Below are 72,089 nucleotides of genomic sequence, written 5' to 3'. Positions count from 1 at the left end.
GTGGTAAGAGGATTCCAAAATGAAACCCGCAGCAAGTGTCTCTACCACCTTTCCAGAAGTGTCACGTGTGAGGTTTGCTAGCACGGTGTCCAAAAGCCACCTAAGCTGACAGCTGACACCCAAGCCCACCGCATGACAGGTTCCCTACGCCTAGAACAGTTTCTCAACTGTGACACTGTCGGCATTTGGGCTCAGACGACCCGTTCTCGGGGCCGTCCTGTGCGCTGTAACATATGAACCTGCATCCCTGGCTTTCATTCTCCAGATGCCGGCAGCAGCTGTCCTGCACTTGCAGCAATCAAAACCGTCTCCAGCTATTTCCAAATGCCCCTGGGGCAGAATCACCCAAGGTAAGACCCGCTGGTTTAGTCACACATCCTCTCATCCTGTCCTGGTGTGGCTGGACACTGGGCCTCAGCATCAGCTGTCCCAAAATGAAGGCAGAGTACAAATATAAAAGCACCCTGAGCCAAAGAGTCTGCACTCAGCAAGCGGGGTTTTCTCCGTTCCTATGCAGAGAAGTGGGACCGTGGAGGTAACTCCAGATCACCCAGGTGCCCCTCTTCTTCCTCACTGCCTGCCTCTGAAACAAGGACATTCTCTGTGCCACATAAGCTGCCAAAGATCTCCTGGGACCTTGCACTTAGCACGTGTTGAGGCTATAAATGCTTAGTACTCATGCCAGGTGGGGTTGCTCACTGCAGTCTCCCAGGACCCAGCAGAGATGTTGGCACTTATGGGTACTCTGTAAACCTTCTATGAATGAATGTGGCACCTCAGGCAGTCAGGGACCCTTTAAGATCCTCTTTTGTCCCTTCATCACTTTACCTTGACAATTGTGTTAAGCCAGGATGAATGAAAAGTCAAGAAATTTTGCAAACTACTTCCCATTTATTCCTCCCTTTAACCTGGTGATTCTCAATCTCTCAATCTATCTGTGGTGAGAAAGCTTTTTTTTTTTTTTTTAAACAATTTCCAATCCTTCATGGATCAGTACTTTTCAGAAATACAATCAATCAATCGATTACTATAAAATAGAATGGTAAAATAAAGCCACAAAAAACACAAGCCCATTTTAAATATTAGTAGATTAAAAAGAAACAAAACGCTCAGTCAATTTGTTATAATAGTCCCTAAACTCCTACTCTAAATTTCTGTGTCTGTCTCCCTTGGATGGTAACAAACAGTTCGCAGATCCCAGCAGGTCGGGGACCACACTTAAGTAGTCTTTCTTTAACTGACTTCGCTAGTTTGGGACATCTAACTAGCCAACGTCTCCAGTACTTTTGATTGATGGCCATGTGTGGCCCCAATCGAGATCCAGATTTCTGTTTGGTGTGCAAAAGAATAGGATCTTTTTTCTTGATATTTGAAAATTTTCAACCATAGAAAAGTTTAAATAACAGTAATAATAACAGTAAAATAAGCATGCAGGGAGGCACCCTTCCTACAGATTCAGCAATTGTTAATATTTTATCATACCCTCCCCCAGCCAGCCCCCTGCATCCCGGGGAACTCATCAGCCCCAGGCAAACTGTGATGGTTGATCACACTCTCCCTACTTAATCTAGACTATTCCTCCTGCCTCCTTTGTCCACGTTCAGGCAGGACATCTCACATTCTGGACCTACCTGACTGTTTCCTTGCCATTTGATTCAAGGCAAATATTCCTGAAAAGAACACCATGGAGGTGAAGCTGCCCACCTCTCACCACCCTGCCAGGGCACACCAGGACTTCTCACAATTGGTGAAGCTAAGCTTGATCACTTGGTTAAGGTGGTGTCAATTGCAAAGGCACATTTTCCTTTGGTGATTAATAAGTAATCATGGATACCATGCATCTTCTTTTCCCATCAACCTATCAATCCAGTGGCTTTTTGGGTCCATTGATAATCCCTGCCTGAATCAATGATTACAATTAGAGTTACAAACTGGTTATTTTTTAATTCTATCACACCATTTGTGTATATTTGTCCACACTCATCTATTAAAAAAGCTCCTCTTTTGTTCTCTTCCTCATACCCCTTATATTTGAAAATAAATCAGTATGGACTTATAAATATCAGTTTTATTCACTACTACAAACTGTTACCATATTTTTCCTTATTTTTGGTGCTCAAATGTGTCCCCCACTGACCAGTGGGAAGCCCTGAAGTCCAGCTCCTATTCATGTTGGACGTGCCACACTGGGCTTTGAGCACTTTTCTACTTCCTGTCACATATAAAATTCTAAGTAGGCCTCAGGCTTTTCCTGCCCTGGGCCCAGAATGCATTCCTTCACAGAGTCCAGGTAACTTATACGGTAAATGGCTTTAGGAAGCAAGACCTGGCACTATGTGTGCTCACTACAACTGGGTGCCATTGCTTCTAGGCCCTTCCAGTTGTCAAAGTGAAGAATTTTTTTTTTTGTCTTTTAGGCCACAAATGTATACCGTTATCTCCAATTTCACTTAAACACCAGAGGTTTTTCTTCAATTCCCCCATTTTATATTTTCATCTCTCATCTCTTGCAATAAAAACTCTCTTTTTAAACAACATCAATATTTGTAGTCATTTGCTAAATATTATGATACATTCAAAATAATTTCAGAATTACACCATCACATCACTACGGTTATCCCACCTCCTGAGTAAGCAGCATAGGATGTCTGGGTCATTCTTTCAGCCTTAGAATATTTCCCACTGAGGTGTCCAGTTAGAAAGCTGTATGCAAGACCTACTCAAATAATTAATTCTCTGCATGTTATGTTATCAAATTGACTTACAGTTAGATTTATTTGGGAATATATATAAATATATAACATTATATATTATATATTATGTTAATATATATTATGGGATATCTATATTGTTATCAAATTGACTTACAGTCAGATTTATTTGGAAGTGTATATATATATGAATATATAAATATATATATTCTTGGGATTTTCTTTTTTATCACTAATAGGTCTTTGGATATGTAAAATCTCTATGGAATTCAAAAGTGAAACCAAATACAAGTGTATACTCAAAGACTTTCTCTCTATTCCACCTCTTTACCATTTTGATTAACTTCTCCTTTTACTTTACTGGCTTTTTATTTTGCAAAATTAAGCAAATGTATATTTGCACAGATACACATGCTACACATATGCATGAGCAAACACACTTTTTCTCTACTTATACGGAAGCGATAAAACTATATATGATATTTTACATCTTGCTTTTCCTTAACAACATACCCTAGAAGTGACCCAATTTCAGTTCATAGAGATCTTTTTTATATTTTATAAATTTTTATTTTGTTTATTTTAATTTTTTGAAAATTCTTTTAAGCTAGAGGCATCATGTTACCTGACTTCAAACTATGTGACAAGGCTATAGTAACCAAAAGAGTATGAATGGTACCGGTATAAAAACAGATACATAGACCAATGGAACAGAAAAGAGAGCCCAGAAATAACACTGCACGTCTATAACCATCTGCTCTTCAACAAGTTAAAAAAGCAATGAGGAAAGGACTCTGTATTCAATAAATGGCACTGGGACAGCTGGCTAGCCAGACGCAGAAGATTGAAACAGGACCTCTTCCTTACACCATATAGAAAAATCACCTCAAGATGATTTAATGATGGACTAAAGACTTAATGTAAAACCTGAAACTGTAAAAACCCTAGAAGACAACCTAGGAAATAACATCATGGACATAGGACCTGGCAAAGACTTCACAACAAAGATGCCAAAAGCAATTGCAACAAAAACAAAAATTGACAAATAGGACCTAACCAAACTAAAGAGCTTCTGCACAGCAAAAGAAACTATCAACAGAGTAAATAGACAACCTGAAAAATGGGAGAAAATATTTGCAAACTATACATCCAACAAAACTCTAATATCCAGAATCTATAAAAGACTTAAATAAATCAACAAGTGAAAAATAAACAACCCCATTAAAAAGTGGGCAAAGACATGATTACACACTTTTCAGAAAAAAGGAATATGTGTGGCAAACAAGCATATGAAAAAAAATATAAAAACCCTAGAAGAAAACCTAGGCAATACCATTCAGGACATAGGCATGGGCAAGGATTTCATGTCTAAAACACCAAAAGCAATGGCAACAAAAGCCAAAATTGACAAATGGGATCTAATTAAACTAAAGAGCTTCTGCACAGCAAAAGAAACTACCATCAGAGTGAACAGGCAACTTACAGAATGGGAGAAAATTTTTGCAACCTACTCATCTGACAAAGGGCTAATATCCAGAATCTACAATGAACTCAAATTTACAAGAAAAAAACAAACAACCCCATCAAAAAGTTGGTGAAGGATATGAACAGACACTTCTCAAAAGGAGACATTTATGCAGCCAAAAAACACATGAAAAAAATGCTCATCATCACTGGCCATCAGAGAAATGCAAATCAAAACCACAAAGAGATACCATCTCACACCAGTTAGAATGGTGATCACTAAAAAGTCAGGAAACAACAGGTGCTGGAGAGGATGTGGAGAAATAGGAACACTCACACTGTTGGTGGGACTGCAAACTAGTTCAACCATTGTGGAAGTCAGTGTGGCGATTCCTCAGGGATCTAGAACCAGAAACACCATTTGACCCAGCCGTCCCATTACTGGGTATGTACCCAAAGGACTATAAATCATGCTGCCATAAAGACACATGCACACGTATGTTTATTGCAGCACTATTCACAATAGCAAAGACTTGGAACCAACCCAAATGTCCAACAACGATAGACTGGATTAAGAAAATGTGGCACATATACACCATGGAATACTATGCAGCCATAAAAAATGATGAGTTCATGTCCTTTGTAGGGACATGGATGAAACTGGAAATCATCATTCTCAGCAAACTATGGCAAGGACAAAAAACCAAACACCACATGTTCTCTCACTCATAGGTGGGAATTGAACAACGAGAACACATGGACACAGAAAAGGGAACATCACACTCCAGGGACTGTTGTGGGGTGGGGGGAGGGGGGAGGGATAGCATTAGGAGATATACCTAATGCTAAATGACAAGTTAACAGGTGCGGTACACCAACATGGCACATGTATACATATGTAACAAACCTGCACATTGTGCACATGTACCCTAAAACTTAAAAGTATAATAATAAAATAAAATAACTCTCACAGCTCAACAACAACAACAAAAAAAGAAAATGCTCGACATCACTAATCATTATAGAAATGCACATCAAAACCAGAATGAGATACATTAGATACCGACTCATACCAGACAGAATGGCTATTATTATAGTCAAAACAAAAACAAAAACAAAAGTTGCTGGTGAGGTTGAGGTTGCAGAGAAAAGGGAACACTTATACACTGCTGGTGGGAATGTAAATTGGTTCAGCCATTGTGGAAAGTAGTTTAGTGATTTCTTAAAGAAGCCAGCAATCCGATTATTGGGTATATATTCAAAGGAATATAAATCATTCTACCATACAGACACATGCACATGTAAGTTCATTATAGTACTGTTTGTAATAGCAAAGACACGGAATCAACCTAAATGCCCATTAACAGTAGACTGTATAAAGGTAGTGTGGTATGGTGCGTATACACCATGGGAATACCATGCAGCCATATAATATAATGAGATTATGTCCTTTGTAGCAACATGCATGCAGCCGAAGGCCATTGTCCTAAGTGAACAATCACAGGAAGAGAAAACCAAATACTGCATGTGCTCACTTATAAGTGGGAGCTAAACACTGAGTACATATGAACCTAAAGAAGGGAACAACAGATACCAGGATCTACTTGAGGGTGAAGAGGGGGAAGAAGGTGACTGTGCTTCTTACCTGCGTGGCAAAATATCTGATCACCAAATCCCTGTGACATGCAATTTACCTATATAACAAACTGACAAACAGGTATATAGGTAAACAGACCAGTTTATACAGGTAAATTAACACACCTGAACCTAAATTGATGGTAAAAACAATCTTATTATGTTAATTTGCCTAGTACTGTGTGGGAGCAAATGTATCATAATTTATTCAGCCAGTCTCCTATGGGTGGGCATCTAGGTTAGTTACTTCTAAACATAAAATTATAAAATAACATGCAAATGCCTGGGCACACATTGTTTTATATTGTGAAGGTATATCTCGAGGGTAAATTCCTAGAAGTGGAATAGCTGGGTCAAGGGAAAAATACATATTTGATTTTAATAGACATTGTCAACTCCCCCTCATCCGGGTTGTGTGTGGGATGGAAAGGTGGCCTTCTCTTGTGCGAGTTGCCTGGCACGTGAAGTCTGTCCCACCAATGGGAGCTCCTTCTTTTGTATTTACACGTCCCCATGCCCCTGAGCTCAAAATCCCCACTTTCCGATTGGTAGGCTGACTCAGTACTAATAGGGAGGTTTTTTTAAGATTAAAATTTTCTCTCTTTTCTTTCTCTTTCTTTCTTTCTTTCTTTCTTCCTTTCTTTCTTCCTTCCTTCCTTCCTTCCTTCCTTCCTTCCTTCCTTCTTTCTTTCTTATCTCACTCTGTCACCCAGGCTGGATGGAGTACAGTGGCACTATTTCGGCTCACTGCAACCTCCACCTCCTGGGTTCAAGTGATTCTCATGCCTCAGCCTCCCAAGTAGCTGGGACTACAGGCGCCCACCAAGCCCAGGTAATTTTTGTGTTTTTAGTAGAGATGGGGGTTTCTGTTGGCCAGGCTGGTCTCAAACTCCTGACCTCAGTTGATCCGCCCACCAAGGCCTCCCAAAGTGCTAGGGTTATACGCATGAGCCACCATGCCCGGCTGAGTAAAAGTTTCTTAACCCAACCTTGGAGCATGTTTTAATGGCCTGGAATGGGGATGTAAAAAAGGTATTTTTAAAATTAAAATCCCAGGAGATTTCATTTTTCTGTCAGGGTCAGAATCACTGTGGCCTACAGCAGTGGTTCCCAAACTTGGCTGCACGTTGGACTCACCCAGCAAGTTACGAAACGTGGTGATGCCCGGATCTCACCTTGAAAGATGCAGACGTCATCGGCTACCACGGTCACCCTGTGCATCCGGGTTTTTGCAGATGGAGAAGCAGTTCGAACGTGCAATCCAGTGGAAGAATCCCTGCCCTGCACCAAAGTTCCACACAGCATTATTGCACAGAGCAGGGGATTGATCACGTGGACTTTCTTGCTTTGCTGTACTCAGTGCCTCCTCTGAGCCCAGGCTAAACCATCATATCCCGTGACCTGCACGTACATAACCAGATGGCCGGTTCCTGCCTTAACTGATGACATTCCACCACAAAAGAAGTGAAAATGGCCTGTTCCTGCCTTAACTGATGACATTGTCTTGTGAAATTCCTTCTCCTGGCTCATCCTGGCTCAAAAGCTCCCCTACTGAGCACCTTGTGACCCCTACTCTGCCCGCCAGAGAACAACCCCCCTTTGACTGTAATTTTCCTTTACCTACCCAAATCCTATAAAAGGGCCCCACTCCTATCTCCCTTCCCTGACTCTCTTTTTGGACTCAGCCCGGCTGCACCCAGGTGAAATAAACAGCCATGTTGCTCACACAAAGCCTGTTTGGTGGTCTCTTCACAGGGACACGCATGAAATTTGGTGCCGTGACTAGGATCGGGGGACCTCCCTTGGGAGATCAATCCCCTGTCCTCCTGTTCTTTGCTCCGTGAGAAAGATCCACCTATGACCTCAGGTCCTCAGACTGACCAGCCCAAGAAACATCTCACCAATTTTAAATCGGGTAAGCGGCCTCTTTTTACTCCCTTCTCCAACCTCTCTCACTGTCCCTCAACCACTTTCTCTTTTCCACTTTTCAATCTCTCCCTTCTCTTAATTTCAATTCCTTTCATTTTCTGGTACAGACAAAGGAGACACGTTTTATCTGTGGACCCAAAACGTTGGCGCCAGTCACGGACTAGGGAAGGCAGCCTTCCCTTGAGGTTTCATCATTGCAGGGATGCCTGATTATTCACCCAGGTTTCACAGGTGTCAGACCATGCAGGGACGCCTGCCTTGGTCCTTCACACTTAGCAGCAAGTCCCGCTTTTCTGGGGAAGGGGCAAGTACCTCAACCCCTTCTCTCTCTCTACCCCTTCTCAGCCTTTCTGGGGGGCAAGAAATCCCCAACCCCTTCTCCTTCACCCTGAGCAGCAAGTCCCGCTTTTCTAGAGGAGGGGCAAGTATTCCAGCCTCATATCTCTGCACCCCAATCCCTCATTTGCGTGCCCCAACCTCTTATCTCTGTGCCCAATCCCTTATTTCCACACCCCAACCTCTTATATCTCTGCTCCCCCATCCCTTATTTCCGTGCCCCGACCTCTTATCTCTGTGCCCCAACCCCTTATTTGTGTGCCCCAACCCCTTTCCTGCTTTTCTGGAAGATAAGAACCCCCAAACCCCTTCCCTCTGTGTCTCTACTCTGTCTTTTCTCTAGGCTTGCTTCCTTCACTATGGGCAACCTTCCACCCTCCATTCCTCCTTCTTCTCCCTTAGCCTGTGTCCTCAAAAACTTAAAACCTCTTCAACTCTCACCTGACCTAAAATCTAAGCATCTTATTTTCTTCTGCAATGCCGCTTGACCCCAATACAAACTCGACAGTAGTTCCAAATAGCCAGAAAACGGCACTTTCAATTTTTCCATCCTACAAGATCTAAATAATTCTTGTCGTAAAATGGGCAAATGGTCTGAGGTGCCTGACGTCCAGGCATTCTTTTACACATTGGTGCCTCTCTAGTCTCTGTTCCCAATGCAACTCATCCCAAATCTTCCTTCTTTCCCTCCCACCTGTCCCCTCAGTCCCAACCTCAAGCGTCGCTGAGTCTTTCTAATCCTCCTTTTCTACAGACCCATCTGACCTCTCCCCTCCTCCCCAGGCTGCTCCTCACCAGGCCGAGCTAGGTCCCAATTCTTCCTCAGCCTCCGCTCCTCCACCCTATAATCCTTTTATCACCTCCCCTCCTCACACCTGGTCCGGCTGACAGTTTTGTTCCGTGACTAGCCCTCCCCCACCTGCCCAGCAATTTACTCTTAAAAAAGGTGGCTGGAGCTAAAGGCATAGTCAAGGTTAATGCTCCTTTTTCTTTATCCCAAATCAGATAGCGTTTAGGCTCTTCATCAAATATAAAAATCCAGCCCAGTTCATGACTCCTTTGGCAGCAACCATGAGACACTTTACAGCCCTAGACCCTAAAAGGTCAAAAGGCCGTCTTATTCTCAAAATACATTTTATTACCCAATCTGCTCCCGACATTAAATAAAACTCCAAAAATTAAATTCCGGCCCTCAAACCCCACAACAGGATTTAATTAACCTCGCCTTCAAGGTGTACAATAATAGAAAAAAGTTGCAATTCCTTGCCTCCACTGTGAGAAACCCCAGCCACATCTCCAGCACACAAGAACTTCCAAATGCCTGAACCGCAGCGGCCAGGCATTCCTCCAGAACCTCCTCCCCCAGGAGCTTGCTACAAGTGCCAGAAATCTGGCCACCAGGCCAAGGAATGCCTGCAGCCCAGGATTCCTCCTAAGCCGCGTCCCATCTGTGCGGAACCCCGCTGGAAATCAGACTGTCCAACTCACCTGGCAGCCACTCCCAGATCCCCTGGAACTCTGGCCCAAGGCTCTCTGACTGACTCCCGGATCTTCTTGGCTAAGCGGCTGAAGACTGACGCTGCCTGATCGCCTCGGAAGCCCCCTAGACCATCACAGACGCCGAGCTTCGCGTAACTCTCACAGTGGAAAGTCCGTCCCCTTCTTAATCAATACAGAGGCTACCCACTCCACATTACCTTCTTTTCAAGGGCCTGTTTCCCTTGCCTCCATAACTGTTGTGGGTGTTGACAGCCAGGCTTCTAAACCTCTTAAAACTTCCCAACTCTAGTGGCAACTTAGACAATACACTTTTAAACACTCCTTTTAGTTATCCCCACCTGCCCAGTTCCTTTATTAGGCTGAGACACTTTAAGTTATTTGCTTCCCTGACTATTCCTGGATTGCAGCTACATCTCACTGCTGCCCTTCTTCCCAATCCAAAGCCTCCTTTGCGTCCTCCTCTTGTATTCCCCCGCCTTAACCCACAAGTATAAGATACCTCTACTCCCTCCTTGGCGACCGATCATGCATGCCTTACCATCTCATTAAAACCTAATCACCCTTACCCCGATTGATGTCAATATCCCATCCCACAGCATGCTTTGAAAGGGTTAAAGCCTGTTATCACTCGCCTGCTACAGCATGGCCTTTTAAAGCCTATAAACTCTCCTTACAATTCCCCCATTTTACCTGTCCTAAAACCAGGCAAGCCTTACAAGTTAGTTCAGGATCTATGCCTTATCAACCAGATTGTTTTGCCTATCCACCCTGTGTTGCCAAACCCATATACTTTCCTATCCTCAATACCTCCCTCCACAATCCATTATTCTGTTTTGGATCTCAAACTTGCTTTCTTTACCATTCCTTTGCACCCGTCATCCCAGCCTCTCTTCGCTTTCACGTGGACTGACGCTGACACCCATTAGGCTCAGCAAATCACCTGGGCTAGGCTTCACAGACAGCCCCCATTACTTCAGTCAAGGCCAAATTTCATCCTCATCTGTTACCTATCTCAGCATAATTCTCATAAAAGCACACGTGCTTTCCCTGCTGATCGTGTCCGATTAATCTCCCAAACCTCAATCCCTTACAAAACAACAACTCCTTTCCTTCCTAGGCGTGGTTAGTGCGGTCAGAATTCTTACACAAGAGCTGGGAACGCACCCCGTAGCCTTTCTGTGCAAACAACTTGACTTTACTGTTTTAGCCTAGCCCTCATGTCTGCGTGCAGCGGCTGCTGCCGCCCTAATACTTTTAGAGGCCCTCAAAATCACAAACTAGGCTCAACTTACTCTCTACATTTCTGATAACTTCCAAAATGTATTTTCTTCCTCATACCTGACGCATATACTTTCTGCTCCCGGGCTCCTTCAGCTGTACTCACTCTTTGTTAAGTCCCACAATTACCATTGTTCCTGGCCCGGACTTCAATCCAGCCTCCCACATTATTCCTGATACCACACCTGGCCCCCATGACTGTATCTCTCTGATCCACCTGACATTCACCCCATTTCCCCATATTTCCTTCTTTCCTGTTCCTCACCCTGATCATGCTTGATTTATTGATGGCAGTTCCACCAGGCCTAATTGCCACACACCAGCAAAGGCAGGCTATGCTATAGTACAAGCCACTAGCCCGCCTCTTAGAACCTCTCATTTCCTTTCCATCGTGGAAATCTATCCTCAAGGAAATCACTTCTCAGTGTTCCATCTGCTATTCTACTACTCCTCAGGGATTATTCAGGCCCCCTCCCTTCCCTACACATCAAGCTCGAGGATTTGCCCCCACCCAGGACTGGCAAATTAGCTTTACTCAACATGCCCCGAGTCAGAAAACTAAAATACCTCTAAGTCTAGGTAGACACTTTCACTGGATAGGTAAAGTCCTTTCCTACAGAGTCTGAGAGGGCCACCGCAGTCATTTCTTCCCTTCTGTCAGACATAATTCCTCAGTTTAGCCTTCCCACCTATATACAGTCTGATAACAGAGCAGCCTTTATTAGTCAAATCAGCCAAGCAGTTTTTCAGGCTCTTAGTATTCAGTGAAACCTTTATATCCCTTAGGGTCCTCCGTCTTCAGGAAAAGTAGAACGGACTAAAGGTCTTTTAAAAACACACCTCACCAAGCTCAGCCACCAAATTAAAAAGGACTGGACAATACTTTTACGACTTTCCTTTCTCAGAAGTCAGACCTGTCCTCAGAATGCTACAAGGTACAGCCCATTTGAGCTCCTTTTTATTAGGCCTTAGTCTCATTCCAGACACCAGACCAACTTAGACTGTGCCCCCAAAAAACTTGTCATCCCTACTATTTTCTGTCAAGTCATACTCCTATTCACAGTTCTCAACTACTCATACATGCCCTGCTCTTGTTTACACTGCCGGCTTACACTGTTTCTCCAAGCCAGCACAGCTGATATCTCCTGGTGCTATCCCCAAACTGCCACTCTTAACTCTTGAAGTAAATAATCTTTGCTGGCAGGACTATGCTGAATCTCTTTAGGCACTCTCTAATCAGATGTCTTGAGTCGTCCCAATTCTTAGACCTTTTATACCTGTTTTTCTTCTTCTCTTATTCCATTTAGTTTTTCAATTCATACAAAACTGTATCCGGGCCATCACCAATAATTCTAAATGACAAATGTTCCTTCTAACAACCCCACAATATCACCCCTTACCACAAAATCTTTCTTCAGCTTAATCTCTCCCACTCTAGGTTCCTATGCCGCCCCTAATCCCGCTGGAAGAAGTCCTGAGAAACATGGCCCATTATCTCTCCATACCATCCCCCAAAATTTTCGCTGTCCCAACACTTTACCACTATTTCGTTTTATTTTTCTTATTAATATAAGAAGACAGGAATGTCAGGCCTCTGAGCCCAAGCTAAACCATCATATCCCCTGTGACCTGCAGGTACACATCCAGATGGCCGGTTCCTGCCTTAACTGATGATATTCCACCACAAAAGAAGTGAAAATGGCCTGTTCCTGCCTTAACTGATGACACTGTCTTGTGAAATTCCTTCTCCTGGCTCATCCTGGCTCAAAAGCTCCCCTACTGAGCACCTTGTGACTCCTGCTCTGCCCACCAGAGAACAACCCCCCTTTGACTATAATTTTCCCTGACCTACCCAAGTCCTATAAAACGGCCCCACCCCTATCTCCCTTCCCTGACTCTCTTTTCGGACTCAGCCCACCTGCACCCAGGTGAAATAAACAGCCGTGTTGCTCACACAAAGCCTGTTTGGTGGTCTCTTCACAGGGACACACATGAAAGTGTGGTACGTATACACCATGGGAATACCATGCAGCCATATAAAATAATGAGATTATGTCCTTTGTAGCAACATGCATGCAGCCGAAGGCCATTATCCTAAGTGAACTATCACAGGAAGAGAAAACCAAATACTGCATGTGCTCACTTATAAGTGGGAGCTAAACACTGAGTACGTATGAACCTAAAGAAGGGAACAACAGATACCAGGATCTACTTGAGGGTGAAGAGGGGGAAGAGGGTGACTGTGCTTATTACCTGGGTGGTAAAATATCTGATGACCAAATCCCTGTGACATGCAATTTACCTACATAACAAACTGACAAACAGGTATATAGGTAAACAGACCAGTTTATATAGGTAAATTAACATACCTGAACCTAAATTGATGGTAAAAACAATCTTATTATGTTAATTTGCCTAGTACTGTGTGGGAGCAAATGTATCATAATTTATTCAGCCAGTCTCCTATGGGTGGGCATCTAGGTTAGTTACTTCTAAACATAAAATTATAAAATAACATACAAATGCCTGGGCACACATTGTTTTATATTGTGAAGGTATATCTCGAGGGTAAATTCCTAGAAGTGGAATAGCTGGGTCAAGGGAAAAATACATATTTGATTTTAATAGACATTGTCAACTCCCCCCAGCCGGGTTGTGTGTGAGACGGAAAGGCGGCCTTCTCTTGTGCGAGTTGCCTGGCACGTGAAGTCTGTCCCACCAATGGGAGCTCCTTCTTTTGTATTTACACGTCCCCATGCCCCTGAGCTCAAAATCCCCACTTTCCGATTGGCAAGCTGACTCAGTACTAATAGGGAGGTTTTTTTAAGATTAAAATTTTCTCTCTTTTCTTTCTCTTTCTTTCTTTCTTTCTTTCTTTCTTTCTTTCTTTCTTTCTTTCCTTCCTTCCTTCCTTCCTTCCTTCCTTCCTTCCTTCCTTCCTTTCACCCAGGCTGGATGGAGTACAGTGGCACTATCTCCACTCACTGCAACCTCCACCTCCTGGGTTCAAGTGATTCTCATGCCACAGCCTCCCAAGTAGCTGGGACTACAGGCGCCCACCACCAAGCCCAGGTAATTTTTGTGTTTTTAGTAGAGATGGGGGTTTCTGTTGGCCAGGCTGGTCTCAAACTCCTGACCTCAGTTGATCCGCCCACCAAGGCCTCCCAAAGTGCTAGGGTTATACGCATGAGCCACCATGCCCGGCCGAGTAAAAGTTTCTTAACCCAACCTTGGAGCATGCTTTAATGGCCTGGAATGGGGATGTAAAAAAGGTATTTTTAAAATTAAAATCCCAGGAGATTTCATTTTTCTGTCAGGATCAGAATCACTGGCCTACAGCAGTGGTTCCCAAACTTGGCTGCACGTTGGACTCACCCAGCAAGTTATGAAACGTGGTGATGCCCGGATCTCACCTTGAGAGATGCAGACGTCATCGGCTACCATGGTCACCCTGTGCATCCGGGTTTTTGCAGACTGAGAAGCAGTTCGAACGTGCAATCCAGTGGAAGAATCCCTGCCCTAAACCAAAGCTCCATACAGCATTATTGCACAGAGCAGGGGATTGATCACGTGGACTTTCTTGCTTTGCTTTACTCAGCGCCTCCTCTTCTGCCTGTCATAGGGACCTCCTGGGGTCTTGATTCTGTCTAATGTTGCCTAGTGAGTCTGTTGTCAAGGTTAAGGTCATTCTTTCCGTGGTTGTGATTAGCGGTTATGTACCCCTTCACTAGGATGCCCTGAAGACCCCAGCACACACAGCTGAGAGCTCCTGCAGATCTTCCATCCAAGAGCTGCCTCTTAGGGCTCAGCATTATCTTCTCATTAAGGCCACCCCTTGCCTTTCTTTTCATTCCTTGTATTCCATACCATTAAGTTTTATGTATAGTATAGATGGACAATATTAGACAAATTATAGATCTACATATGTACAGTCTGTACAATTTTGATATATTCAATTTTATTTAATGGATATGATGTGCCATATTATATGAATTATATATATATTTATAATTTAATAAAATGTAAAAAAATTGAAATATATACATATATATTGTTTGCATTCCTTACATTCCATTAAGTTCTATATATCATATTAATTTTACAATAATATATAATATATATAATTTCTATAATAGTATCATATATAATATAATTTATATAATAATATGATATATGGCCAGCCGCGATGGCTCACGCCTGTAATCCCAGCACTTTGGGAGGCCGAGGCAGGCGGATCACGAGGTCAGGAGTTTGAGACCATCCTGGCCAACATGGTGAAACCCCGTCTCTACCAAAAATACAAAAAAATTAGCTGGGCGTAGTGGCCTGCTACTCGGGAGGCTGAGGCAGGAGAATCACTGAACCCGGGAGGCAGAGGTTGCAGTGCGTTGAGATCAGGCCACTGCACTCCAGTCTGGGCAACAGAGCAAGACTCCATCTAGAAAATAATAATAATAATATATAATATTATATATTACATATATAATGTAAGGGATGTATATAGATATGCTTCCATACACGCTGCAGTCTACTTCTATTTCTTACCTCTAGCAATTTTTGTCATTAAAGCAATTCTCCACTCACTTGTCTAGTATCTCTATTGTTTCTGCTCCATACCCTACATGGGCACAGGATGTGGACAGGAAATTCAGAAAAGAAATCTAAGCAGTCAGCAACTGCAAAAAAATGGTTGCTCCATCTCAGAAGGAGTCAGGGACCCACAGGTGAAAACAGTAATTCTGGCACATGATACTGACAACATGAATTGCAGATGGGTGTCTCTGAGAGAGGGGAGCATTTGAGCATAGGCAGTGTCCAGTGCCGTTCAGGGTTAGTTAATTGGCACACATGTGTGCAGGACAGATTATTGACATGTTTCAGATTCTAGCGTATGTATGCTCCAACCCAGCCATCCAATCCCTAGAGAGCCTCTGAAGGAAGATACTTTATGTTCTCAATAGCAATTATTTGCTGGAAGAGAAAGAGGAATAGAAAAGAATGAAGAAAGAATACATTTTATGCTCTATGTTTTGTGATGTTGAGAACTTCTATCCTGAGCATGAATGTGTTACTCTGTAAGTTTAAAAATAAATAAATTTATAGGGAGGTGGCTAATCGACTATTGCTAATAATTCAGAAAAGAAGAAATAAAAATTATTTCTTAAAAATCAAAAAACAACACTAGTTAAAAAATATAAATGAAGGTATTTAAAAATATGACTGAACAAAGGCTAAAATATATTTGTATTTATATGTTAATATAATATATACATATAATTAAATGTATTTATAACTTGTAAAAGTTTGAGGCAGTTGTGGTAGGGAGAAGTACGTTTAACAATTGTTTGTGAAAATTTAAATGGATACCATATACCTGCCGGGCCACACAGAAATACAAATTAAAATGTTTAAAAATGCCCATAGCTTTCCTCCCGGAAATTTATCTTCTAAGATTAGAGCCTAAGAAATAATTATAGAATATAACATGTACAAAGATTTATGTTAGAAGACATATGCTGCATTATTATTTAAAATAGAAACAAATGAGAACCACCGAATATTCTTTATTAAGAAGTTGGTTAAACACATGATGGCATTATATTATGATTAAATATTACACTGTAAATCATTAGGAATAATATAAGAAATATGTATTACATTGGAAAATGCACACAGTATTTTTTTAAAAGAAAAGAGCTATGGAGCTGAAGTAGTAGGATAATCTATTAGTAATCCATGGTCATCTATAGGGAAAGGGATTATGGGTGGCTTCTATTTTACTGTTTGTGGCCTCTGAATACAAATATAATATTTGTATTCAGGATAAAAATATAAAATTTCAAAACAAACTTGGAAGCAGGAATCAACCTTCTTAGTCATCAAGCTTCCCCACAGGTGGCACCCATGCTGGCTTTAGCTCATTTACCCCAAGGAAAGTCCTGGTGCTGAGCAGTGAGGAAAGGTGGATGAGAGGAGTCCCCGCCTCAGAGAATCCAAGAGAAGACCCCACACCTCTGAGACACCTATGGTCATCCTCCTTTTTCTTTTGCAGTGTGTATGTGGGGCTGCTTGTGAGTGGGAATTATAGGCAGATGTACAATTTGGTGCATAATATGTTTCAGTTAAGGGCTGGAGAAGAAAAAAAGACAAGATTTACTTTCTCTAGTTTCAGAGATACCAGGAGATAAGGATGATGGTGTCTGGAGTAATAGGTAAGGAATGAGGGCCTTTCAAAAGATAGACTGAATCTTCAGGATGGCTCCCAAACCTGAGGTTTCTCTCGTGAGCCTCTTGCCAGTTACTCCAGCCCAGGAATCCTCTTTCTGGTCCAGAGGTCCTTCTGTCCCTTCACCAGGAGCAGCGAGACTCCTGTCCTTGGTATTGGCCATGGAAATCCTCAAGCAGAAGACCAAAGCTGCTTCTGCCCTCTTGCCTGTCTCTGACCCCAACCCTCATAAGCCCTTTCCTTTGAACTCATTTTAATGGCATCTTTGTTCATCCCTAAATGACCATCTTTTCTTGCCCTCTTTCTTGTCAACATGTTTTATGCCTTGTTGTTTATAGTCCCCTAAGTGTCCAGGGATGGCAGGAGCCAGGGGAAGGAGTTGGGCCTGGGACAGGGCAGCCTGAACCCATGCCAGGTCCGCTGTCACCAGCCCCAGGATGTCAAGGTCAATTAATCTCTGCTACACATTTTCCTCACCAGGGAAATGGGGATATGGTGTTGCTTTGCAGGACTGTTTTAGGAAATGGAGGTAAAGCATAGTGCTTGGATGATAAGTCATATGTATTGTTATGATCACTATTTCCATATGAATGTCTCATGGGAAGCTCAATACAGTGCCCAATGCTAGAAGCAAGTCTGACTGTGTCAACTATTCCAGGAAGATGTTTCCCCAAATGTGATCCATGGAACATGTTAATGGCTGTTGCCTTGGGGCAGTGGGAGAATTATAATTCCAGCTTTCACTTTTTAAAATGTATTTTACACATGTTTGTAAACAGACACCAAATGTAGTTGTTCCTGTCACTACATGACAATCTATATTAGAAAAATAATCGAATGCTCACAGAAGGCTTACTATGTGCCAGGTTCTATTCAAATGCTTTATATATTTAATCCTTTAGGACTACTATTGTTCCCGTCTTACAGATAAAACGGCTGAGGTACAGAGATGTTAAAGCATTTTCCCTGGCACACAGACACTATGTGACAGAGCCAAGATTTGGATAGAGGCATCCAGCTCATGCCCACCACACTCCATCACATCCCAGTTGCCCAGTAGTGAACCTCATGGATTCCAGACGGCATTGACCAATGACCCTCAAGTGGATGCTGCGTGCTGATTGACCACTGCTCTGCATTGTGTGTTCTGTCTGAATATTTCAACATACGTTTGTGGCATTATTCAACATTTATGGTGTCTTAAATATTTATACTGCACAAATTGGTTCCCCACAGACCTAAGGCTGGAGGAAGACAGTTTTATCTAAACAACAGCAATTGCAAATGACAAAAATTCTTGAGGTTCTCTGGAACGTCTACAGTGAAAACTTCTAAGTGAAGAGAATTATGTACAGGTTCATTTTCAAAAATATCAAGAGAAGATCGATGAATAAGCAACATCCAAGGTAAAGGCTGTTTTGGAGGAGCTTAATTTTGCTCCTGAATATTGTGAAAAGTATAGTTTACATGCTTTTTGTCATATAATGCATGGAGAGGCAGAATGTTTATAGTCTTCTCAAATTAAAACAAAATTTAGAAATAGATTTATTTCATCCTGTACTGTATACGAGAATAACACTTAGCAACATCATTTCTAATTTTAAGGAGCTATGTGTTTTAGAAGAGACCCCCAAAAGCAATGCTTAATAAAATATTTTTGGAGTATGTCCTCTTTTATAACAAAAATGCAAAACCTAAAATATTACTTTATGTTGATATATTTTATTCTCACTAACTTATGCATAAGCAGATTTCTCTAATTCGTTTCTTTGTTCTGTAATAAAGCAAAGTGCTTATAAATCAAATTTTTACCATTTATTTAAGTTATTAATTCACCTTTGAGAACTTTTTTGGTGCTGTCTACTTTAATCTAAGCCCACATTTATATTTCATGAGCTCCTCTTGGTATTCCATCCATATATCATAATTTTAAAATGTTTCATGGTCAAGTAGGTTTAGAAAATGCTGATCTAGAACTATCTAAAAATGTTTTCTTGCCTTGTAAAAAAGAGGTAAAATTTTTGTTAGCTGAGAACAATTCCACCATCTGTTTTGATGATGTCCAGTTACCAATGGCATAAAATGGCCCGTAGATATAAAAATGATTAAGAAAAGCTCCCTCCAAAGAAAATGATGCCCTTGGGTTTTACCCTTGGGAAGATCAGAAGCCACTGGAAGGTTTGGACAGGGGAGAAACAAGGGCTAACATATGTTTTGAAAGAGACCTCTGGCTGTGTTGGAAAGGCGTGTGGGAGGGCATGTCCAAGCACAAGGGACGTGGCAACAACCGGGAAGGCACCAGGGAAGTGGTGAGAAGCAGGCAGGTGATGGGGATGGTTTGAAGTGTAGGATTGGCTGCAAATTGAATGTCAGGAATGAGAGGTAGAGTGGAGTTGGGGGCACCTAGGATCTTTGCCTTAAGAACTTGGAAACGTGGAGTTTCCGTTTGCTAAAACAAAGAAGTCTATGGTTGAATTTTTTAGCTTCAAAAGCTCAATTGGAACATTTTAAGTTTGAGTTGCATCTTAGCTACCTGATTGTGAGCAATGAGTAGCACCTGGATTGTAAGGGAGAAGGACTTGCCATAGCTATAAAATTGGGGTAGTTAGTATGTAGATGACTTGCCAATAAACTGGACGAGATCCCTCAGGGAAATGGTTTGCAAACTTGGCTGCATGTAGCAATCACCTGGGAAGCTATGAAAACAGACTGAGGCCTCTGTCCCACCCAGAAGACTGACCGCACTGATCTTCAGTGAAAACAGACAGGCCTCTGTCCCACCCGGGAGACTGACTGCACTGATCTGCAGTGCACCGAGAGTTGTCAAGGCTGCCCAAGTGATTCTGAAGTGCAGCCAAAGTTGAGAATCACTGCCTTTGGGACTCAATAGAAATGGAGAAGCGAACAGATCTGAGCTCTGGGCCCCAGGCAATCCAACATTTTTAGGTTAGAGAGATGAGGAGTAACCAGCAAAGAGACTGAGAAGGAGCATCAGTGAGGAAAGAGGATGAGAAACACTGGTGTCCCAGAAGCTGAGTGAAGAAAGGAGGGTGACATCAGCTGTCAAAGTTGCTGGGGGCAAGGATATAAAATGAGAACTAAAACCAGACCATTGGATTTAGCAATGGGGGTTTTGATAGCTTCCTTCACAAGAACTGTTTTGGTGAGTGGTAGGGATAAAGGCTTGATTGGATAGGTTCAACTGGAAAAAAGAACAGAGGAACTTGGCACAAGTATAGACAACTTTCTGAAGAAAATTAATATAAAGAGGAACAAAGAAATGGGCTGGAGGGGATGTAGCATCCACAGAGTTTGGATTTGGGTCTGTTTCTTGGATTTAGATGGGGATTATGCTGCAGTAGGATGCAAAGGAAGGAGAGAAATTGGTGAACTTCTGGGGTCATGTTGCCCTTGAGCATTTCAAAGGAGAGAAATTAGGGCCAGAGTGGAGGGGATGGCCTTGGACGAGAACAGGAGTAACAACAGGGAAGGAAGAGCATATGGTCAAGCTGCACACAGGCTTGCAGGGGTGGGGATGGCAGAATGTGACAGTCCTCTCCTTTCTGCTCCTGCGTTCTTATTGGAAAAGGAAACAAGATTTTCTGTGAGGGGGAATGGAGGAAGGGGCATCACTGCTTTAGGGAGAGAAAAGCAACAGTGGACTAATCATCTTGAAGCAACGGGGGAGTCAAAGAATTTGCAGTGAGTCTCAAACTTCAGCACACATCAGAATCACCTGGCATGCTGGTTAAAGGTGAAATTGTGGGGCTTTAGCCCCAGGGTTTCTGATTCCATAGGTGATGCCCGTACTGTGGCCAGGGGACTTCCCGTGGAGAACCACTGGGATGGGGGCCTCAGAGACCCGCCAGGCTCAATGAGGGCTCTCTTAAGGGGAACTTATGATTTCTAGTTGTTTCCAGGAAGCTTGGCTGTGTTTTCCTCCAACTACTTTCAGCTGTTAATGTGGAGGTGGAAATAAAGATTGAATTTGACCAACTGAGACTTCGCCAGGTAAGTTCATGTGAGTGACAAGTATCCTCTGTTCCCAGAAATCCTTGAAAATGCTTTCTTTAAAAACTGAATGAAAATAGCTCACCACTAATAAGAACTTTCCCAAACAGGGCCACGTAGTAAATATGCATTGACATATATACTAAGAAGCACTATTTCATAATTTCAGGGACCACCAGATACAAGTCATGACAGCCTTAGCCATAACAATTCTTAGGAATTGCTGAGTTCCATTTGAGTTTTCTTGGACTTTATCAACTATGTAAATATGATGTTTATATGGATATATAGATATGTAGATGAGTATGTGCCTGTTATATAGTTTTCCATAGTACAACAAGCTGTGGAAGAATCATATAAAACCTCAAATTTACCTGCCTGAGTTTCCACTTCTCTGTCAATAAAGTGTGCATAATAATGTCTATTCCAAAGAATCGTAATGATTTAAAAGTCAATGTTTGTGGAAGTTCAAGGCTAGGCATTTGGAAGTTAGTATATCCTGATACCTTTAAGTTACATGGTTTTGATGACCTTGCATCACTCTGGGTCCTTGCTTCTTGGGGTCTTTCTTGACAATCTTGCTCACTGGTATCAGAAGGTGGTCAGTATCTAAGAGTGGGCTCTAATTTCCCATCTGCTCTTTCTCAGGAAGCTGAGAAATGGCAGCTGGAGACGAGAAGAAAGAAACTTCTGAGAAATGTATGTGTGTGTGTGTATATATATATATATGTATATATATATACACAAACACATCCACATACATATATACACATATACATTTAAATTTCCATATGTATACACTATTTTTTGTTTATGCATGTATGGAGATATATATCTCCAATAAACTGTGTCTAACTTGTTAATGGCCAAAGCATCTTCCCAGCTTTTAGATGAATAAATGGATATTAAATTCTACCCCCAACATGCTGTCTCTGGAAAGTAGAGAGCTTCTGAGTTAGTTCATTTTGGAGTCTTAAGCTCTCTCCTAGGGTAAATCCATTAATTATCAGATAGGATGGAGTACCAGAGACATCGCCTGACTCCTTAATGAGTTTCCCATAAACCTGGGCTATTCAGTAGAGGTCAAATTGATAACCACTAAGAATGAATATCAATGCCTTCTAGAGTTCTACATGGAATGTGATTATAACTACCAAATGGCCTGTACCTTATCACACTTCCAGAAAAATTGGTACTTCAAATGCTCATAATGTCTAACTTGAAAATCAGGGATTTTTTATTATAGTTATTGTCAGTGAATCGAGACATGGAGTCCTCTGACAACATGCTTTATGCATCGGAGAATTAATTCTTAATTATTTGTTCCCTTAAATGTACAGTTAAATTATTTTTCCTGAAGTCATTTTTGTGGTGTTTTGTTCTGGATCTGGAATTTTCAGATTTAAATACTTTTGGAACTCTTTCCTTTCCCCTCAGTCTATTCCACCTATAAGACCTGAAGTGCAACATAGTTATATTTCTGGCCTTCCTGTAGATGAAGGTACTGGCGCATTGGGATATGGCCCAGAATCAGGATTTGAGAGGACTTGGTGTTCTCTCTGAGCAAAAAGTGATTGAGGATCCACAAAACTTCAGAACTATTCCATTTGATTTGTCTTTAACTGGACAAGACAAGACAGGCTCCCCCGCACTCAAACAATTCTCGAGTAAACATGCACACTGGGCTCTATTCTAGCCCCTTCCCTTCTGAAACAAATGCCATCACACCTTGTCATGAAACTGTTGTATGATGATCTTTTCCAACATTTTGTCTCAGTGATGTCTGTAATTTTTTTAATTTTTATTTTTGAGATGGAATCTCGCTCTGTAGCCCAGGTTGGAGTGCAGTGGCACCATCTCCGCTCACTGCAACCTCCGCCTCCTGAGTTCAAGTGATTCTCATGCCTCAGCCTCCCGAGTAGCTGGGATTACAGGCGCCAACCACTATGGCTGGCTAGTTTTTGTATTTTTAGTAGAGACAGGGTTTCACCACTTTGGCCAGGCTGGTCTCGAACTCCTGACCTCAGGTGATTCACCTGCCTTGGCCTCCCAAAGTGCTGGGATTACAGGTGTGAGCTACTGTGCCCAGCTGATACCTGTTGTTTTAAAAATCAGTTCTGAGAAGCTGTCTTACTCAAATGTTGTGTATCTTCTTTAGTGACTGGATGGAAAAATCCATGCAGAAGAGGAAAGCTGTTTTATGCAAATTGCAACCTCCACTAATAGGACTTAAGGGAAAGTGATGCCCTTTGTAAAAAGAAAAAAAAAGTAAAAAGAGAATTACCATATTCTTTGATTGCAAAGAACCGGCTTTGGGGATTTGCACTTATAAGTCTAATCATGATAATATTTAATCATAAGAGTTGCGGTCGATTGTTTTATTGCTCCCAATTATTCGCTGCCCTCCCTGTAGTGGGATTACACTTTCCTGCCCTTACTAACACCAAGCCTATCCACTGGACTTAATAAAATGTGAGTGGCTTAATAAAATGTGAGTGGAAATTGTGAGTGCCATCCTCCTAACCATGGTACAGCGTCCAACGGGATGCCCCAATCCTATGCCAGACCCTGGGTCTCATTGCACTTTTCCGCACACACCACTAGCCAGAGAAAGAGCCAAGCCACAGATGGTCCCTGGCGATGTGAGCGAGAGCTGAGTCTTATCACTAGAGGGCACAGATGCTGGAGGTGTTTGTCTCTGAGCAATAGAACAATAACATTAATTTAAATTGAACCAGATATTCTTTCCAGTGTGTTTTCTGTATTAATTCACTTAATCCTCACAGCAGCTCCATTACTATTTGTATTTTGGAGATGAGGAGGCTAGGGCATGGAGGGTAGCCAGCGGCAGAGCCGTTATCATCACACAAGCTGAAGGGTGTCACATCCACCATCTGAGCCACCAGCCTGTCCTTTGAAGCAGGGCAGGACAACTGCTGGAACAAACAACAACCTCTCCCTTGGACTCTTTCAAATACAAGGGATGTTCTCATGGAGGAATTAAGTCACTGGAAAATCAGAAAAACCAGACATTGGAAAGCCAAACACCCAGAGCCTAGCACTGAATTTGGGAAATGTTTTGTAGCTTAAACTATATTTGCCAGGATACGTTAAAAAGGAAAAAATTAAAAGATGGAAAACCTTGTGTTTCTCTTCCAGTTCCCAACATCCATATATCAAGAACCTTGAAATTTAAATTAAAATCTAATGGATGTAGGTGACCAAGAAATGTACCAAATTATACCCAGGTGTTTTATCTTTCGCTAATTGAAGAGTTTGTCATAAGGATTCTCTTCTCAATAAAAAGGGCTCTATATTTTAAAATAAACTTTTAATTTTAAAGTAATTGTAGATTTAATGAAAAGTTGCAAAGACAGTACAGAGGGTTCCTGTTTATCTATACCCAGGCTCCTAGCTGTTAGCACCTTATATGCCTGTGGGATGCTGATGAAAACTAAGACATTGATATTGGTACATTACCCAGGCTTTGGCCAGATTTCACCAGTTTTTCCAGTAATGCCCTTTCCTGCTCCAGGATGCAGTTGAGTGTCCCACTTTACTGGTAGTCCTCATAGCTCCTTTCTCTCTGGGTTCTTTCCCTCTGCTCTGTGGCATGTGGTGGGTTTCTGGAGAAAAAACCAGGGCTGGGCATGGTGGCTCACACCTGTAATCCCAACACTTTGGGAGGCCAAGGCAGGCAGATCACCTGAGGTCAGAGTTCAAGACCAGCCTGGCCAATATGGTGAAACCCCGTGACTACTAAAAATACAAAAGTGAGCTGGGCGTGGTGGTGCTTGCCTATAGTCCCAGCTACTGGGGAGGCTGAGGCAGAAGAATCACTTGAACCTGGGAGGCAGAGGTTGCAGTGAGCCGAGATCATACCACTGCACTCCAGCCTGGGTGACAGAGCGAGACTCCATCTCAAAAAAAAAAAAAAACTGAAAAATCCAGGAAGAGCCTTCCTACCAGCTTTTACAGACATCGTTTGCCCCAGGTAAGCAAATGTTCATGTGGGTTTCTCCCTGAAGGCAACTGTCTCTCCAAACTTCAGATTGGTTACTTGCTTTTTTTGTTTGTTTTTTGGTTTGTTTGTTTGTTTTTTGAGACAAAGTCTCACTCTGTTGCCCAGGCTGGAGTGCAGTGGCGTGATCTCAGCTCACTGCAACCTCCACCTCCTGGGTTCAAGCAATTCTCCTGCTTCAGCCTCCCAAGTAGCTGGGACTACAGGCGTGCACCACCAAGCCCAACTAATTTTTGTATTCCTAGTAGAGACAGGATTTCACCATATTGGCCAGGCTGGTCTCGAACTCCTGACCTGAAGTGATCCGCCAACCTAGGCCTCCCAAGTGCTGGGATTATAGGCATGAGCCACCATGCCGGGCTGTTTGCTTTTTGACCTCAGTTCTCTGATGGGTTCAATAAAAGGCATGCACTTATATTGTGTCCAGTTTTATTTCTTATAAAAATGGGAATGATGCTTATTCTAGCTCTCCACAACTTCAAACTGAAACCAGCACCGCTCTACCTTTTTTGTAAACAAAGCACATCTTTAGTCTAGAAATGTCAGTACTAAAGAACTTAAGTGGACAAATGCTGAAAATACATGTAGAAAGTTGTTCATTAAAAGTCATTATAATAGTAAAGAACTAGAAACAACTTAAATGTTAATGAATAAGAGGCTAGATTGATACAATTATATATCCAAATGCTCTGTCACTCACAGTAATGTGTAGCTCTGTGACTATCAACATGGACAAATACTTCTGACAGATTATCAGGTGAAAATTTAGATTCCAAATTGCACACCTATCTCCCAAGCCCAATTACATACACTTGAATGGCTTCATGCGTGACTGTGTGCTCATGTTTGTGTGCAGCAGTTATTTGCAGAGGGTGAGAAATGTAACAATCCACTTTACTGAAATGCTAAAAGCAATTGCCAATTTATGATAGGATTCTACAGAAAATTTTACTTTATGTTTTTCTTCATTGTTCAGTTTTTTTAGAATATGTATTTAGAAATGAGTGGGTGTTTAAAATGAGTATCTATAGAAAAAATCAATTTTCATTTTCAAAAAGAGGGGAAGGGAAAGCCTGTTACTGTGTCAGCCTGCACAGGAATTGGGGTGCGTGTTTCAGAGAAGTGCAGATGAGCACGCCCTAGTTGCAGTAAATGTATCTACAAGGAATTCAAAAGCCTCTTGGCATAAAGTTTCCAAAGCCAAACTTATAGAAGGGGGGCCAAGCAGGGTTGTGATTCTGAGTGCAGGCTCTGGAGTCCACAAGACCTTGGTTCAAAATGTGGCTTTGCCAGTTATGAGCCAATGGCTTTAGATAAGTGTCTGGAAAAACTCAAATCATTTCTCTATCCTCTCATTCAACACCACAATCATTAACACAGAAGACTTATGCACCCAATGTGTGGTTTGTCCCGACCACAGGCAATCTGTTGATTCTTCAGCAGACACCAGGTGGGTGTCCTTCAATTCAATTATGACACCATCTACCTGGAGATAGTGTCAGACCCCACCAGGTGAGGACTCAGCTGCTAAAACTTCCCCGACTCCTTCAGAATCAGTCGTAAGTCCAGGCCTTTGGAACTTCTGACAACTGGCCCCAAGTTGGGATTTCTAGGACCCTCTCTTTTGTATTCAATTAATTTGCTAGACTGAATCACAGATATTGTAAAGGATACAGATGAAGAGATGTGTAGGATGAGGTATGGGGGAAGGGGCACAGAGCTTCCATGCCCTCCCTGAGTGCCACTTTTCAGGACCCTCCATGTGTTCAGCTACCCAAAAGCTCTCCAAACCCAGTTCTCTTAGGATTTTACAGAGGCTTCATACAGAGGCATGATCAATTAAACCACTGGTCATTGGTCATCAACCTGACCTTTAGTCTCTCTCCCTTCCCTAGAGGGTGGGGATGGGGCTTAAAGTCCCAACCCTTGAATTATATCTTGCTCTTCAGCAGGGAGCTCCCTCTTGAAGCTACTGTTACATGCTTATGTGCTGATATCATTATAGGTTATCTATCTATATATAGTTACGTACATTATATCATAAATAACTATATATGGTTATATACATATATCATATATAATCATATATATTATATGCTTATTATATCATATAGATATATAGCATATAATGCATTGTATCATGTGCTATATATCATATATAATATATACATATATATCATATATATAGTTGTGTGCTTAGATGCTTATATCATATGCACTCTGTATACATAGAGCTCTCTGTATACATAGAGCATATGATATACATGCGATATACATATGCATTAGCATACAAACGATACACAGATACACATACCACAAAATTTGCATTAGCATATAAAAAGATAGTATGTTGAAGACTCCAAGGATTTTAGGAATTGCATGCCACAAACCTAAACAAAAAACAAATACATACTTCACAATATCACAGTAAATTACTTAGGTTCTTGGAGCTTCAGTTTTGTCATCTTAACTAGTGAGCATGAAGTTTTCCTCATGAGGTTACTATGCAGATACAATGAAATAATGTATGTTCAGCCCTTAGCATAGTACCTGGCACATAGTAAGTGCTCAACAAATGTGCATGAGAGTTCATATTAGCACTGGGTGCTGAGGACCATGTGTTGTAAATATGGTTTGTGAGATGATGTTACGCTTTTCCTTTAAAGGATGGATTTCCTGGCTGGATCTCTGGCTTGTGCACTTGTGCAACTTCTAAAAACCCTCCACCAGGGCACTTGCCTGTGCTCTGTGAAAGTGGCTTTAACTCATACATGCCTGTATGGCGGTGCATTCTCCCACTGCAGGCTGAAGGTGGGAAGCTGGAGGATCGTCTCTTCCATAGCCTGCACAGCACATCTGAGGAATAAACACTCTGAATGTTCTCCCCTATAGAAAAGGAAGCCACAGCTACCATGGTCTCCCCACACCAGTGTATCAATTAAACCCAAAAAACTACTTCAGGAGGCAAAGAGGTGGTGAACAGCATTCTGGTTTGGACCCGTCAGCAAAAGCCACTGCTGACAGCTATGACAGTGGCAACACAAGCGTGGTTGAAAGACACCCACCGAGGAGGATTGTGGAATTCTACTCTAAAGGAGAGTAAGACATGGATCAGGCTGTGTCATCACAGAAATCCACAGCACAGCCTTCCCTCGCCCTCCATCTCACACGAGTGAGAAACCACATTTGTGAAAACGATTAGACAAGTCGAGTTTGCAGACTCTTACTCAGACATGGTCATTTTATTGTTTTCCATCTGAAATCCAAGTAGCTAGTGGAGACAGCAGTGTATGCGGTTGGCTAATTCCTGCAGTGCTCATAAGTTAACTAATTATTTCCATGGTCATTAAATCACTCTTTTCCATCTGTAAAGCCCTCGTTCAGGCAAGTCAGGGATGGGGACCACCCTCTTTGCTTTGCAGATTTTCCAGCCCGAATGAGCAGATCAGGCCATTGCTGAGGTGGAGATGCCATGTGACAACTCTGCAGAGCGTGAATGATATCAGCATGTGGGACTCAGCCGGCAGGGACAGCATGGCAGGGAGGAGCATCCTCTCTCGACCCGGGGACCCCTGCACATTAGCTGCCTTCACCACTGGGTGGCTGCCTGACGTTGGACATGTGGACCTTTCTGGTCTCAGTGTTCTCCTCTGTGAAGAGTTCAGAGTTCTTCACTCCTAGGGCCGTAGCCTGCGTTGGATGAATGAGCTCTGTGAGATTCGATGCCCAGCACAGGTAGGCTCAATGCATGTCGGTTGTTACTCTGTTTGCAGCCAGAAGCACAGGAGATCCCAGTGGGCCCCAGGTCCCTGTGAGCCTTTGATAGCCTTGAAGAATGTAGAGGGACATCCTGTGGCAGTGGAATGAGAATACAAGGATTACAGAGTAAGGATAGCAAGGGGAGGTGGTGAGGCCAGCCTCCATGAGAAGCTGGGTAGGAGTTCAATGGAAGACAAGTGGAAGATGGCTGGATGGGTAGTATGAAGCAGGGTCACCAGTGAAGGAGGACTTCAAATGCAGGATGAAGACTTTGGCATGGGAGCCGGGCAAGGTGGGGTATGCTTGTAGTCCCAGCACTTTGAGAGGCGGAGGTGGGAGGATCACTTGAGGCCAAGGGCCTGAGACCAGCCTGGGCAAGATAACGAGATCCTGTCTCTAAAAAAAAAAAAAAATAGTCTCAACTACTCAGGAAGCTGAGGTGAGAGGATCCACTGAGCCCAGAAGGTCAAGGCTGCAGTGATCCGTGATTGCACCACTGCACTCCAGCCTGGGATACAGAGCAAGACCCTGTCTCATTAATTAATGAACAAATAAGTAAACAAATATTGTCATGGAGACAGGCAAGAGAGACTAGTTAGGAGGCCATTACAGTAATCCACAAACCAGGGGCTCAGGGCTGGTCCAGGAAAGTGAGACGTGAGAGGACGGAAAGGCCCAAGAGTTAAGGCAGTGAGCAGAAGAATGAACCTCAATTGAAAACCTCTGTGAAGTATGGAACATCAACGAAAGAAGCCTTTGCGTATTTGTTTTGTCCCCAAAGCAGACATATACAAGAGCACCTTGACTATCACCAAAAAGATCACCAGTATAGAAAATACATTTGGCTGATGCAACCAATGGAGAAAACCCTTCAAGATGCTTATGAACTTTCTCCAAATCTTACAACACAACTGAAGGGAACCACAACTCAAATGGAGTTACATAAGATTTCACTGTCCATTTGTGCTTTAAATGCATTCCATCATAGAAGTCAGAAAAGCTCAAATATTTTAAAATGCGAAGTAATTTTTTTTCTTCAATTTTACTTCATTAATCCCTTCCAAAAAGTCTACTTTCAAAGGCTCAAGAAATTAGGTCTCACTTTTAAAGAATGGAGAAAGGGCAGGATGGCCTTCAGAAGGCTCTATGGCCAAACACCAATATTGTCAGATATGAAAACACTGATGAATCAAAGGCCGTTCCAAGCATCTGCCAATTTTGATGTAAAGCCCTCTTTCTGTACTGATGAGCCTGCTTGACTGACAATACAGTAACTTTTTTTTTTCTCAAGTGAACGCCTTGCATGAGGATCTTAAAATTGTTAGAAGAAATGGGATGAAAATGTTCATTAAAGGTGATGAGGAAATTTGGATGAGACCAAAAACAGCCCTGGTAAGAAGGGACTGAATCAAAGGCATCAAAGGTAGGGCAGCCGCTCCCTGCAAGGTTGCAGCTGGAAGGAGCCTGTTCAGGTAAGAGCTTAATTAGGGCTGTCAGTCACACTAATTGCCTGTGATTAAATGGAGTGAGTCAGCAGAGCTGGGTATTGGCCCAGTGATGAGGCTGCTTCATCCATTGTGAACTGGGGACCCAGGATTGTGAGGCTTACCAGTGACGAGCAAGCGACACACGGTATGCACTCCCAGATCCTTCCATCAACACCCATCCAAAGCACTTGCTTTCTCCAAACAACAGCACTTTGTTTTAGCATCATCAAATCATGTGCTGGAAAAAACTTCCAAATAGCCCTTAGTTGATGTCCATGTTTCCAAGGTTGGGCTCAGGTTTCAATGATTAATAAGCAAACCCTTGAGGTCAGCTATGAAAGATTGGTCGCCTTTGAATGGCAAAGGTTTTCTTGTTTCTTGAATTTCTTCACTACCCTGCCTCTTGATAGCCCATACCCACTCCGATTGTCCAGCTGGTGTTTGATGATGAGTATTTCTGTCTGAGATCTCTTCCTGTAGTCTGATTTCCCTTCCAAAACCAGTTCTACCTTTTCCCAAGAAATCCCTTCATCACCATCACTTATCTTATCTCCATCGGGGTCCTTATTTCCAAATAGAACCCACATATTGAGGGAATAGGGCCATTTCAAATCCTTTAGGTGACTCCTTCTTCACCCTCCCTCTCCCCATCCATCCCTCCTTAGCTGCTCTTTGTCTATTTCACCTCCACCCAGCACTTAACACACCCTGCCCAAGGACCACTGGAATCCAGCTGGGTGACCTGCTCTTCCAAAGGCAAATGTCTGTGCTTGGTTCCTATTTGTGGCCCCATGCTTTTTAAAAAGTATGCTACATTAAAAATATTTTTTAAATATCTAGAGTCAATGCTCGGGAAATTTTTACTGGGTGAACATGAGTACATACGTTTTTCTGGGCAGAATAGAAAGTCCTGGAGAGGGACACTGCAAAGGATCTAAAAATGTCTGTGTCTGTTTGCATCTGCTTGTCTTTGATAGGACACCAAGTAAAGCAATAAAAATGTTAATCTTCTCAGTCCCGCCTCTGACTCATGGAGCCTCTGAGGCTGTGACAGCAATAAGGTAGGTGGAGAAGTTAAAGGGAAAAACATAAATTAGGTCATGAGAGGATAAAGAGACAGATTTTCAATAGGCTTCGACCTTCAGAGATGGGAGGGCCTAAATTAAATGGATCATACAAAATTCAATAAACAAGGATTGGAGATGGCAGATGATTTATCCTATTATAATTTGAATTAAGCTGGAGCATCAATAACACCCCTGACCCGAAGGTTATTAAGAGACAGCTAATAACAGGAACAGAAGCAGCACACGCTGTTGATGACTGCTCAGAATTTAGGGCTCAGGCATTTAGGGCTGGGGGATTGATTGCTTGAAAGATAAATTTCATCCTTGGTGCTGCAGAGCAGAGCATGGCAGGATGAGCAACTAGTGGTGTCCCAGAGCCACCAGCCCACAGCCCACTCATATGTGACCAAGACAGCATCACATTCCCCTCGGCTTGGTGAAACTTTAGACAGATTCCATCCTGACTATCAGCCCCTCACCTCCCTTTTCATAGAGCATTTACTTTAAAAAACGTGCAATTATAAATCCTTTGGAGCTACAAATCTTCCCCCAGATTCTGGCTCATTTTACAACCCAGAAAATGCCTTTCTCAAGGACCTGGAAATCGTCTCTGTGAAATGTAAATGGTGAAGGAGATGGCATTCCAAGCTCCCAGTTTCTGAGAATAGGAGCCTCCTCTGATGGATGCACATTAGAAAACACAGGTGGCCTAATCAGAGAAGAACATTTGCAAGCTCAGGAATAACTCAGTCTGCTGGTCACATCCCATTGACCAACCTCCCCTCCACTGACATCCTCCCATCCTTTCCACCAGCTCATGCCGCATTGGAAAACCCTCCCACCTTTTGTATCATGGAAGTTGAGCTCAGGTTCTCTCCTCTATTGCACTAGTCTTTAGAGAAGTCTTCCTGGACTGTTTAACTTTGTACTGTACAGTTTTTACTTTTACTTTTACTTTGACAAGCCATCAGTGGAACCATTTGCTCCAAGCCCAGATCACTGGCTCTCAAGTCAGCCATCCTGTACATGTAGCAGGTGGATGAGAGACAGTTAATCCAGTGTCATTATTTCTGCTGCTATCAGATGACTCAGACTGTGTTCCAACATGAAAAACAGACCAAATCAATCACATAACTGGGTTTTGTGAGTCTCAGAGGAACTGGTTTGATGGAAGTTCAGTTCCAAAGCCACTTTCTTCTTTACACAAGTCTAATTCCACCCTCCCTGACATCTGGTTTGAATTAGTCAACTTAGCTATTTGGCTTGATGGAATTTTTGCTTTTCAACACCATTTGGGCATTGTTAAATTACATCATAATTGCATCATCAGGGGCTAATTGCATCAGAGTAATGGGGACACTTTTGAGCAATGTTCTGGGCTCCTTCATGTACTTGTTCCTTTATTCATAAGGGAACGCCCCTCCCCCATGACTTTCTTCCCTCACCAGGGAAAACACTGTTGTCTCCATTTCATTGATAAGGAAGTGAGGCATAGACTGAGTGTCTTGCCCAAGGTCACCTGCATGGATGGTGCCAGAGCTGGAATTGGAGTCCATGCAGCCTGCATGATTTCACAATGGAATGTAACGAGGATTTTATTTTATATATTAGGAATCCCAGGACGAACACACACACAGGGAGGATATCTAGAGAGCTGTCAGGACCCCTGGGGAAGAAACCTGAGGGACTAAAGGGGACTTCTGCTGGAGGGAGATCCAACCTGGTAGAAGATCCAGAGGAAAGGCACTGTGTGTCCAGAGGCCAGCAGGGCATGGGCTGGGGAATCAGGAGAGGAGGGGCCATGGCAGGACTCAGGAGCTTGGCCAGCTCACTAAATTCTGCAGGGCTTCAGCACCCCTCTGAAGCACACCGGACAGTGCCACCCCCCTTCTAACAACTTAGACACTTGAGGACATCACTGAACCTCGAATGTCAAGGGTTTCAGTGCCGTAGTGATTGGGTGAGAACCAGTCCACACAAACACAGACAGGGGCAGCAGAGGCACGTTGGGGGCAACGATGGTGCAGCGGCAGCGCCTGGAGGCAGGACCTCATCCAAGAGCACACATGAACACCCACCTATCTCTGGATTTTCAGATATTTTTCAACAGGAACTTTCCAGGGAGCCGAGGGGAGCAGGCAAACCACTGAAGATTGCTTTGCAGTGGCATCTGTCTCTCATTCTGTACTCACCAGCCAGTGAGGGCTGGGGAATGCCTGGCCTTGCTTTACCAGCTCATTCATCATCCCAAACAAGAGCAGGAGCCATCCACGCCAGGAGTCACCCATGCCAGTATCTCCCGTAGGTTCTATCAAAACCACTGTTTCTCAGGTGGGGCCTTTCCGTGCTTTGGATGGCATGAAATCTGCACATGCAAGTCTTGAAAACTGCCAGGAGAATTGTGTGTTAGTCAGTGAAACTATTACCTGTTCATTTGATAAGAGAAAATTAAATTATTCAGTTCCCCATAACACAAGCAACATCCCAGCCATAATAGTGGAGTAATTGTTTTACAATTAAGGCGTGCCCAGAATGTACATTACCAACTCATTTAATAATGTGCGCATTGAGTTGCTTATTTTTTTTCCAAAGAGGCAATTCAAATAAGTAATTTAGTGGTAGAAATAAACTATGAATTTAATTTATATGTTCATTAATTGTACAATTAAACAGAATGCTAATTGACTGTAGAATTATAGCTAAATGGGACACTGCACCCGGATAATTAGTTCTCATTCCGTTTTTCATTGTGAACATAATTTTTGGTGGTCTCACCCTACCCAATTAGGTTTTGTTTGGCTTTATTGGAGCATAAATCATTCTTCTAGCGCAAAGATTTAATCCTCACAGTCCAGCTGGTGTGTTACGCTCCTGTCCCAAAAGGTTATCTCTTTGCTTGAAGAGAAAGGACATCTGATTATGGTCATCAGGAACGGGAGGGTGTTGTGCCCGTCTGCGATTTTTGGTGTCTTCTCTGCAGAAGGAAGAGAGAAGACAGACAGGGTAGGTTAGTGCCAATAGCATCTGGACTCCCCAGAAGGTTCCGCCCAAGGGGGACCAGGATCTGGACAAGGGGTTCACCACCTCTACAGTTTTTACTCACTGAAACGATCAATTTTGTAATACCCAGAACTGCCACTTTCTAACAGGTGATCTCCGCATAGGCAGCCAGCTCCGAGACTGAGGAGAACAGACATGCAGGGAAGGTGCCCATACAGGGAACCAGGTGTCTTCCCACGGAATCAACGTGGCTCTGCGGTCGACACACCACTCCCGTCTCTCCTGGGGGCAGCATCCTCAGGTGCTGTCTCCTTGCTCTGATTCAGTAGCCAGAGGGTCCGACGGCTCACAACAAATTTCTGGTTCAATGCTTAGATACACACAGGCAGGTTTTGCTTTTCTCAGCTGCTCAGAAAGAAAAGAAGGAAAATGTGAAATGGTGGTTCCCTTATGACATATATGTTATACCAGGATAGAGTGAGCACCAGGGTCACAGGATTCGGGGTCACAGGACTCGCAGCCACGCGGCCAAAGCAGCTGCGGAGCAACAATCCCTATGCCTTCAGATGCGTTGGAATCCCCCAGGGGCGTGGGGAGCATGCTAAAATGCAGATTTCCAGGCAGAGGGCCTCCCCTGTGATGCTAAAGGAGCTTAAACTTCAGGGCTTGTCTCGAACATAGTTCTTTGGTAGGCAGTGTGGGAAATTCCAAAGCTGCCCTTTGAAAGGCCAAGCCTGGCATAAAGTCGGATGTGAAGACAGGCTCTTCCCCAGCATCCTTCTCTTAACACGGTGCTCCTGTCCAACCACATCTATCTGAGTCAACCCACAAATATTGAGATCTGCCCCAGAAATAAAGGGCACTGCTATAGCAGACGACAAGGCAGTCTCAGATCCCAGAGTGTGGGGTACAGGACTTTAGCTGAGCTCGGAGACCATAGGAAATGTGGCTCCATGCCCAGTGTGCATTTCTAAGGACCCTCAGAATCTCCCCTGCCTGACACAGCTGAGCTCACAGTGTTCAGAAGTCTCCTGTGGCTTCTCTAACAAATTGCCACCCTCTTGGTGGTTTAAAACAACACGAATTCAATCTCTTACCTTTCTGGGGATTAGACATCTGGAGGTTCCAGGGGAAAATCTGTTTCCTTGACTTTCCCAGCTTCCAGAGGCCACCTGCACACCTTGGCTGATGGCCCCTTTCTCCCTCTTCACAGGTAGAAGTTACATCACTCCCACCTCTGCTTCCATCTTCACATCTCCCACTCTGACTCCCTCTTCCCCTGATAAGGATTATTGTGATTACATGGAGCCCACCCAGATAGCCCAAGGTACCCCAAATCCTTAACTTTGTCATATGTACAAAGGCCTTTTTGCCATGTATGGTGACATTTCAGGTTCCCAGCATTAGAATGTGGACATTTGGGTGGAGAGATTATTCTGCTAATATTCCCCAGGCAGAAAAAATGAACAATATTGCCCAGATTGCCGACACTAGGAAAAACGAATTACCTTTCTGGGATCCTTTAGTATTCTTGGTGTTCGCTGTTGTCGAACTCCCCAACCCATACGCAGGCAACACAACATTGAGAAAAGGGGAGCTTGGGAGCAGCCGGGATGCCCTATGGCAGACATCCTTCTTGCTGCCTGTAGAGAGGATATGGGTGGAACAGATAGTTTTGCTTTGTTTGTTTGTTGCATTATTTAGATTACGCAAAGGCATATTCCCATGAAAGTTCATTGAGCAGTGGAAGTCGGAAGAGAAGAGCCTCAAGGTGATTGCTTAATCCAGGGAAGAAGCAACTGCTCAGAATGTCATTCACTTTGCCATGAGGTTGTTGATGTGACAAGGTCTCAAACTAGAAAATTTCTGAAATGATTACTTGACATGAAAGGCAGAGTTGTACAGGCAGTATAATCAAGCAGGCAGTTGGTCTTGGTTCCTGAGTGTCAGTAACTAAAAACTGAACCAAGAACACAAACTTACACCTCCTAAAGTCGGTTATTTGCACACACTAGCTGCTGCGCCTCTCCCTGCCTGGCCCCTTTTTCTTTATTTTGTTTCTTTCTTTATTTTGTTCCTTTCTTTATTTTGTTCCTAAGAACTGAGCGCCTTTTAACATCCCCTATAACATTTATTTTGTTTATCATTTGCCTCCTCCATGAGATCAGGGATTCCGTCCTTTGTTCTCTATCCCAAGAACTAGATACGTGCCTGGTCTGTAGGTGACTGATAAATATTTATAGAATGAATGAGTGTGAAACACCATATGATTAGTAGACTGCATTTACTTAGCATAAGGGAAATAACCTCTCTATTATAGTGTTAAAGCTGGGCTCTTATTGCCGTTTGGAGAGTATGATTTGTTAAAGGTGCAAGTCAAGCTGGGATTCCTTAGGGTTCTCTTGAGTTCCCAAATCAAGCCAAGCAATGGAGGTTTCAGATAAGACCTGGTCAGCATCCTGCTGTAAAGCAGTATCTCCCAAGTTTCCACTAAAATATTTATAGAGGCACAGAGAAAAGTTGAAAAATTGAGAAGCCCTCACACAATACTGATGAAAAAGTTAAAGATGTGCTATTATAGACGGATAATTATAGATAAGAAAACCCTTGCTAAGAATTATAGATATTTTCTAAGGAAAATATCAGAGCTACCAAAATAGAATCAATCATCAATGACATAATTATAAAAAAATTGCTGGAACTGTAACAAAGATCTGAGAACACAGGCGGCAAGCGTTCACCAAATTTCAAAGAAAGCCAGTAAAAAATGGGCCAGATTTTAGACACATCTTGGAAAGTATTTAAAATAATAAAATAAAGATAAATGCAAAATACTAGATCATTTTTAGGAAGAGAAAAATACGGCTACATAAAAACAAATACAAATCAGCATGGCCCCAGCTTGCTTTTTTGTCACACTCCTGCCCAAAGGAAATAGAGCAGCAATTGCAGAGGTTCTGAAGCAGAGGGAGCAATCCAAGGACCCCACTCCCACATGTGTGGGGGTGACACACGCTCATGAAATTTACCTCCCAGATATGCTTTCTTGGTGTTACAAAAATGTAGCCTTCAGCCTTAATAAGAGATGCACTTAAGAATTCAAGGTACTGGCCCAGCACAGTGGCTCACGCCTGTAATCCCAGCACGTTGGGAGGCCTAGGCAGGTGGATCACCTGAGGTCAGGAGTTCGAGACCAGCCTGACCAACATAGTGAAACTCCGTCTCTACTGAAAATACAAAATGAGCCGGGCATGGTGGCGCATGCCTGCAATCCCAGCTACTCAGGAATCACTTGGACATCAGCGCCTTTAAAAGAACCTTATTAGATAAGCACCCCACATCTAACTGCATTCTAACTGGATGCCCTGCACAGTTGAATCTAGAAGGATGGTTCTCAGCGCTGCATTCCTCTGGGGGCTGGCCCATGCCCAGAGATTCTGATTCTATTCCACAGTCAGGACTGAGAGCAACTCTCACAGCTAATGAATGATTAGCAAAATGAAATAATTTGATCATAAATTATCCCTCATCCATACAGTGGGGAAGAGGCACAAAACGTGAGGTCCACTGCATCTGCCTCACAGACACTGGGTGAGCATTCCCTTCTTTCTTCTCGTTTGCATTTTCCAGGTTTTTAAAAGAAAAAGACATTCTTTTCAGTGAAAACAATAACAGCAAAAGTTTTCTATAAAGAGCCAAGTTTTATGGGTCACAGCGACCTGCTACCAATTCATTCTAACATTCAGCTCTAATTAGAACAGAAAGCCCTGTACTTTTGTCTCACTCTTATAAATCTTATCAAACGTGAACTGCGAAATCTTTTCCAAAACTTTTCTCCTAGGTCCCACTTGGTCAAAATAAGCCTTTAATAAAAAGACTGAAAATTAGTTTGTAGCCAGGAGACTCCTGGAAGTTTGGAAGTTAATCTGTAGTTGGAAAAAACAAACAAACAAACAAACAAACAAAAGGCTTTCACACTTGTTTAGCTCTGGGCTTTTCTGATTCTGCTATTTATTGACCTTGAAATTAATGCAGGCTGTCTAACTTCTCTTAGCTTCAGTTTCCTCATCTTTAAAATGGAAGTGATGGGCTGGGCACAGTGACTCACACTTGTAATTCCAGCACTTTAAGAAGCTGAGGCAAGTGGATTTCTTGAGCCCAGGAGTTCGAGACCACTCCTGGGCAATATAGTAAAACCCCATCTCTACAGAAAATACTAAAATTAGCCAGACATAGTGGCGCGGGACTTTAGTCTCTGCTATTTGGGAGGCTGAGGTAGGAGAATCACCTGACACTGAGAGGCTGAGGTTGCAGTGAGCTCTGATCATGCCATTCCACTCCAGCATCAGTGAGATACCTGAACAAGACCATGTCTCAAAGACAAAAATGGAAATAAAATGGAAGTGATGATATCTACTTCAAAACAGCAAAGACAAAAATAAACTAATTTAAGGAAAGGAGAGAGACTCTCATTCTCATGATATAGACAGCAGAGACAGGTGGCAGTAGGAGGCTCTACTTGTATGACCTGGAGTGGACCTTACCCCTTGATACCTACAGTAGAGATGATTTTGGAATGCTCTGCCACTAAGCATGCTGCTTCATGTCTGATTAACTTCACATTTCTACAACACAACAATCAAAACAACAACCTTTAGTGTGTGGGGTGGTCCCCAAGACCATGCTCAGGATGAATAGTTCACTAGACAAACTCATGAAATGTGAGCTGTCATGCTTATGGTCATGGTTTATCAGGATGAAGGGACTCAGGTTAAAATCAGCCTGGAGAAGACAAGCATAGGGCAGGGTCCGGAGGACTCCAGATGCGAGCTCCATTTGTCCCTCCCAATGGAGTCATATGGACAGCATTTACTCCTCTGACAAGGATGTGTGATAGTGCTTAGTCAGTGTCACCAACCAGGGAAGCTCGCCTGAGCCTTGGGGTTCAGGTACTTACTGAGGTTGGCCACTTAGCCTTTGGTTTCCAGGCTCTCCGAAGGGAGGGTGATCTGTTACCATGTGGCTCAAGGTCCCCCAGTAAACAACACACTTACCAAACATCACATGCCCAGGGCTCAGAGCTGCCTGTCAAGAAGCTGGGCAAGGATCCATCTCTTCTCTGGGCAAAGTTAATCCTCTAGGCTCACCTCTCATCAAAGGTTCACTATTTGAAAAAATCAAGATGTCTGTCAAGGATAAAGACCCATCAGAAAAACGATAGAAGGGATTGTAGGACTCTGGGAGACATCTGACAATGGAAACAATTGTTAACATTTCTAGGAGGAGGTTTTGGATCTTAAATTAGGAAACCGGCTGCGATCAAATCCCCTCACTAAACGCTGAGAGGCGACAAATTGGACTTTCCAGAACTGACAGTCTAGACAAGGGGTCAGGGAAATTTCCTGCAACGGGCCGGATAGTAAACATTTTTGGCTTTTGCAGGCCATGTGGTCTCTGTTGCAAGTGCCCATATCTGCTGTTGTAGAGCAGAAGCTACCACTGACAATATGCTAACAGAGGTGCCGGGTTCCAGTAAAACTATTTATGGACATTGCAATGTAAATGTGATACAATTTTCACATGCCATGAAATATTAGGGGCCTTTTGGTTTAGTGCATAAGTGAAGCTCAGGGGACTTGGGTAGTGATGGAAATACCTTCCTCGACACTGTAATGGTGGAATCATGTCATCATACATTTGTCAAAACCCATAGAAGGTACAGTGCCAAGAGTGAACCCTAATGGCAAGTATGGACTTTGGTTCATAATAATGTATCAGTGCTGGCTTGTTAGTTTTAGAAAACATCCAACACTAGTGTAAGATGTAATAGGAAAACGTGTGTACCAGGCCCCATGGGTAGCAGGAAAAGATACATGGAACTCTATGTACTACCTGCCAAATTATTCTGTAAATTAAAACTGTATTAAAAATATAAAGTCTTAAAAAAAGTATAAAAAACATTCTCAGCTCATAGGTAATAAGAAATCAAGTGGTGGGTTGGGTTTGGCCTGTGTGCTTTCATTGTACATGAACCCTCAGACAAGCTGGGACAAAAGCTTACACATGTGCATGGCCCTCACATGCGGCAGAAACGATGCTGTGGGTTGGTCCCATGGGCAGTGGCAACAAGTGAGCAGAGTCAACATGGGCCAGAGGAGGGTTCTTGATGGGAAACTTGGGTGGGAACCTTAAGGAATGGGCAATTCCCCTACTTCTTTATGCTGTTTGCTCAGGATCTAATTTAGAAACATGAGCAGGACCTAGAAGCAACCTGAGAATCCACAGGGCGTGCATGAATGATTTTGACTTCCCTGAGCTTGGAAAAGCCATTTTTCATACTTGCTGTTGGTCTAAATAGCTATATTATTTGCGGCAGAAACTTTGCAAACCAGGCCTAGAGGGAGACAGGAATTTCTCCAGATATTGTTCACCCTTAATAAGATGCTCACCCTCCTGGCTTCTTGAAGATGGAGTAATCAATAAGGCATCATTTTGAACAGTGTAATTAGCACAATTTATTTGGCAAACACATATGAGTTCCCACTGTGTGCTCACGGTTCTCTCGGCTGTAAGAGGTTATGGCAATTATGAGGTGATGTTGGAAACAGCTGGTCGAAACCTCCAAGTAAGAGAAGAAACAAGTGGCGTCATACTGATCTCATGGAATACATTTTAATGCTAACAGATTTTAATGCAACCCAATATGCTCCCTGTGTGGCAGTCTAGGGCCTGGTTAACGGTTGTCTGTGACTGTTTCAGCTGAGCCTCACTGTGCATCCAATTATGAGAACACATTAATCAGCCACTTGACAAGATACGTATTTATTGCTTCTGATATTTTCATTATGTCGGCCAAGGCTCAACCTAGTTTTATAAAGAAAAGCAATGAGCCGGTTGCCCACAGGGATGTTGAGAATGGAGACCCCTCTGGTTTCCCACCTGGAGATGGTCAACAGAAACCAAGACCTAAAATGTTGGTCTCTGCATTCTCACTAGTCCCTCTCCTTGGAATTCAGAAGGAGTCAAGACCAAATTACTATCTCTACTCCTGTGTTGAGTGGTTACCATGATTACCTGGTCAATAACTCATTGTCTATAGATTTCAATACTGCTTGGGGATTTTCCATTACTCTCCATCTACAGCAGTGAGAACTGTGCTGTGTTCTACAGGACCCCCTTTCTAGGATTTGCCTTCTATCTGGAGGCTTAAAAGAAGAACTGAGCAGGCTTAGCAAACGGTTCAAGGTGTGGGAGTGTGAGTCAGACTTCAGGGTTCCACAGTGCCTCCCCAACTCTGTGATCTTGGTTGTGAATCTAACTTCTTGCGCCTTCCTGCAAGTCAGCCCACCTGCAACATGGAACTAACATGCATACCTATTTGTAAAGTGCTTAGGATGATTCCTGGCTCAAAGTGTGCAACAAATGAATGACATCAGTAAAGAGACCAGAGCAGTGAGATCTAGTCATGTCCGGAGCGCTTTTGGGAAAGAGGAGAAAACGTGAGAGGCGGCCTGCTGTGGGGACCGAGTTCAGCATGGATCTCACAGCTGAAAACACATACCTGGTTTCCGAACCACATTTTCAAAGACTGCCTGCCCCAGAAATAGTGCTGCCTTCTGCTAATGATCTTCGGGTTCTATGGCTACTTTTAATACAGACATTCACTGCCATCTGGAATATTAAGAACATCCCGACAAAGGGGGCTGTGTCTACATCCTTATGCTCCAAGTCCACGTGGTCATTAAGAACTGAACCAGTTGGAGCCCCTGGGCAGTGGGAGATTAGGCAATGGGGAGTGTTTCTCCGTGTGGGTCCTGGGCTCAATGCCCACAGCCCCTTGCTCAGCCTGTCGGCTCCTTCATTCTGGCCACACAGCACAACAGTCCATGAATGCAGCAGTGACAGGGCTGGTGGCCTCTGAGTCATGGTTCTTGCTCCGGGACCCCTTGCCAGCCTTCCCCTGAGGCTGTTCTCATCCACCATAAGAGCGATGGCTGACAGCTCCAAACTCAGCCTGTAGGACAAGGCTCACCTCCTGCCTGCTTCTTTCCCTGGCTAGTCTTCTCCGTCCACTGCAGCACTTAGCTTCCCCGCCATCCTTCTATGACACCAAAGAGTTTACAGGCTGATGTCAAGGGCTCCTTATGACACTCAGTGTGGCGGGCAGGGGGTTCTCACTGGGCATGGGGAGTGGAAGGCCAAGGCCACTGAGCAGACTAACAAAGTATACTACTGGAGCCCAGCATGCTCACCTCTGAGGGTCAGTGTGAGTCCTTTCTATTTGATGATCAGAACCATCTCCACCAACATATTGTTACACAAGCATGGGTCCTAAATGAGGACTGGCTCAGAACTGCACTTCTGGGTTGCAGAGCATCTCATGTGGTCTCTGGGAAAGTAAGTATGTGAAGTTCAGGGGACCCTCTCTTCCTCTCATCTTCACTCCTACCAGTGATCACAGCTTAACCTGCCACTGTGGCAGGTTAGAATAAAAAAGGATGGGGTTTGTTCCTACCTTTGAAAACATCACAGAGAGTCAAAGGGAATGTTTCCAGGCTGAACTAGACACCGCTGAGTGACACAAGCAACAGGAAAACACATCAAGACCAACAGCAATGGCGTTTCAAAAGCAAATTTGATCCATGGTAGTGGAAGAGCCAGCAAGTCCCCATCATTGAAAGCAAGCTTGCCTTTTAACTAAAGGTCTAGTGAGGGTCAGGCATGGGGAGATCTTGGAGAAGGGACATCTTCAGGGAAAAAGTAAGGAAGAGTAATGATTTGAATTCTCCCATTAAATTCCACACAGGGAAGACTGGTTAGCAGCTGAGAGGCAGTAATGGATGTGTCCTTCCCCTCGTTGGGTACCAGGCTTCCAGGTCAGGCATCCATGTTGATCCTCAACAGGGGTTCAGTAAGGCAGCTAAGACAGGGAACCACAAAAAGAAAGTGGAGACTGATGACAACCTATGGAAGAATGCCATAGGATCCAGCCAATTCCACTTCGTCCCACCCCATGGATAACCACCATCTGCGGTCAGGAGGCAACCGAGCTGGCCAGATTCCATGCCACCCCCCAGCAATACTCAACCAATCCTTGCTATCATTTCTTGGTACCATTTGTAATTTGTGGATTCATATTGCTAAGTCAGTCCCATGGGGAGAAGACAAAAGAAATGGGGCAAATCATCATAATAATAACAATAAAAAGGAGAGGCAAGAAGGAGCCCACTTCAGTCCTTTCACTGCCAAGAGCCACTGTCCCTGTGAATGGATGACTCGAATATGATCACATTTTGTCAAAGCCCCAGATAATTCCGTGTGGAATACACATTCCATAGTTTACCTTTGCTGCAATGAATAACCTATCCAGGAACCACATTCTTGAGACACTGTCTATCGATCTGCCTTCTTTTACAATCAAGAATCAAATACAGGTGATGGGCATCATTTTCCTTTCAATTATATCTTTAAAAATGGCATTTTCAATTTTGCTGCTTTAATAGTGGCCTGATTTTCACTGCAGATCTCATGAAGGGTATGGCAAGCTCACAGATAAAAACTTATGCTCTAAGAGATAACCCATCTCTCTGATGTCTTGTTTTTCTGTAGACTCAGAAATGTTTTGTACCATGGAGCTTCACTGCCAAGAGGGTGGCTCTGGGGCCAGCAGCATTCTTATGGCAAAGTTGCTCCTCAGGAAGACAGAATCTTGGGCTCCACCCAGACCAGCTAAAGTCACGTGCATGTTTTATTTAGACCTCCAGGTGATTTGTGTGCTCTTTAAAATTTGAGAAGCTGTGCTATAGTGCGGATTGATAGCAGCTGCACTGCACCACATCTAGCATCTGGTCCACACGATGTCATTTCCAATGGAACAACCCCTGCTGCAGCTAGACACCTGGCTGATGCCCCTTAAGCCAATGAATCAGAAGCCCACAGAGGCCTATGGATTATCAGAGGCAAACACAGGCAAAGCATTGCCTCCAACTGGACATTTTGGAGCTCGCTTAGAATATGTTGGCTTTTCTTCCACTCCAGTCACTGAAATGCCTTACAGAGAGCCCCTTTAAGAAAGTTTAATTTTAATAGGGCCGATGTCAGGAAGCCTTGGGAGAACCCCGATAAGTTCAACTTTGTTCTTCTGCTTCCTCTCCACACCTCCTTGCCTTTCCCTTACAATGTGTAGTGTTTTAACATTTTGTAATTGCAGAATGCATTTATGCTTTATTTATCAGATGTCTCTCTATATCTTCTGCCTGATGAAAAATGATGGAGGTGGTGCAATTGTGGGAAGCGGAGGAAATGAATTTTTTTTTTTTTTGAGATGGAGTCTCGCTCTGTCACCTAGGCTGGAGTGCAGTGGCGCAATCTCGGCTCACTGCAAGCTCCGCCTCCCGGGTTCACGCCATTCTCCTGCCTCAGCCTCTCCGAGTAGCTGGGACTACAGGCGCCCGCCACCACACCTGGCTAATTTTTTGTATTTTTAGTAGAGACGGGGTTTCACCGTGGTCTCGATCTCCTGACCTCGTGATCCGCCCGCCTCGGCCTCCCAAAGTGCTGGGATTACAAGCGTGAGCCATCGCACCTGGCCGGAAATGAATTTTAGGTAATGTGTTTTTATTTGACATTCAATACATTGTTTTATTTTACTATCGAGACATACACCTGGTTAGCCGGCCATTTAGAATTACCAGTAATTTTGATATTTTCTATTTGACATTTCGGGGCATGGAGCAACTCTGGGAGGGAGAACACTGGTATTTTGAAATCAAGTGCGATACAGGAGTGCAGTTCAGCTATTTGCTTTGTGCTGATGTTTATGCTACCTCCAGGCAATAAAGGAGGTCTTTTTGAAAAAAGAAAAGCACACTTACATTCTTTATTGAAACATGTAATTGAGTTCTTTACATATCAGAGAAGCCTATTCATTTGTATTGAATGGTCATTGAGATATTCTGTCTATCGAAAATTCACATAGCCTCTGTGCAAATGCAGAATGTACTCTTGCAATGCCTCCCCCGTCAAAAAGTAATCCTTTTTGGAACAACAGTTTTGATCAATTATTTTAGATGACTATTTGGACAGTTCCAGTTCAGAAAAGATGATCGACAAAAAGCCAAAAGGATTCTGGCTACTTTGGATTGACGTGGGTATTTTAGGTTCATGGCTCTGATGGCAGTGAAGGGAGGTTCCATCTCTGTCAATTATCTGTTAAAGATATCCACCTATGAATGCTTTGAAGTAGAAAAGTGTGTTCAATGTAAATTAACTTTAACATTCAAAGATGATGGTTCATGATTTATTTTCAAAATAGTGTATCTGTGAAAAATTAACAGCCACAAGGTTCCAATTATCTCAATGGCAGTCTAATTTATGGGGCATGAAGTACTTTAAAAAAATTGGGAGGTGTGTTTAGTAAGGCTAAATTGGTGTTGCCTTGCTGGGTCACAGCTTGAAGTCTATCTGAACGACGTGGATCTCATTAAACATCATCAACTTAAAATCGCTTAGGTGATAAGAAGGATGAAGATGTACTTTGGGGCCCAATAGACATTTTTCTTTTGTTAATAAATGTATATCCTCTAGGAGCAGCTCTGACTTCTTCAAGCAGACAGCACCTTGGAAGACAAGCTGTGAAGGCAGTCAGGTGGGCACATCCCTCAGCCTGGACACATGGGTCTCTGGCAACCTGACTGTTAAAAGGAGATTCAAATCATCAACTCCCTCTTTCCCAGAGCCTTGAGTCCTGGCTGTGTGCAGGTATTGATTTTGGGAAGGAGCTCCGAAATTGATCAATATCTGCTGGCAGCTGAAATCTTCAGATATTTGTTAAAGAACCAGAGAGTCATGTTTCTGTGGACAGAGAGGGTGGCTGGTGCTCAGGGTTCCATGATTAAATAATGCCTCATTTAGCTGTTGCTGATAAGTGATGGGTCAACGCAGGAGCAGGTGTTTACTGTGATTAATCTAAACAGGAGCAACTCATAATGACCTGTTCCTTTGGCACCTGAATAAGTGAAGAAAATTTGTCATTTGCTAGTTTAGGGGCAGTTTCTCACTTCTAATGAGCTCTGCAGACAGAAGGGACTTCAAACGGGCTTGCAACCACAACCAAAAATATCAAGCTGCTGGAGGAGGTGGAAGACCCTCAGTACACTGTGAGCTTTCCAAGTGTTCTTCCCACACTCAGAAGGATTGCAGGAAATGAAATCCACCGTTAGCAGGCAGCCACATGCTTCAGCACCTCACAGCATCCTGGAGATACACCAAGACCATTCTCTCCCATAGACATAATGCCTGGGGGAACATATGACTTTACAAATTCAGCTAACTAGCTCCGTCACCTAGTGGCGCAAGGCACTCTGGATTCAGAGTGGGCACACAATTTCTTTCACTAGTAAGAGAGAATTCCCAAACAAGTCCCCTTTTTACCATTCCACATTCTTTGGAACATATTTTGGGAAGCACTGATGCAATAATCTATACTGGCCATCACCCAGCTTCTAGGATTGTTGACCCATTCTGGCATGTCTGAGAGACAGAGGGTAAGCTGCTGATTACACAATCATAGCTGCAAGGGAGGCAGATTAAGATAACCAAAAGACAGCCACGTCCAGTCAGATGATAGCCACGTTAAGGTGAAAAGGTTAAGATTCACTGAGTCAAGATAAGATACCCGGAAATCCTTGGCTGTAACCAGAATCCTTATAGTTTAGGTACAGAGTTTTATTTTTAATAGTTTTTTCCATTAAATTAGGACTTCTGGATTCTCCAAAACATAGCCCAATGAAGTGAGGAGACACTCGTGTTTGAGTTTCTGCTGGCCTCAGCAGGTAAATACCAGTGTGCACTGAGTCGGTTTACTTACCTGAAAAAGGAAAAATGATCATTCCTAGCTTACAGGACCCTTGTGTAGAATAATGAAACACAAAATGTGGTACACAGTGAATGACTTGTCAATAAATAGTATATGAAATGGCAAATTGACCTGATGGGAATATGTTGACCACATGGCTATATTATATACAGACAGTGGATACACACAAGGGTCTGCATAAATCTTTCTCTCTCTCTCTGTGTGTGTGTGTGTGTGTGTGTGTATCTGTCTGTCTGGTAGTCTCAGAACCTTGACACTGAATGAGGCTTCTGTCAAACCCTTGGAGAACTTGTCTTTTTTTCTGATCTGAAATTGACTTCCTCAATCTGAGATCCTATGTGGTCTTCTTATGAAATTCTTGGGGCCCATTCGTCTTGTGCCAACTCTGAATAAAATATACTGAGAAAGCCCCTGAGGAGACAGAGGGATAGTTGTTATTCCTATAGTTTAGCAAACGCACCCGGCTCATCAATTTAAGCATAGCCTAACCTTTGAAGAATGTGGGTTCTCCCTAGCAGTAGCATTCTCTAGCAAGCTCAGAGTAGGCAGCAAAATTAGAGCTTGACCATTTACAAAGGACTTTCCTATGTATCATTCAGCGCAGTGGCTTTCTGCCTGGGGTTCAACGACAAAGAACTGTGTCCACTCATCATCATGATCATTGCAAGTCTTTTCTTTCATTTATTCCAGGGATCGAAAGTCAGACTGGTCAGATTTGAATTTTGCGGTGTCAAAGAATTAACCAATTCCCCTTGGTGAAGGACAGGTAGAAGAAGACACTGTAAGGCAAAAAGAGAAAAGCAAGATCTGAAGACATCAGTAGAAAACAGGACCATGAGAATTTGCTCCATTTCCTGAGTCCCTTGGTGTCTGGGGCAGTACCTTCTGACATATTAAATGACCTGTGAAGTACTTTTTAATAGGGTAGAGAACAAGCCCCTTATTACCTGGTGTCAGGATAAATTATAGGAATAACAGGCCCCTGAAAATAAAATTCCACTCACAGTATACTACGTTTTCACCCTTAAAATTACCTTTCAAAACATGTGCATTTAGTTGGGCTAAAGAATTTCATTTTCTGTGCAAAGTTTCTCAACTTCACCACTCTTAACATTTGGTGGGGGAGGGCGAGACGATCTCTATTGTGAGGGCTGTCCTATTGATTGCAGGATGGTGAACAGCACTTCTGATCCCAATCCACTAGATACCAGCACTGCACCACCCCCACAGTCATAATCTAATTTCTCTCTAGACATTGCCAAATGGCCCCTGCCAAATGCCATTGCCAAATCTCTCTCCAGACATTGCCAAATGCCCCTTCTTTCTCCTCCCATCCTCTTCCTCCCTGCAGGGTCAAACCACGCCTGTTCGAGAAATGCTGTGCTAGGGTTTACAACTTGAGCTCAAGGATACATTCCTGGGGAAGTCTACTGAGTGGACCCATTCCTTCCCAGGGACTAGGCTGCTGCAATGTGTTCCTGTAGCTGTAACAGGTGACCACAGACTCAGTGGTTTAGACAGTGCAATGTTATTACCTAGCAGTTTTAGAAGCCAAAGTCCAACATGGGTCTCACTGGCCTAAAATCAAGGGGATTTCAGGGTTAGTTTCTTCAGGACGCTCCAGGGTGGAAGCCACTTCCTGCCTTTCCCAGCTTCTGGAGGCCTCCATGCTCCTAGGCTCGTGGCCACTTTCTTCATTTCCAAAGCCATCAGCAGTGAAGGGCCGCATCCTTTCACGCCACATCACTTGGCCTCCTCTCCTGCCTTCCACATCACTTGGCCTCCTCTCCTGCCTTCCACATCACTTGGACTCCCTCTCCTGCCTCCCTCTTCTGCTCTCAAGGACCTGCATGACACGGCCCGCCTGGGAAATCCCGGCCAGCCTGGGAAATCCAGGATAATGTCCCTTTCTTAGAGCCGGCAGGCAGCAACCTAAATTCCATTTGCAACCTGCCTTCCCCTTTGCTGTGGAAACTCACACAGCCGCGGGTTCTGGGACTGGATATGGTTAGCCATGGCGGGAGGCGGAGGGAGATTATTCTGACCACCACGAATGCCAAGAAGACTCTTGGAATAAAATCCAAACCCATAGCGTGGTCCATGAGCCCTGCCTGATAGAACCTGCTCACCGCAGCGTCCTTTCTCACTCCCACAGCCACGCGGCCCTTCTGGTCCTCAAATACGCCCCCTTCCAAGGCCTTTGCCTTGGTGGCTTTGTTTTATTTTTGAAAACTTTAGGGAATAAAGAGGAGAGCTGGTGCTATTCTAAGAAACGCATAGCCATTGTCAAGAATTCAGTGGTACTTTTGGTTTCTTGTGTTTGATGAGTATTCCATAGTGTCCTGCCTCTTGCTGGGCCCCCGGCACAACATGTGTGGGTGTGTAAGTATGCACGTGCATGTGTTCGTGTGTGTGCATGTTCATATGTCTGTGAGTATACATGTGTGTATAGGTACATGTGTGTATGTCTATGTGCATGTGTGTGTGAGTGTATGTGAGTGTGTGTATGTGATGTGAGTGTATGTGTGTATATGTGCGAGCGTGTGTGCAACTGTGTGCCCGAGTGTGTGCATGTGCAAGTGTGTTTGTGTTTCTACATGTGTGAGTGTGTGCAGTGTGTGTTTGTATATGAGTGTCTTGTGTGAGTGTGAGTATATATGTGTGAAGGTATGTGTATGTGTGTTTGTGTGTGTATCTGTGTGAGTATATGGGAATGTATGTGTGCTTGTGTGTGTATGTGTGCAAGTATGAGTACACATGTGTATATGTGTAAGTGTGTGTGTGTATGGGAGTGTGTGGGGGTGTATGTTTGCAAGTGTGAGTGTGTGCGTGCATGTGAGTATGTGTGTGTGGAAGTGTGTATGTGTGTGTATGAGTTTGTGTTTCTCCCAGATCTTGCTCCCTTGGAGCTGCCTCGCTGTCATCTAGCAAGTCTCAGCTTCAAGTCACCCCCTCGTGTGGTCTTTTCTGCACAGCATCCACAGAGCAGCAGCCCTGCACCTCCTGCTACTGAGATGGAGTGAGATTCTCAGCATCTTGTTTGCTTTCCTCAAGCACTTATCAGAATTTGTAACTTCTTTATTAGCTTATTCCCTGCCTCCACCAAAGAAGTGCATCTCATCGAAGAAGGAATCAAAGGAAGCTGGTCGAGGAGCTCAGCATCGGTCCCTGGCAGCGAGCAGTGAGCCGCGTGGCACCCCTGGCCGACGTGTGTTACTGATCAAACCAGAGACTGAGAAGCAGAGGGCGGGAAAACAGTGCCAAGTATTTCTCATGAGTTCTGTAATCCCTCACAGGCTGGGCAGGAAGGGAAGTTAGAAAGGAAAAAAAAATGAAGGGAAGATACATGAAATTGTGTGAGCATCCAGTAGCTGCCAGGCCTCATTTAGTAACACCGTGGGTTGAAGGACAGGTGTCCTTGTCTGCAATGCAGAGAGGAGAGGTTTGAAGCTCAAAGGCAGTAAGCAGTTCTAAACCGCCCAGTCAGGATTCAAACACAGCACGTTATGAGGGTGGGCCTTGAGTCTGGCCGAGGAACAAGGGTTAGGCTTTCAGGCGTGGGACTCCCTCTAAGGCAACCTCTGGCTCACCTTGCTCTCATCATCTCTCTGGTACTAAGAGTGCCACCTGAGCTTGGACACCTGGAAGCCTTGTTCCTCAAAAGCAGGAGAGAATGAGGGCTGGAGCGTGCTGGAATCCCTTGACCCCTCCTCCAACCCAAGGCACAGATCATCTTCCCAGGATGACTGAGGGGGCTCCATGCTAAGAATCTGCCCTCCTGCACATGCCAACCACAAGCATGAAAGGTTATTTTTTAAGACCATTGCGAGAAAAAAAATTGCTGCCATCCTTGAAGGCAGAATTTCTGCCTGTGATTCCTTAACAAAAATGACTACAGTCTCTGCCCTTGCTCATTTCTTGTTACTACAATTTTAAGTGCCTCCGTGGCTTTGGGGGGAGTTTTCTGGAAGCAAGGAGGCAGAAAATCTATTTTCCTGAAAGCTTTTCTTTTTAAATTAGGCTGTTGTTTCTTGTGTCCCTAATGCCAACCTAATGACCTTTCCTGATGAGATGACTGTGTCTGAATTGCTGCAATTGCTTCTCTGCAGAAGGTGCTTTCTTGGCTGTCCTTCTGAGTGGGTAGAGCAGGGGTCCTTTGTCTTGGCTAGGGCTCTGCTGTACAGTCACCAGTGTTGACTGAGCATGTTCTAAAAGTTTTGTCTCTGCCTCGCCTCGTGAAGGTCTCACGGAAATTCCCTGTAAGATAGATACAATTTTTCTTTTAGTTATATGGTAACCAGTGCAATGTTCCAAGAGCTTTACATACACTTTACCTCTTGCAGGTCTCATGGAAGCCCTCCATGAGATAGATACTGTCATTGTCCCTGTTTTACAGATGAGGAAACTAAGGCACTGGAAGATTAAATAACAAACCCACAGGCAGACAACTCGTAGGTGGCTGAAACCAGATTTGAATCAGGTATATTCTGGTAAGCCAGCTCTCTGGAACAAAAAAAAAGGTAAAGGAATGGACTTTTTAGCATTTGCCAATTTCCATGGTGTAAATAGTCCTGCCATGGCTGACTGAAAGCTACCAATGATTTAATAGCTGACTTGCTAAATTCCTGAATATTTAACCACATGCTCTTGCCAACCAGAGGGTGTTGGCTCAGACTCTGACTGGATCTTAGACTCTTGGCTACTGGGTTTTGCAAGTGCTTAACAAGGGGCTTTAGGAGACTTAAAAAAAAAAAAACCATGCATTTTGATATTCTCACATTCAAGGTGTGGGGATGGGGAGGCATACATTTGGATGTTACTGGAAATACTATGCATTTGGGGAAGTCTTCTGAAACTTACGAGAGAAAGCTAATTCTAATTTTAAATTTTTATGGAGTGAGTAGGAAGAAGTTTCTAGAATTAGCCTGTCATAAGAAAGTTCTGTGACTTTGCAAAGCTAGGAGATCTCTGACTTAAATTATTTCCAGCTTAGAAGATGTTCTTCTATTTTTTCTTCTCTTTTTATCATCTGTGATTTGGCCCATAGCTACACTCCAGCAGTCTGTCTTCTTGGCTCCATGAGGTCAGAGGAATGCCCATTTTGGAGGAGCTGGCTTAGCAACAAGCCCCTTCTTTGAGAACTGGCGCAGGAACAGCCCTGCTGAAGGAGCAGCCACACTAACCACATCTGGCCCTGGACCACTGGGGCACTATCCACCACTATCCACTCATCTCCAGAATTGCAGCCCAAAGACACAAAGACTGTATTACCTGGTGGTGAGCTTCGGGCTTTCATTCACGTGATTTGAGATATCATAGTCATGAGTGCTGTGTGTGAGCAGAGGAAGTCAGTGAAAAAATAAAGGAGACAGTGAATCACAAAGATGCAGATATTCTGGCTCTTGAGAAACAGAAAGAGGGTCTTTGAATCATGGTAGAAGTTCCAGCTTCCCCCCTACCATTCACCTGTTCTCAGGGTCCCCCTTTCAAGGATCACCCATGTAAAGGCATTTGAAAGGGGCCACACAGCCTATATGTATTTTCTAGTTAAGGAGGTAGACTCCAAAGCCATGCTATATCTTAGTCCAAAAGTCTGCCAGAAACTTAAAATATTTCAAATTAATTTTCAGCCAAGTTCTCCAGCATAGCTTACTAGAAGTTATGCAATAAACCCAAATAATGCAGTGAAGAATGGCTTCAGATTCAAACCACATATGACCAGATTCCAATGGAGAAATTTCAGCCCAAAAGAGAAGTTGCTTTTCCTTCTCAAATAAGGATTCCAATGTTTAATTTTTTTTCTTTTCTGGATTGATGTGGAATAGGAATCTTCAGGAGGGACAACATGATCTTCTGAGAAGAGGGAGGTCATTGGCACAATTAGACACAGCAGGTTGAGCCCAGGTTCAGAGTCTTTGGCGCAAGCTAAAGGAGGTGTTGCAAGGAGACAGCCAGTGCTAAGAGTGTGAAAAGTGACACCCAGGGCCAACTGTCCTCCCTGAAGCATGAGACAGTTAAATGGTGCAATACTAAAACAGTCTCAGCTAAGATAATGGTGATGGTTGCACAACTATATGAATTTACTCAAAATTACTTAATTGTCCAGAGTAAATGGGTGAATTCCATAAGACATAAATTATCTCTCAATAAATGTTTTTCAAAAAGATTCATTATTGGCCAGGTGCAGTGACTCATGCCTGTAACTTCAGGGCTTTGGGGGACCAAAGTAGGAGGCTCACTTAAGCCGAGGATAGAGCCCAGGCCACGTAGTGAGACTCCATCTCTACAAAAAAACCACCAAAAAACAGCCAGGCATAGTGGCACATGTTTGTCATCCCAGAGGCTGGGGAGTATGAGGTAGAGGGATCGAAGGATCAAGTGAGCTCAGGAGTTCAAAGCTGCAGTGAGCTATGATGGTGCCACTGTACTCCAGCCTGGGCAACACAGCGAGATCCTGTCTCTAGAAATAAACAAAAAGACACATTGCTGAGGAGGCCACTTCCTGCTCCTTCTACCATGGATGCCTTGTTTAATTTGGATTAAATGTGTCAAAAAAAGAAAAGTAAAACTTGTTCCTACAAGAAGCAATTATGTTAGCTTAGAGTTTGGAACATCAGGCCCAGGAACTTTTAGTCTAAGGTAGATTGAATAGCTCAATGAGGTTATGCAGTAGCTAGCTCTCTCCCCTTTGTTCACCTCACCCTGTCCTATTACAGTTGAATTCTTCACCATGGCTAGGAAAATGAACCATCATGTCAAACATGTGACTTCCAGCATGGCAGTTACCAGAGACAGAGCCAATGTTTTTGTTCACTTTCCATAGAGGATGTCGGTTTGCCTAACCTCTTCAGTGTGCCCTTCTTGAGATATTGACTCTGGCCAGGGGAAAAGAGTCCTGCAATTGCTTGTGCCTTGTCAGAAGGCCCGCCTCTGTGGCCAAGCAGGAAGCATGATCTTGGTTGACAAAGTCCACCAGGACTATGTGGAGTGGGCAGGGGTCATTTCCACGAACACAAAACAAGGTGCAGTTACCATTAAAAAAAAAAAAAAACAGACAGCAAAGCAAACTGAATAGATAACAAGCAGAGCTATCATGGGTTATCTAAACTAAGCCTCCTTGTCCCTATTATCTGGTGGATCCCAAATCATGCATCAGATGTGCATCAGACATAGACTGAATGCATCAGACATGGACACATGCATCAGACGTGGATTGAACTCACAGCCTGGAGCTGAACTCAGCCTCAATCAGCTGTATTGCAATTGACCTGCAGACACATGAGTGAAAAAAATCAAGGGTTCTTGTAACCCATTTAGTTATGGAGTCATTTGTTTCGCAGCATCGGTGTGGCAATAGCTGACTGATGTACTCCCTTTTTTGCAGAGCAAGGAGTTGGTATATTCTCCCAATCAGAAACCTCTCCACAAAAATACAAAACAAAACAAAAAAGTAACATGAAATCCTTCACACAATAAAGTACCTAACATAGCCATAAACTCTTAGCCCATTAATGAAACTGTGTCTCAACTTTTAAAACCCAGCCACACAGCTACATGGCCAAATGTCTTTGTCTTTAAGACTGCCTTTTATGTCTGTACAACAGAATGATGAGCTTACTTGGACACACTTCTATTCTTTGCAACCAGACCAGAACTGTCATCCAGAGAATGGTGAATGTCCATCCCTTACATCCCTCTTGATGAACTATAGCAGTGACCTACAGGAACAGTCAATCTCCACCAGCCATTCTGACCTCCATCTTCCCTAAGGACACCATAGAGCATTTACAGTGAATGAGATGCTGACAATTCCTTGAACCATGGGTAAATGAAATGGTCCTCTTAGAGTATATATTTGGTAATTTATTTATGAGATTTCAGCTGTGCCCAGTGTCCTATGTCCTCGGGGCACACTGTTGACTTCCATGTGCATGATTAAAATGTGAATAAGGAGTCAAAGAGAAAGGTCAGGCGTCTTTGTGGATAGAAATTATGAGACATTCTTGGATATCATATAGGGAACACCTCTGAACATGCTACTTTTTTCTAACAGTTAATTTTTTTTTGAAAGACAGAGAATTCTAAACCTACAGAAAATTTGCAAAAATAATAGAGCATTCAACTACCCTTCACCCAGCTTCCCCTTATGTTACCATCTTAAAGAGCCATCACACATTCATCAAAACTAAGAAGTTATTCTTGCCACAATACTGTTAACTAGAATATGGAACTTATTTGAATATCTGCAGTTTTCCTGCTAATGTCCTTTTTCTATTCCAGGATCCATCCTGGGACCCTACATTGTATTTGGTCATTTGTGTCCTTTTTGTCTCTTCCAATTTTGTGCAGTCTTCTTTAGTCTTCCCTTGTCTTTCATGAACTTGACACTTTGGAAGAACAAAAAAATTTTGTAGAAAATATCAGAATTGGAGTTTGTTGTTTGCTCATGATTAGATTATTCAGGGGGATACTCCTGAAGTAATGTGCCTTCCCAGTGTACCCTAGAAGGAGCCCGTGATGTCACTATGTATTTCTGTGATGTTAACCTTGAACTAAGGCTAGTGTAGTGCATGCCAAGATTCTCCACTGTAAACTTACTACTTTTCCCTTTGTAATTATCAAATATTTGGAGAGCAATACTTAAGACTATGCAAGTATCCCATTTCTGCGTAAACTCTGAATGAAGCACAATAAATGAAAATAAATTAATAGCTCATCTGTTCCAATTCATAAACTGAAGTGACTACCTTTAAAGGCAAGGAAACCGCAAATCTGTTCTAGATACTGCTCCATGCCAACCCTTTCTTTTCAATTCTTGAAAGCATTTTTAGGCACCTATATGGCAGAGAGCAATGGAGCATGCTGTGGGTAGGCAGATGAGAGGGCTCTTTTAGCACAGATGCCAGGGTTCCAGTGGGTGGGACAGAGCCACAGCTGGCATGCAGTGATGCCCAGGCACTTCCGTGAGCCATGTCTTAGCCCTGTCATGGACACACAGTCATTCTTACCAGGGATCTATCTCCCTGGGCCCCAGGCCCTTGACCTTGCAGCTGTCCTGCCCACGGCATCCTTACCTTCCTCTTCAATTGGCCAGCCCCATCTTGTTCCTGTGGGAAGAAGCATGTATTTATGTATGGGGCCATTGGGAGATAAAAAGAGAACAATTCTGGGTTCTTTCTAAAGAACCAGAACAGAATTTCGGGCTCCCTCTATTTCCTTATGAATGTACAAACCCATGCATTGGTTTCCTAGGCTAATCTGCCATGACAATTTCAGTTGGCTGGTTGGATTCTCTCTTTCCTTTTTTTTTTTTTTTTTTTTTTTTTTTTTTGTTTCTCCTCAACTGAATGTAAGTTAAGGTCTCCAAACAGAGAAATTGATCCAAGATTTCATTTTCCTCCTCTGCTGTTTCGGCTTTATGAGGACCCAAGTGGTTACTGCAGAAACTTTTGACAGGCCCAGCAGTCTGGCAAATTAAATCTTCCAGCCCAAGCAAATCCTGATCTGGAATTTCTGCACAATCCCCCTGCCTGTTTCCTGGGTTTGTCTGTCTCTTCCTTGATAGGGTATCAGTTTACCTCCCTGTGGGTGTGGGTTAAATAATAAAAAGGTTGAAAACAAAACAAGCTTATCTTACAGGCAACCCACTGCTACTATTGCTTTTTCATTACAGAAGAGAGAAATGGGACCAGGAAGAAAAAAATAGAAGAAGGTATTGTGGAGGAAGTAAAAAAAACCACATACAAGGTGGAGAGTGAGACGGGAGTCTCTTGGTAGGTGGATAGGCAGCTCCGAGCAGATGCTGCTGGAAAAGAACCTGCAGTTAGATTCCTTTCTGTTCTACTAGGGCAGAAAAAAAAATTGTAAATGTTACATTATGAATGGGAGAGCTGGCCTGGAAAAAATATGAATCTCCCATGACCTGCCCCAACCTCACAGCTACTCAGGGCCGTGCACTTAGCTGAGCTGATTTCCCTCCAGTCCATCCGGCACATTTCTTTTTCGTTTACATCTGCATTCCCCATTCTCAGTAGAGCCGGGAAGCAGAAGGCAACCTGAAAACGAACTGCTGGCCCCGGCCTTCCGGTCAGAGTCAAAGTCAGAACCCTCCTTTCTTACAGTGCATTTCAGCCACCTCTGGCCTGGTTAGAGGAGACCTGGGGCCTCTTGCAGGGCTGTAACGAGCAGGTGAGGGCAAGCATCACCGATGGGCAGCCTGGGCCAGAGAGACCTCCATCTGCCAGCTCCGGACCTGTTTTTAACTCATCAGCAACATTTCTAAAAATAAGGTTTTTCACATAAAAGTCAGTATGTCCAGGTTTTGGGGGGAATGATAAGATTCTGTATCAAGGGGCTCCTGTTCCCAGATGGAAGCAAATGGGCAGTGCCGCCCTTCACACAGGGTTGCTCTGTCCAGCCGCTCACTCCCTTGGAACTCCTCATCACCCATCCTCTCACGCGGGATCCTCTGTTCCTTTCATTGGTCGCTGCCAGTCCCCGAAGGTATCTGCCTGCACAGGAGAGTGATGGGCTTGGGATGGAGGGAGAGGCAGAGATCAATGCATGGGGCAGAGGAGACACTCTATCCTGGAACCCGGAGGGTACCCAGGCTCATCATTGTTTTGCTACAACAGTCACAATTGGATGAAGATTTACCAACAAACGAGAAATTAGAGCAGATTCCAGGTTCCATCTGAAGAAGTATCCCTCCAGCGTGGAAGGCAGTGTGATAGGATGCTGGGAACCCAGGCTTAGGGCTGGATGGCTGCTGCTCCCTGAGAGTGGGAAAGTCGCCCTTTGGATGCCTCAGTTTCTCCATCTGGAAAACAGGGATTGGGACAGAACCTGCTCCAAAGTTCCTACAAGGAGAGGGTGAGATAAGGGCTACAGCAGAATGACACGTAACACAGAGGGTGCAGCCCGGAAGCACACTGCTGTCCTTTCATGACCTGTGCTTCCGAAATGCTTTTCTGAAGAAAGGGAGGAGAAAGGATTGGATGGTGGGGAGATTGTAGAACAGCCCTCCTCATCTGACAGTTGGAAGAAAGCTAGATATTTGTTTTTGACCAAAACGGAATGAACTTACTGATAGAGAGACTGTAGAAGTTGGATATGCTACATCTACAGAGAAAAACAAAATCTATGAACTTCAAAGAATATAGGAAGGGGAATAACTTTTTCTTCCCCCAAAGGAAAAAAAGCAAGGATTTTTACCCCTGATTTTAAAGTAAATCAAACCAGGGCCCAAATCCCCACTCTGACACTTCTGACCTAAACCTGTAGTCTGTACTCATAAAGAACTCCAGGTCGGGTGCAGTGGCTGATGCCTGGATTCCCAGCACTTTGGGAGGCCAAGGTGGATGAATTGCTCAAGCTCAGGAGTTTGAGACGAGCTTGGGCAACATGGCAAAACCCTGTCTCTACAAAAAATATGAAAGCTAGCCAGGCATGGTGGTGTACACCTGTGGTCCCAGCCACTCTGAGGGTTGAGGTGGGAGGATGGCTTGAGCCCAGGAAGTTGAGGCTGCAGTGAGCCATGATCATGCTACTGTATTCCAGCCTGGGTGACACAGCAAGATCCTGTCAACAAACAAACAAACAAGCAAACAAAAACAAACAAACAAAAAACGGAACTCCAGGATGGTAACTTGGTCAGGCTGTAGGCCCCCGGTTCTTAAACACTGAGCCAGGTGTTGCTCTGAAAGTATTTTGCAGATATAATTAAATCCCTGATTTATCCATTTTAATAAGAGATTACCCTGTACAGTGGGTGGGACTGAGTGAATCAGTTGTAAGACCTTAGAAGCCGCCCTGAGGTGTAGAGCTTGGCCTGTGCCCGTGGGTTTCTACCCTGTGCCGTCTTCCTTTCTGGACTGCCTGCCCTATGGGTTTAGAACTTGCTTGGGAAGCCCCTACAACAGAATGAGCCCATTTCTTGTCATCAATGTCTCCAGATATATAGATAGATAGGTAAATAGATAGATAGATATAGATAGATGATAGAATGATAGATGGATAGATAGATAGGTAGATAGATAGATGATAGATAGATAGATAGATAGATAGATAGATAGATAGATAGATATAGATAGATGACAGACAGATAGATATGGAGATATACTCTTCTAGTAGTTCTACTTCTCTTGTTGAACTCTGACTGATACCAACTCCTAAATGGGTTTATTTACAACCCATTGACGGTCCTTCAGATGATATTTTAACTTGTATTCATTATATCCCAACCAAGCAATGCTTTAACATTGCAAAGCAGAAGCATCATTAAATTTGAATACCTGACCCATCAGCCGTCTCTGCCTTCTCCTTCCTTCTTGGAAACCAAACCAAGGTTATATGTAGCTTTTTATATTATATATGTAAATATATATGTGCATATGTGTATATATATGTACTTTCTTGATTTTTTATTATGGGAGAAACTTTCATAAAATGTCGAGGCCAGAAAAAAGGTAGGTTGAATCTGAGATGTTGCTAGCAAAAAAAAAAATCATAGTTCTTATTTGAAGTATTCAGTGACTCCCAATGCCATTTGTGAGACTACAGGCTAGAGACTCCTGAAAATAAAAACCCTTTGACCTAGGGTAGGTGGAGAAATGATCACAAAAAAAAAAAAATCAGAAATGAAATGATTCAATACAGGGAATGGAGCAGCAGTTAGCATGTGTCTACTGGCTGTTCTCTTTTGACCACCAGTAGCTTGGAGGGAAGGGGGAAGACGATGGGTTTCTTGTGGGGCGAGGTCTCTGTGCAATCACTGGACAAGGGAGCAAGTCCCCGCAGTGTGGCTTGAGGGGACATTTGGCTAACACAGCCCCTGACTGGGTCTGCATTCTTACAGCTCACTGTCCGGGCGACTCAGTGCTTGCTTTTTACCCGCCATTCTCCAGCCTCCTCATATTTGAGTCTAGCAGGATCTCACATGTGAGTCCATCTTAATTCATCATTTAACATAGGTCTCTGTGCTCCGAGGTCCCCAGGGTACACCTCAGATGTGGCATCTTAGTTGTCCAGTTTGAAACGTCTAAAACATTTTGCCAACTCGCATGAGATATTTTGTGGGAAAAGGAGTTCTGAGTGGAATACACCCGTAGGAAGCCTGGATTCCTCATTGAACCTCCCCTCTTAGAGCCTCGTGGTGAGTACTGATATATTAAAGTCCTGCAGAGGGGACACTTGCTTTGCTTCAGTCAACCCACTTTTATTGGACTTTTTAGCCCAAGGAACCTCTTTGCAAAGGAACACTTGTAACACCCAGGGAGCTACTGTGCCGATGAATATGGTTTGAGGAAGCATCAGCTGCAGAAGAGAGACACTCCATTGCGTGCAGAAACTGTAAATGAAAAAGTTAGAGCAAATGAAAACTTCGCTCCATTTTAAAACAATTGAAAAGTAAGAGGGTGCATTTGAGCTGAATTTTTAAGATGAACAAAAGTCTAAGATATTGATATTGATTGATATTGGCATCTCTCCATCCTTCCTTCCCTCCTCCACTCAGGAATGCGAATATGAAATAATCCATCAGTCGTGAAGCCCTCTCTTAACTTCAGATTCTCTCTTGCTTTGCAATGCTCACTGCTTTCTGTAATAAGTCCCTTAGTGTTAGAGGGTGCCCCTTTAACTCTGCTTCTGCCAAATTGAGAGCCAACTCTAGCATGTCTGCACATCTCAAATGCAAACCACCACCCTGTTTATTCTGAGAAGCTGTCAGAAGGACACTGCTTCTTGACTGTTTGGCATTTTAATAGGAGGGCCTCTGCAAGCTTGCAGGGGCTCTCTGCCCATCAGGTGCTCACACCCTTTGGTGCCAGGGAAGGAGATCTCTCCTTTCTGATTCAAATCTTTCCCCAAAGAACAATTCTTCCCCAATTTGACATATAAAAGGCAGAACCACTTTGCATCTGCCAAAACAGCCCAGAGATGGGGTTTTCTGATCTTGCTTCCCTTCTATAGGATCTACTCTTTGTTAAGCTCTGTGCTAGTGTCATTAGAAAGAAATGCTTGCCCCCTCCCCACCCCCAGAACACAGGAAACCTTGCAAAGTCCCAGCATGAGTGAAGGCAAGCAAGAACATCTCCCCAGTTGTCTACGATTACCAGAAGGCTCTGGATCCAATGCTTCAGTGCCTGGCTCCTGACCCTCACTGACTTTCCCAAGTGTTCTTGTTGGCTGGAAAGAGTAGATGCTCCAGAGTCTACGAGGCAGGGCTGAGCTGTTCCCAGAACATTGACATAGAATCCAGCATTTTCCCCCATTAGGCACTTAGCTCTCCAAGCAAGAGTGCTGCAATGAGAGGCTGTGGCTTTCCAGAAACTGAATCAGATTCTCTCAGCTCCTGGAGGAGGTTCTGATTCCGCATATGCATATAACCCATAGAAAATAATCCCCTGAGAAGCTCAGCATTTTGGAATCCCCAAATACCTCTCTCTACACTGCATCATCTCTAACATGGATTAACATAACCAAATGATGGCTAGAAACCATCAGGGTTTCCTATCAACCAGTGCAAGAATCTGCATCATTAGCAACTGTAATGCAGAAACACATTACTCTGCAGAGGTTTCATGAGCACCTCCTATGTGTAAGACACTGTGGTCAGTGATGTGGGGACATCAAGCACTGTTCTCATCCTCATAGACTTTGGAATATGACTGAAGAGGCAAGCCTGAAAAATACACAACAGCACAAAATTATAACAAATAGTGTCTAATTAGGGACCCATTTGCTTGAGTGGAAGTACAGGAGCCATTTGTTGCTTTTGTGTTTTGGGGTGCTGCTTCTCCCCCATTCCATTTGATTCTCCAGGGGTTCATGGATCAGATTGCCTGGCTATCCCAGGCTCCAGGGATGCAGGTTATTCAGCTCTGGTCAATTGAGTGCTCCATCCCCAGCAAGAGGGGTTGGTTCAAAATGAGACCATGTGCCCAAGCAGGGCCAATCAATCATTGTTGCTGGAATTGATTTACAGCCTATGAAAACTGTGAGAGAAGGAAGCTCTTTCTGCTGAGATTGCTGAGCTAATGGTTCCTGAATTCTGTGCAGAGCTGGGCCTAGGGGAAGGGTGCTGGGGCAAGGGTCATGAAACGCAGCAGGTGCTTAGTCTTGCACAGCCCTGAGAGCCAGAACCTCCTTGAATTCGGCCTGAGCTGCCTCACTCACCTCTTCCTAGTCCTGGCCCTGATCCTACGCCTCAAAGCCATGTTTCCCTGCCACATGGAGGAAACCTGTTAGGAAAAGGAGAGAAGAAAGATAACATACCAGGGGTAAACAGGGTAAAGACACAGAAAGAAACAGAGCCCCAGTGACGTTCGTGGGAGCTTCTAGACACAGCCATGCCTGCAGCGTGTACTTCCAGTCATGGAGCTGATATGTTAAGTTTTTGCATTGCTAAATATGTCTTGGTTACAACAGAAATTGGCACCTTAATATAAAATGGACATTTGGTTTAAGAAATGTGGCAAGGAGGGTCAGTGGGACCCATGTCCCATTCTGGGGAGGTGGCTGGCCACGCCATGCTGTCCTAAAGCAGCACATGGACAAGAACATTACAAACTTGGGGAGTCAGACCATATGCCTCTCTAGATGTGAGATCCAAGGGCGCAGAGCAAAACAGGCAGGTTGTTGGAGAGTTATTATCGACCTTGTGGAATGTTAGTAACATCCTAGGACAAAGGACACTTAGCCGGCCCATCTGAAATCAGAACAGGAACAGAAAAAGTCCTTGTTTATTGATTATTTATCAAGAGACAAAGCTCTGGATCCAACTACACCTGAAGGGAGCTTCTGCCTTGCTTTCTAAGTCAGGAAAACCAAACATGATTGCTAAGAAATTACCCTTTTTCTTGAGCCAGTTCAAGATGGGTAATGTCCATTGAAACTAAAGGACTTCTGGTGAAGGTAAGATTGGAACCCAGCTCCTCTCTGACCACAGTCTAAACTATAAGCTCCTTGGGAGCAGGTGCCTTGAGCCCTCCACTGTGTCCTCATTGCCAGTGCAGCAGCCTGACACCTGGCAGGCCTGGTCCAACGTGAAAAGCGAACGAGTGAATGAGTGTGCAGTGGAGAGGCATCTGGGCTCCCTTTAGGGGAGGGAGGGGTCACTTTGCTGGGCACACCTACTTGGCATACGGCCACTGTTACCTCAGAACAGCTAGATAGTGAGACAAGGTGAGACGGTTCTAGGAAGGACCACCTGGGGCCCTGGGCCCTGGGCCCTGGTGCTGACAAGCCCCACCCTCAGCAAAAGGCAAACACCTCCACCTTCCTGGGCCTCCTTCAACCTCCCTGCCTTGTCCATGAAAGGATCTGAGAGCTGGGGCGAGGAGGTTGTTTTAGTCTGTTCTTGCATTTCTATAAAGAAATACCTCATGTTATCTGCTAGAATTTTTATAGTCTCAGGCATTAGATTTAAGTCTTTGATCCATCTTGAGTTGATTCTTGTATAAGTTGAGAGATAAGGATCCAGTTTCATTCTCCTACATGTGACTTACCAATTATCCAAGGATGGCTGTAAGTATGTGGGTTTATTTCTGGGTTCTCTATTCTGTTCCACTGGTCTATGTGCCTACTTTTATACCATTTGATCCAGCAGTCCCACTACTGGGTATCTACCCAAAGGAAAAGAAGTCATTGTACGAAAAAGATACTTGCTCATGCATGTTTATTGCAGCGCAATTCGCAATTGCAAAAATGTGGAACCAATCCAAATGCCCATCAATCAAGGAGTGGATAAAGAAATTGGTATATATGCATACATACGTACATATATATATATACAAAATATATAATTGGTATACATATATACCATATATTGGTGTGTGTGTGTGTGTGTGTGTATAATGGAATACTACTCAGCCATAAAAAGGAATGAATTAATGGCATTTGCAGCAACCTGGATGGGATTGGAGACTATTATTTTATGTGAAGTAACTCAAGAATGGAAAACCAAGCATTGTATATTCTCACTCATTAAGTGGGAGCTAAGCTATGAGGATGCAAAGACATAAGAATGACACAATGGACTTTGGGGACTCAGGGGGAAAGTGTGGGAAGGGGGCGAGGGATAAAAGATTACAAATTATGTTCAGTGAATACTGCTCGGGAGATGGGTGCACCAAAATCTCAGAAATAGTCACTAAAGAATTTACTCATGTGATCAAATACCACCTGTTCCCCAAAACCTATGGACATAAAAAAAAGAATTAAAAAAGAAGAAACACACCAGGCATGGTGGCTCATGCCTGTAATGACAGCAGTTTGGGAGGCCAAGGCAGGTGGATCACCAGAGGTCAGAAGTTTAAGACCAGCCCGGCCAACATGGTGAAGCCCCGTCTCTACTAAAAATACAAAAATTAGCTGGGCGTGGTGGCACATGCCTGTAGTCCCAGCTATTCAGGAGGCTGAGGCATGAGAATCGCTTAAACCCGGGAGGTGGAGGTTGCAGTGAGCTGAGATTGCACCACTGCAATCCAGCCTGGGTGAGAGAGTGAGACTCCATCTCAAAAAAAAAAAAAAAAAAAAAAGAAAAGAAAAGAAAGAAAGAAAGAGAGAGAAAGAAAGAAAGAAAGAAAGAGAGAGAAAGAAAGAAAGAAAGAGAAGGAAAGAAAGAGAAAAAGAAAAAGAAAGAAAGAAAGAGAGAGAAAGAGAAAGAAAGAAGAAAGAAAGAAAGAAAGAAAGAAAGAAAGAAAGAAAGAAAGAAAGAAAGAAAGAAAGAAAAGAAAGAAAGAAAGAAAGAAAAGAAAGAAAGAAAAACCTGAGACTTGGTAGTTTATAAGAAAAGGGGTTAAACTGGCTCACAGTTCTGCAGGCTGTAGAGTGAGCATGTTGCCAGCACCTGCTCAGCTTCTGGGGAGGCCTCAGGGAGCTACAATCATGGCAGAAGGCAAGGGGAGAGCCCATGCATCACACGGTGAGAGTAGAGGCAAGTGAGAGTGTAAGGGGGAAGGTGTCACACCCTGTTACACAGCAAGATGTTGTGAGAACTCACTCACTATTTCGAAGACAGCACCAAGCCATGAGGGATCACCCCCAGGAGCCAATCACCTCCACCAGGCCCCACCTCCAACACTGATTCCAATGCAACATGAGATTCAGAGGGGACAACACCCAAACCATGTCAGAGGGTATGCAGAACACACCCAAGGTGACTCTGAATGTGTCACAACCCAGAGAATTCCCTCCCTCAGCCCCTGTGACTGGCTTCTAACCAATGGTATATGACAAGTGCAGGGATTTTGTGGACATAATTAAGGTCCTAGTTTAATTAGTTGATGATGATTATCAAAAAGAGATTATCTCAGGTGGGCCTGACCCAATCCAGTGGTGGGGCGCCCTGTTAAAGAGGCCTCCATACTTCTCTGATGTCAGAGATTTCAAGCAGAGACATATCCTCCTGTTGCCCTGAAGAGGCAAACCCCCATGCTGTGAACCACATGTGGAGAGCGCTGGCTTGCAGGAGCTGCAGGCTTGGAGGAGAACTCCAGGCACCACCTGAGATGACAGCCCAGGCGGCACCTTGACTGTAGCCTTGGGAGACCCTGAGTCAAGGGCACAGCAAGGCCCTGCCTGGACCCAAGAGGCACAGCAACCCTGTGGTAATAAATGTGTGCTGTCCTGAATGGTTATATTTATGGGAATTTGTGAGGCAACATTAGGAAAGGAGTGCAGTGGAGTAGGGAGGGGAGAGGAACTGGTAGGTGAAGGAGATAATCCTCTGTGATCTAAAATGAAGAGTCTTTTGCTGTGCAATTAAAAAATGAAAAAAGAGGCTTTGTTCTTTGCCTTTCCTTCATTTAAGTGTGGCAAATAATCTGCAAGGGGTCCCCGAACTTGTGCAGAAAATGGGATTGGGAGCACATCAGAGAATGAGCTCACCCTGTTGTGGCCTCTCGGAGGAAAGCAGGCTGGGAAGGAGGAAGGTCTTTCATGCTGTCTATATGAGCTGATTTAATTTCTGTTCTGAATATCCACGAGCTCATTTACACATGTGCATTCAGCCACATTTCTCTGACTCGAATTTATTAAACATTTCCTTTCATGCCCTTTGTTCCCAAGATTTCCTCTTGCCTCTGTTTTCCCACTCAGCTCTCCGGGAAACCTCAGCCTCACTATAACATAACGTCCTCAGCTATCTTAAGAACTGTGTCATTAAATAGCAGCGTGGATGAAACTTTCTAATTCCCTTACTCAATTATATTAAATTATACATTCCCACAAAAATCTCTCCCATCACTGCATTATTTAACTAGAAAGAGCTAAATAAAGAAGACCTCTATTTTTCATTCCTAATTCTCAGATAATTATAAATATACTGACTTTTTTTAAAAATCACGGATTAACTTTTATGGAGATGGTTGATTTCCTTTTTATGGAGACTTGATTTTGACGGAAGCCCTAAACTTGTAATAAAGATAATGCTGAATATATCCGCCACGGTGTTCACGAGAGCACCTCACCTGGGCATTTCTATAGTAACCGTCATTACAGAGCAACAGGCCAAGGCAGAACGCACTGAAGAACACTTTTTCTTTGGTTTTGCTTTGTTTGTTTGTTTGTTTTTCTTGAACTCAGCTGTTTTATGTGACCCAAGCAATGTTTCTGAATCCAGGCTGTGCCCTTTGTGGAAAATGTGTTCATTATTTTATGCAGAGATTTGCAAATGCTCACAAACTGAATTTGAGCAAGTCGAGCTCTAGTTTCCCCATTTACTTACATTTTGTTTTCCCAAATGGGTTTTCCGTGGGTGTTGAATGAATATTTGATGGTTCCTTGCTCTACTTCCTGTCCTTCAGAGTTTTTCTAACTCATTATAATAAACCAACAAAGAGGAGAGCTAACTATTCAAAGAAACTACTCAATCAACATTGCTCTAAAACCCAGGTTCATTTCAATAATGCAAATCGCCAGACCATATCATTTTTAATATTGGGAAAATGCGGTACAGCATGTAAGAGCATGGACTCCAGAGACAAATGTCCAGGGTTTGAATCCTAACATTTTCATTTACTAGCTCTGTGACCTGGGCCAAGTTACTTAACTACTCTGTGCCTCAGTTTTCTCATCTTCAGGCAGAATAATAATAGTACCCATTGTACAGGGTTATTATGAGGGTTAAATGAGTTAATGTACTTAAAGCACTTAGAATGGTGCTGAGCCCAGGATAAACGTTGTGTGCATTTGCTATTATTATTTTTGCCATTATGTTTATTTTTATAAGACAGATTTTGTGGAAATGGACACCACAAGTGATTTGCTGATTTTATTTATTCACTCATCCCACAAGCATTACTTCTATGTTCTCAGGATGGGGCCAGATGCTGTTGCATTAAGATGTGAATTTTCTGTAGCATTTTTCCATAAATGGAAAAGAGCTTAGGTTCCCCTGTCCAGGTTGAGCTGACTTATTCTTGCCAACACTGAGTCTTTTCCAGCGTGTTTTCTGCAAGTGAATACAGACCATAATTGTTTTTCATGGGCAAAAACATTTCATGTTTTTCTAGATGCATCTGCTGAGAAAATGTCACACAAATGAGGTCAGTGGGAAAAAATAAGCCAGATATACCGTGTAGGCATTCCGTTGAGCAACTGACGTTTTCCTATTCACTCAGCTTTCTTGTTACTTGAGAATCTTTGCAAGTCCTGGGTTTTGTGAAATAGAAATACAGGAACAACAGATTCAGGATTTTATTATTCTCTTCTGCAAGTTTATTTAAGAACATTCTGAGCATGGGTAAGTTTTCAGTGGGCAATATCTAGCGCACAGAGGGAATACCTGCATTTTCATCTCATAGATTGTGCTAAATCTATTTTAGTGGGGCAGGGATGCAGGACTCAACTGCTGTGGTCATACAGGTTACCACAAATGCATCCCTAAGAAAACATTAAAGCACGAAAAAGATGTAACCAGCCTTCTATTCAGACAGCATCATTAATTTCTATCACACTACACTGCCTTCAGCCAAACATTTATTCTTCTTTTTACTTATTGCAGCAATTCTTCCATTTGAGAAAATAAGATTAGCTATGCTACACCCACTTGGTGAAGATAATCAAATTACATGTTTTCATGTTTTCTTTCTTCTTCAAATTTAATCAGTGGCAACATCTGTCTCCCCAAGATGAGATAAACTTGCTCAATGTCACCCTTTAAGCCAAGGTGTCCTCTCCAGTTCGTGAAGGATCTGAGAACCCCAATTCATCACCCCATCCACCCATCCAGACAGAATGCCCATAAACGTCAGCACAATCACACTCAGTGGACACAAATGGAATGGTAAGACAGCAAAACTTTTAAAGAAATCATTTTTTTAGGCATTTGGATAACATCTTTCCGTTGGGATACAACATTTTAACTAAAAACAAAAACAAACATCTATCACTCATTCTAAGTTTGAAGTCAATGATCCAAGGCAGCGCTTCTCCACTGGGGGCACATTTGCCCCCAGGGGACACTTGATGTTTGCAGACATTTTTGGTTGTCACAATGTGGGAGGGTGCCGTGGCATCGACTTGGTGGAGGGCAGATATGGTGCTAGGCCACTGTGCCCAGGACGGCCCACAACAAGGAAGTGTCTGCCCAAAATGTCAATAAGTCTCAAGGCTGAGAAATCCTATTACAATGGTTGATGTGGGGATACAGCAAGTTAAGAAAGTTACTTTTTTCTTCTTACTCTGTCACCCAGGCTGAAGTGCAGTGGCATTCTGCTCACTGCAACTTCTGCCTCGTGGGTTCAAGAGATTCTCCTGCCTCAGCCTCCTGAGTAACTGGATTATAGGCAGCTGCCACCACACTCAGCTAATTTTTATATTTTTAGTAGAGACAGGGTTCCACCATGTTGGCCAGACTGATCTCAAGTGATCTGCCTGTCTCTACCTCCCAAAGTGCTGGGATTACAGGCATGAGTCATCTTGCCTGGGCTAACAAGTTACTTTTCTAGGACATTTAAAACAATAACTTGCTAAGCTAAGTCATAATGTAGATATACCTTAAAGAGGAATATTTTAATGCAGTGTCAAGCTGTAAGTTCTTGAGTTACCACCCATCTGACTAAAATTATTAAGGTTTTTTTAAGCCACAAAGCTGCCCTAAAATGTCACTTTTTTGTGTCATACTTGTAATTACCATTATTGTAAATATAAAAAAAAATGTTTATTGAGCAGATATTACCTTCTATCCAATGAGGACACCAGCTTCATAGTAGTTGTGGGAGCGAAAGAGCAAATGCATAGGTGCTTGGTTCAGTAAATGTCCAGACTACGTACTGTGCGGGCAAATGGTGCATGGCCGGTAACAGGTAGTTGGTATCAGCCGCTGCTGCTCCAAAGTTTCTCACTTCTCAGCTTAGAAATGTGCATATAAGAGAGTTCAGGGACTCACTGATGTCACCCAGCTAGTTAGCTCAAAAGCTGAATCTAGACGGCAGTTCTTACCTCCTTATCTCCATTCCACAGAGAAAATTCTCCCTCAAATTAGCAGAATTAGCGTGATCCCGTCTTCACAGAGGCAGAGGCAGAGTCCCTTTTGCCCAACCTAAGGGTTCTCACTCACCCGGCTGTGAGTTTGTGACTCAAGCTTTCCTGAGCCTGTGGACCTTGTTCCTTTTAAATAATAGAAATCTCATAGCAAGAGGTGCATATTTCTTCTTCATCTCTTCAGGGGCCAGAAAGTCAAATCCCAAGAGAGCAGGAAGGTGGGGAGGCAGAGAAAGAAAAGGAACGCTTTGAGTTAGCAGTCTTGGCAGCACACCCCCATCACACCACGGGGTCGGGGCTGATATCCCCCTTATAAAAAAGAAAGCTCGGGCACAGAGACATTAAGTGACTGACCCAGGTCTTCTAACTCTTTAGTGGAGAAACTGGGGTTTGTCCCAGACTGAGAGCATAGCCCAAAGCCTCAGCTGTGGGTCAGTGCTGCTAGGGAGCCAGTGCACTGGATTGAAAGTCTAACACCTCAGCACTCACTAGGCTGTGTGATGTTGGAAGGGCAGTTTATGTCTCTGAGCCTGAATCTTCTCATCTGTAATTTGACGATAGCAATAAGGTGAGGATTAAATCTGGCATTTGGAATACGGTGCTAAGGCCAGAGGCAAGCACATAGTGAGTGCATTGGGAAGGTGAAAAGGTGGGCCCCTGTCACCATGCCTACCGGCCCAGGTGCTTAATGAAGTTTGCCATATGGAGGCTCCATGTGCAGAAGATGAAACACCAGCCCAGTATGCAATCCAACTGTTCATTGAAATGAGTGGAGCTTAACACAGTTGAGCCATGTGGTCTGTTTCACCTTGAACTCCGGGTTAGCTAGAGCGATCTAGGATACCTGTTCAGTCTCACTTCTCCGTAAATGTTACCCCACTTCCATGAGATTGTACAAACAGGCCCTAAATTGCCTGCTCTAATGCATTTATGTAGTTTTCCCATGGATGGTGTTAAACAACACAGCCTCTATTTCACACTTGAAGTATGATTCTTCAGCCTTTTAGCTCCACCACAGTTGTGAAAATTGGGGCATGTTATCCGGCTGCCCATAGAAAGAGCCAGAACATCTCTTCTCTACGTGTGGTGAATTTCTGCCTAATGTAAAAGCAGGGTGACCCGCAGTAGCCTAATTTCTTTAATCATTCTAATTAACAAGTATATAGGGTTTTATCTAAATATACCAGAAAAAAAATGCCGTAATGACAGATACAGTAGGCAATTAACAATACGAGGTCTAGAAAGCTGATGGGAAAGCTTTGAGCTCTTTTGTTATTTCTCCTTTCTTAAAATAGACTCCGGCCATATTACAATACCCAAAAAAGAGAAGAAAAATATCCAAGCAAAGGCCAAACTGAGTTGCCATGTGCATTCCATTCTCTTTGAGGATTCTTGTCAATTTTCCACTCTGGAATTTATGGCACTTCATTCCCACAAATTAGACGACAACTGTTAGACTCAGTATCAAGGTTTTGCCGATGATTTTACCCCACCCCTCCAAAATAGGAGTTCACCAAGAAAACACTTAGAATTAAGGCCAAACATGCATTCCACATCTTCATGGCTGATGAAGGTGTGAACCCTGAAAATCTGAGACAGGTCTCAGTTTATTTAGAAAGTTTAGTTTGCCAAGCTTAAAGATGCGCGCCTGTGGCAGAGCCTCAGAAGCTCCTGATGACATGTGCCCAAGGTGGTCAGAGCACATTTTGGTCTGATCTGGATCTGGAAAGGGGAGACAACTCGAAGCGGGGAAGGGGCTTCCAGAGCATAGGTAGATAAGAGACAAATGGCTGCATTCTTTTAAGTTTCTGATGAGCCTCTCCAAAGGAGGCAGTCAGATATGCATTTATCTCAGTGAGCAGAGGGGTGACTTTGAATAGAATGGGAGGCAGGTTTGCCCTAAGCATTTCCCAGTTTGATTTTTCCCTTTAGCTTAGTGATTTGGGGGCCTAAGATATTTTCCTTTCACAAAGGAAGCACCAAATCTCCGTTGACTCTGCACTGTCTACAGCCACCAGGCGTGGCCTCATCATGCGGACTCATTAATTCTAGCTTTGCTCACCAAAAGGAAAGGATGTGCTATTGTGGTCTCAGGAGCACTGCAGTCACGTCTACGTCAACAGACCCTGGAAAACAGCACACACCTTCCAGTCCCAAGTCTCTGGAATTCCACTTTTCTCATCTAATTTTTAAAAAGCATATAGTAATTGTTTTAAACTAGCAGAAGAAAATAAAGGAAACTGAGTATGGATTTACATACGTTACTTGTCAGGATTGAGACATGAATGACCAGAGAGGTTGCT

At 43.4% G+C, this 72,089-nt stretch overlaps 1 long non-coding RNA gene across 1 annotated transcript; it reads left to right on the top strand.

The window, feature by feature from the left end:
- Nucleotides 1–30,450: 30,450 nt before the first annotated feature.
- On the top strand, nt 30,451–53,595 carry LOC105740692. The gene is made up of 2 exons (XR_001116765.2): nt 30,451–30,502; nt 50,387–53,595. It is a non-coding gene; the product is annotated as an uncharacterized LOC105740692 (long non-coding RNA).
- Nucleotides 53,596–72,089: the final 18,494 nt, after the last annotated feature.

The sequence above is a fragment of the Nomascus leucogenys genome, chromosome 13 (genome assembly GCF_006542625.1).
Source record: "Nomascus leucogenys isolate Asia chromosome 13, Asia_NLE_v1, whole genome shotgun sequence".
Classification (NCBI taxonomy): domain Eukaryota; kingdom Metazoa; phylum Chordata; class Mammalia; order Primates; family Hylobatidae; genus Nomascus; species Nomascus leucogenys.
This window is presented reverse-complemented; position numbering and strand designations above follow the sequence as displayed.